At 37.5% G+C, this 60948-nt stretch overlaps 1 long non-coding RNA gene across 1 annotated transcript; it reads left to right on the forward strand.

Annotated features, from left to right (window-relative positions):
- The first annotated feature begins 31809 nt into the window (after nt 1–31809).
- Nucleotides 31810–38275, forward strand: LOC116421186. Its single transcript, XR_004231486.1, has 3 exons — nt 31810–31863; nt 36133–36277; nt 38041–38275. It is a non-coding gene; the product is annotated as an uncharacterized LOC116421186 (long non-coding RNA).
- The last annotated feature ends 22673 nt before the right edge of the window (nt 38276–60948 follow it).

The raw sequence follows: 60948 nt of genomic DNA on the forward strand, positions 1-60948 counted from the left end.
CACAATAAGTATGAGGATACATCACAGATCTTAGCTTTAGGATCTGCAGAGGCTAAGAGTTACCAAAAATCTTCGGTGGAAAGGTATGTCCTATATATTGTCTCATCTATTATGTCTGCAAGAATGGAAAATAAAAGAAATTTATCCCATCAATTATATTTATTTACTGTAAATAATATTTATTGATGCTTGTTATTTTGACCTCTGTCATTTCACCTCTTTCCCTAGTATGGAACTCTTCCTTGCAATAAATTGAAAGACAATTAAGCAAAAGCAACTCAGAAAATGACCAAAATTAAACCTCTGTGCAGCAATGTGACATCATAGTGCCCCACCTCTCTGCCAAGAAGAAAGAAATAGAAAAGAAAGAAAAAGAAAAATCTGGGGAGCCATTATGGTTTTTTTTTTTTTATTATTCATAGTTTAGCTTCCTTTTAGTAATCTTTTTATTTATCTTAGTATAGTTATTTTGTATCAGCCTACTATGTTTAAATCTCATTTGAGTGACACATTTAAGCACTATTCTAAATCTTGATGCTAATCAAATAAGTAGCTTCCAAGTTAGAGGAGAAGGACTCATAGTTGAAGATAGGTCCTTTTTCAACATGACCTATGGCAAGGGAATCCTCACTCAGCCTTCATCTCAGTCCTTGACATGGCAGTTAATTATTATTTGTTTTCCAGGTCAACATATTTGCTCTTGGGATCCTGTAAGATTAGGGATTCCATGTTTCCATATCATCACTCCACCACAACACCCCCTTTAAAGAGCCATAGTAGATTGTCCTTCTACTGCTTAAAGTACTTAATGTGAGATTGTCTTTAGCGAACTAATCTATTCCTATTAGTGTCCAGATTAGAACTCTAATCTTGTTTGCACCTATTGTTTTGGTGACTGTCCCTTCCTTTGCTGATGCTTAATCTCCAGTTTATTTCAGTAGTGAGGAACTTTTGTTGGAAAATAGTCATTGTTCCAGGACTTGTCACCTCTTCTTGACCTCCTTAGACTTGCTATGAACAATGGAATTTCTTTGGAGTCAATCGGCAGCCAACATCTCATTTTATAAGAATGAAAATTAGGTCGTGTCTCCCAATAAAATTAAATTCTTTCTTTTCTAAATAGAAAATATTGCAAAAAAAAAAAAATAGCACTGATTGGCAAAATAGCTCACAATGGGTATGATTGGTTCTAGTCCAGCTTTGCTACTTCTCTTTTCTAAGTGATACACCAAAAATTTGAAAAAGAGGAATTTACCTTGTATGATTTTTTTTTTTTACATAGGATCACTAATTTAGAAGTGAAAGGAACCTTAGAGTCAATTCACTTGGACCAAACATATTGGCTCAGAAATTTAAAGCCAAAAGGGCTTTAGACATTTGGGCTAAAAGGAAGGGAAACTAATGCACAAGGAGTTGAATTACTTTCCAAGGATCACAAAATGCCTGAACAGGACTTGGATCTTTCTGACTGTACATCAAGTATTTTAATTCTATCTATGACATCCTCCTGTCCTCATTTGTCCCTTCAATTACTTGAGCTTTCTCCTCCACTGGTTTCACTGCATCTTCCACCATCTTCTTTTAAGGATGTACAAGTCTGCTTTACATTGAAAAAAACTGTCATTTGATTCCTCATGGGTCAAGCTACCATCCTCTTTTATTCCTTCCTTATTTCTTAGATAAGAGGGCTGTAGAACAAGATTATTTCTATTCACATATTTTTCTAAGGATTATTAAATAATTTTGATATATGGAAGATACTTTGTGGAAAGGAAGCTTTTAAGGTAGTGTTTTATACTACCAAATTCAGTGCTTTTAAAAAATAGATATATAACCAACAAATAATAAGCATGATAGGATCAGGTATTCTGTACCTCTTTTAGTCAGCTGTGTTATAGTACAGATGTGATCTATTGCAGAATATTCTTTGGAAAGATGATCTCTCCCCTATGAATATCCTCTACAAGGATTTGCTCAATATCAAAAATTAAAAAGAACAGACATGTAGGTTGATAATTATTTATGTTCTCTTTGTTGTCTTTTTTTCTTACCCCCTAATAAAGCCTGAGATTCTTCTGTGCTTTTGGTATTTTATCCTCCTTTATGGGAGGCAGTAATTGTTATTATTTGTCCTTTCTTCTTGAAGAGCTCCATGACATCAGGGAGAAGATGCCATGATATGCAAGTAAATTGGATTTAAGTGAAGGAGGAACTGTGCAAGGTCATCTGCCTCACATTCTCTTACAGAGTCATCTGAGTCCAGTGGAAAGATATAGATCGAGAAGACTGGAGATGGTCCTGAATGACATGAGAGATCTTGACCTTTTAACTTAGGTCTTCAACAGGTCTCAGTTTGACTAAGGCTACACTCATTCAAGGATTAAGAGTAGGTAGCAATGGAAGCAAAGAATCTCCTCTTTCACCTTGCCCCCCCCCAAAAAAAAATCTAAAAAAAATAAATGAATGAATGAATCTGGAAGGAAAAGGCCCTTAGGGTTTCTGGTCAAAGTAGAAATGACTGCTATTTAGGCTGTTATGTAGTGGATGGATACAGGATTGAGAATCAATACTGCCTCAAATATTGCTTACTAGATATATGATCCAGTCTTTTAATATCTCTAATTTCTATAAATATGACTCAATTCTCTTTATATTTGAGAAATTGTGTCTTTAATCAGAGAAATTTGCTATAAATTTTTTCATAGTAATGATTATTATCTATTTTCTTCCATCTTGTTTCCCCCCTGTTTATCCTATTTTTGCTTTCTCCTTTTACCCTATCTGTTCTCAAGTGTTTTGCTAATGACTTTTATCTCCCATAATTTGCTTTCCCTTCTATCAGCCCCACTCCCTAGGGTTAGGGGATGAATTCTTAACCAAACAAGAGATCTAGGCAATTACAAAAGACAGATAGTTTTATTTCATGGAATTGAAAAGATTTTCCATAAATGGTGACTTGAATAAGAAGATAAATTGGCAAACTGGTAAAATCTCCACAGACATCTTTGATAAGCACCTGATTTCTATGATCCATGACAGCTTACTAAAATATATGACTAAAATTCATTCCTTGATAAAGTTATAATTATGTTAAGATGTTATTATAGAATTTGGCTTATGAAGTCTTAACCCCAGGGCAGGGGTCCTCAAACTACAGCCCACAGGCCAGATGCAGCAGCTGAGGACGTTTATCCTCTTCACCCACAGCTATGAAGTTTCTTTATTTAAAGGCCCACAAAACAAAATTTTTGTTTTTACTATAGTCAGGCCCTCCAACAGTCTGAGGGACAGTGAACTGGCCCCCTATTTAAAAAGTTTGAGGACTCCTGCCCTAGGGACTGGAAATCCATAGCAAGCACATGTTTAGAACCTGAACAAAACTTGTGGCTTTCAGAGTATGGTGAGCTCTGTAGGATACAAGTCCAACAAAATAGGCATAGTGGAGTTAATCCTCCAATCACCTATGGCCAACTAACAGGTGTAGGTTTTTATGCAGAAATTTCAGCATAGATTAATTATCCCATAGCAGCATATGAGCAAATTACTGCTGCTGCTATCAAAGCTTTTGATACTGCTTTTCTCCCTGGTGAAAACGACAAGGGTGAGGCCTTCACAAATATTGCACAAGGGCCAAATGAACCCTTTGCTGATTTTGTGGGACGTTTGCAGACAGCTGTCACATGAACTATTGTGAAAATGTAGTAACAGACATTATGATAAGGCAACTTGCTAAAGAAAATGCTAATGAGGTTTGCCGAAGAATTACACTAGGACTGCACAAGGATGCTCCTTTAGAGGAGCTCATAAGACGCTGTGCCACAGTGGGCACAAATGCCTTTTATAGCCAGGCTATGATGCAGACTTCCCAAGATCCCAACATGGGAAGACAGGGTCCCTTCTGGCAAGGGACTTCCAAAGAGACTCGTCAATGCTTTCAATGTGGTAAAGTAGGGCATCTAAAAGTTCAATGTTGGTATAGAGACAGAGTGAGAAAACGGGGTGGGAGAACAAGACCCAAAACCCCATGTCCAAAATGCAACAGAGGCTTCCATTGAGCATCAGAATATAGATTGACTCAGGGAATGAGAGGCAGGGCCTAGCCCCAGGCTCCAAGGCAAAAAATACTTGGGGCATGATGGCAGCTGATGCTACACCCAGAGAGTGCCTAGAAGTTCAGTACCCAGACATAACTAATCAACCAGGAAGCCATCTGATGGGAGAAGGGGATTACAGAATCAACCAGCCAGGAAGCAACCTGATGGGAGAAAGGGATTACAGGTGGGGAGAATAGAGTTGTATGCAGCTGGGACAACTGAGATACCCCCTGAAAAGGTGAAATCTGTTCCTCTCCAGCCTATGGATGCCTTGCCTCCAGGCACAGTAGGCTTGACCATTTCACCTCCTGAGACTACTTACAAAACAGTGTCCATCCATACACTGATGTGGGAAACTGGGGAATGTGTAGATAATATCCCAGTCACTAATACAAGTAGACAATGTGTGACTTATCACCCAGGAGAAGTAGTAGCATCAGGTTTACTGATAGAGACTCCTAATAAGCAATCTGGTGATAGTTGCCCAGATTCTGACTCCAAGCAACAAAATCCAGGAATATACTAGACAGCAGCTGTAACAGGTGACCAACCTATGCTCACAATCTATATAAATGGCATACCATTAGAAAGATCGGTAGACACTGGTGCAGATCGTACAGTCATTAGAGATGCTAAACTGGCCTAGTCCCTGGCCAAAGATTAAGGCAGACACCTACATGTCTGGGGTAGAAAGATCAATAGCAGCTGAAGTTAGTGTTACCCCTTTGAGATGGATATGTGAAGGTGAAACAGGAGTTTTTACTCCTTTTATAGTTGAAAAAATCCCCATCAACCTGTGGGGAAGAGACATTTTACAACAATTAGGATTACAAATGAGTACTTTGTTTTTTTAGGCAGGGTTGCTGTTGAAGGCCTGCCAACACTTTCACCTGTTCCTATATAATGGAAAACTGATACACTAGTGTGGATAGAACAGTGGCCTTTAGCTAGCAATAAAATTCAGGCTTTATTAGATATAGTATCGGAGCACCTTGACCAAAAACAGTTACAACCTTCTCTAAGTCCTTGGAATTCCCCAGCATTTGTTGTAAGAAAGAAATCTGGAAAATGGAGGATGCTGACTGATTTAAGAAAGGTAAATGAACAGATGGAAACTATGGGAACTCTTCAGCCTGGGTTTCCATTTCCTATTCAATTGCCTAGAGAATGGCCTCTTTGGGTTATAGACATTAAGGCTCGTTTCTATTCTATCCCTCTATATAAGGAGGATTTGAAAAGATTTGCCTTTTCAGTAACCAGCGTTAACTTAGCTGAGCCTTATAAAAGATATGAATGGACAGTTTTGCTACAGGGAATGAAAAACAATGTGTCAAATGTATGTTACTGCTGCTCTTACTCCAGTAAGAAAAAGCATTTCCAAAAGTAATGTTATTATTACATTACATGGATGATATATTGAGATGTGCACCTGAGGAACAAATGTTAGAAGCATGTCTACAAAAGACCATGGAAACACTAAGGTACTACAAATTGTACATAGCTCCAGAAAAAAATTCAAAAGACATGCTCCTTTTCAATATTTAGGATATGAAGTATACCCTAAGGTACTTACAGTACAAAAACTTTCCTTAAGAACAGAGTAGCTAAACACCTTAAATGACTTTCAGAAATTGATAGGAGATATCTAATGGATGCATCCAGTGTTAGGCTTGACTACCTATCAATTACAACCATTATATGACATTTTAAGGCGAGATAGTGCTTTAAACTCACCATGCCAGCTTACAAAAGAAGCTCAAGAGGCTTTGAGAGAAGTTGAGCTGGCTTTATTCAATGGGGTTGAAAGAGTCACTCAAAAACCCTTGGAAATATCAGTTTTTGCTACACAAGAAACACCCATAGCAGTCCTTCATCAAGGAGACGGTGTGATAGAGTGGGTGAACCTCCCGGCACAACTAGAACAAAGCCTTACTCCTTACCCAGTGCTTGTGGCTAGAATTTTATTAAAGGCCATTAAAGGAGCAGTACAATTATCTGGGATAAGACCTGACAAGATATACACCTTTTATACTAATGCACAAATTAATGTACGCTGTGAAACCATCCCAGAGTGGCAAATTTTATTAGCCATGGCTCCAAATTTTACACATGGGTCTTCATTAAAGATAACCAGACTATTACATAATTGGCAATGGATTCTTGAAGAAAAGGTTTCTAAAGTTCCTCTTAAAGGACCAACTATCTTTACAGATGCATCCAAACATAATATTTGCACTGTATGCTCTCATAACTTAACTATAAAGAGAGTAGTCAGAACTCCTTTTCAGTCCACTCAGCAGAATGAATTGTATGCAATCATTCTAACTCTTACTTATTATCCAGGATATATAAGTAAAATATCTGATTCAGCCTATTCAGTATGTGTGGCAAAAAAAAAAAAATTGCCACAGCCCAAATAAAATTTGTAGCCTCTAATATATATCAGCTCTTTAAGGAATTTCAAGAGCAAGTGAGAAAGCATCTAGGTAAGATTTATATCTTGCATGTCCACTCTCATAGTGGACTTCCAGGTCCTATTTTTGATGGTAATTCAAAGGCAGATAGCCTTCTAATCATGTTTTCAGGAAGCCCAAGAATCTCATTTTAAATATCATCAGGCTGCTCGAGCTTTACATTTATAATTTGGAATAACAAGAGAGGAAGCTAGGAGCATAGTAAAAGCCTGTATAGCCTGCATTCTTTTTCATGCTCCTACGCTGCCTCCAAGGAAGAACCCTCGTAGTTTGAGACCCAATGAAATTTGACAAATGGATGTGACCCATTATAAATCTTTTGGCCTTCTGTCTTTTATCCATGGTATGGTAGACACTTTTTTTCACAATTCACTTTTGCAATATCAGCAGCAAAAGAGATAGCCCAAGTGGTCACTAAATTCTTATACAAGCATTTGCAATTATGGGTGTGCCACAAGCAATAAAAACAGACAATGGACCTGCATATACTTCTAAACATTTTGCACACTTTTATGCACAGTATAAGATTTTACACACAACCACTGGCATTCCTTTTAATCCTCAAGGACAGGGAACAGTAGAGAGGAGAAACACAGAGACATTAAGATGCTCCTCCAAAAACAAAAGAAAGTGGGAGCTATAGATAACCCAGAGAACTTCTAAGTCTAGCTCTTTATACTATTAACTTCTTGATTTTTGACAAAGATGCCCTGGCTCCAGCAAACAGGTTTTATAACCCACTGGAAGGGCAGTGTCCAGTGCGAACAGCTCCACTATCTTTAGATAATTGCCAGGTGATGTGGGAGAGATTTAGAAAGTGGTGAATGGAAGGGACTAGATAGGTTAACTGCTTGGGGGAGAGGGTTTGCTTGTATCTCTACAAATGGAGAAGGGATCAGATGGGTGCCAACAAGCTGTATTCACCTTGTCCTTCAGAGAGAGTGGAGCAGACCCTTGAAACAAAGGAGAAGACCCAAAAAACATTGGGTGGTTCTGTCGCTGACCATGCCCACCACTGAAAGAGCATGGCAGTTATGACATTTGACTTATGGACATCAAAAATTGTTGGACTTCAAAACCCTCAGGAATCATTGGAATCCCTGAGACATGAAAAGACAGTTGTAGGACTTGAAAATTCTGAGGAATCATTGGATTCTCTGAGACATGATAAGACTGTTGCAGGACTTGAAAACCCCCAGGAATCATTGGATTCTCTGAGACATGATAAGATTGTTGTATGACTTGAAAACCTCCAGGAATCATTGGATTCTCTGAGACATGATAAAAATTGTTGTAAGACTTAAAAACCCTGAGGAATCATTGGATTCTCTGAGACATGCTAAGATTGTTGTAGGACCTGAAAACCCTCAGGAATCATTGGATTCTCTGAGACATGATAAGACTGTTGCAGGACTTCAAAATCTGCAGGAATCATTGAATTCTCTAACACATAAAAAGACTGTTGCAGGACTTCAAAAACTTGGGGATATCATTGGATTCCCTGACATGTGAAGCAATGGACAATGAATGGATTGGTTTTGGACTATCTTTTGGCTCCTGAAGAAGGTGTATGTGTGACTGTTGTTTACATACCCTCCTTCTAGGACTTTCGGAAATCTTTTACAACACCATATTGATTTATATTGTTTGTTATATCACTGCTTGCATATACAATTCATGTTTGTTACACCACATTGAAACTGCACTGACTGTGAGGAGAGTCACCACTAATTGTCTGTGCGTTATTGCTATGTGCTTGTGTAATACCTCCCATGCTGATGGGTTTGTGCATACCTGTTTCTAATAAGACTCTTCAGCCCAGAAACTTGCTAGCAATCCCCACTTCCCTTTGGTGCTTTTCATCTCCCTTCCTGAGATATCAGGGAGGGCATGATCACCTCCTTTTTGGTGCTTTCACCTCCCTTCCTGAGAAGTCAGGGGGTGGGGCGTGATCGCCTCCTTTTTGGGGTTCTCACCTCCCTGAGAAGGCAGGGATGGCGTGACCACCTGTGTTCTAAAACGAAAGAAAGCGGGAGATGTAGAGGGCTTAAACTCTTGAGTTGATGCACTGAGGCCAGACAACCAGACACTTAAAGCTAATTACTGATTGGACAATACTCTATAAGCATATGCTTGGAAAATGGCCTTTCCCACTATTCTGTGCTGGCTCAATAATTAGTGTATATAGAGAATTTTAGGAGGGATTAGGGGATGGAGTAAGACTAGCCAGATACACTTCTGGGCAGAGAGACAAAGAGGAGAGTTCATGGAGCTCCTGCGTCCATCCAATTCACTCCTACCCCTAAAGACCCAGAATAAAGACCAAGGACTTTTGCTTATCCTGACTCCAGCTGTTTCTAAGGTATACGGGGTGCTAACTTGGTCTTCACAATCTCTACTCTCTCACTTATCTTCAATCCCTCCCTGTCTATCAGCTGCTTCCTTTCTGCCTACAAACATGTCCCAGTCTCCCTCTCATCAGCAAAACTCCTCCTTTGATCCATTCTTGCTAATTATTATAAATTTCACTTCCCTTTATTTACTCCTTGAAAAGTCTGCCTATAATGGATGCCTCTACTACCTTTCACCCTCTTGCAGGTACAGCCTGGTTTCTAACTTCATTGTTCAACTAAAATCGCTTTTTTCGAAGGCACCAGTGATCTCTTAAGAGTTGAATCTAGTGACTTTTTTTTTCAGTCCGCATCCTTCTTGACCTTTCTGCAGTCTCTGATGATGTCAATCATATTCTTCTTCATACTTTCCTCTCTAGGTTTTATTAACAGTTTTCTCTCCTGTTCTCCTCCCTGTCTAACTGCTCTTTCTCAGTTTCCTTTGTTGGATCTTAAGCTAATATCTGCTAGTCTGGGTGCCCTGGGTATTCCCCACTGCTCTGCCCAAACCCTCTTTTCTTTTCCTTCTATAGTATTTCATTTGGTAATATCATAAAATCCTATTAATTTAATTTTCTTTTCTGTGCTGACCTTTTTAGAGTGACTCTGTCCTTTCTTCTGAGCTTCATTCTCACATCTTCAACTATCTCAAATTGGATATCCTATAGATACCTTAACTTGCTTAAATCTAAACTCATTATCTTTCCCTTCAAACCCTTTCTCTTTTCCTAACTTTCCTATTATTATCAAGGGTACCACCATCCTCCCAGTGATCTAGGCTATTTTTGTGATCCAAGTGCTTTGGCTCTTGAGGCTTCACTTTCATTCACCCAGCTATTCAAACTGCTGTTAAATTCTGTTGTTTTAACATGTATAAAATCTCTCATATATACGCCCTTTCTCCTCTGAAACTGCCCCCTCCCTCATCTAGGCTCTCAATACTTCATTCTTGGACTATGATAATAACCTGCTGGTTGTCCTCCCTGACTCATCTTTCCCAACTTCAGTCCATCTTCCACTAAAGTACCAAAGTGACCCTTTTAAAGCACAAATCAAACATGTCACTCCTTCATTTTATAAACCCATGTCAGGAAAAGCTTCTTGAAAAAGATGGGATTTGATTTGATACCTGAATAAGTCCAGATAATTTAGGAGGTTATTAAGTACAGGATTAAGTATAAAATTCTTGTTGGCTTTTAAAGTCCTTCATAATCTGGCCCCTTCCTACATTTCTGGTCTTTTGCTCTACTCCCAAATTCTATGATCCAGTCACATTTTTCTCCCTGTTATTCCTCACAAAGGACACTTCACTTTTTGATCCAGGCATTTTCACTGGCTGCCTCCCATGTCTGGAACCCTCTACTTTCTCATTTTTTTCCTCACAAATTACCTGGCTTTATTCAAGTATCAAATCAAATCCCATCTTTTTCAAGAAGCTTTTCCTGATCCCCCTTCACTGGTGCCTTCTCTTGAAGATTATATTCAATTTGTCTCCTATATATTTTAACCATACATACATACTTGTTCATATGTTGTTTCTCCCATTAACCTGTGAGTACCATGAGAGCAAGAACTTGTGTGGGTCTGTGTGTGTGTGTGTGTGTGTGTGTGTGTGTGTGTGTGTGTGTTTACAGTAACAGAACAAGGACAAAAACAAAGGACTGAGATAAAAGGACTCAGTGTGACAGCAGTGTGAGACCCTGATATTTGTGGCCAACATATTTATTGATGACTTTGCCCATGGGTAATATCTTAGTGACAGATTTGGCTTGGGATCTTTACCACCACACTAAGTTCTTTGTCCCTTCTCCTCTATATACAGATTGGGGGAAGCAGAAAGTACAGCCACAAGCCATCTTTGAGATCATTTTGTATATAGGAACTGGGAAATGACTGCTAAAAATTCCAAGCTCTATCTTAAACCATGGCAACATTTTCAACATTTCTTTTAGAGGCTTATATCAGTCATCAAACAGGCCATGGACTCTTATTTCTCTCTCTCTCTCTCTCTCTCTTTTTTTTTTTTTTTTTTTTTTTTTTAGAACTAGGCTATTCTTTAGAAGACAGAAAACAGGGTCAACAAAAGGGAAACTTTCTATAGAAAACAGGAGATTGGCTAATTGAGCAGAGAGCATGGCTGATCCTATCCCATGTCGATTTTCTGTAACTGGTTCCTGTTTGCTTATTACATGGTAAAGAGGAGTCTCATATATATAGCTGAGGATACATTCAACAGGGACTTCTCAACCAGAAACTCTTACTTCTCTTGGTTTAACCTGCCTTGTAGCATTCCAGTGAGAGAAAGACAATACTGTAAAGGGAGAGGCTTTAGTCCCTCCCAGCTGAGACTGCCATGTGGCCAATGAAGATAGGCTTCAATTCTAAGCCTTGCCATTTGTTCTTTTATATGGTAAAGGAGATTAGAGGCCATAACCTTATGAGTTTTGAAAGGTCAGGAAAGTGAACTATCAATAGGCTTGGGAGTAGATTATACACTAATTTCGTAACCAGTCCAACAAAAGTGTCTAAAAGAGCAAAAGGAGACAGATGTTATATTTGGATTTGAACTTGGTAGAACCAATGCTATGTAGAAACCGCGTTGGATCTGAGGTTTTATAGGAGAGAATATATGCCTGAAATGTTGGGAGAGAAATGTTTGTATTGCTATTCTAGCTATATCTTTGAAATCTTCTAATTCTAGTACCTTTCCTCTGTTAGTTATTTCCTACTTATCCTTTATGTAACTTTGCTTTGTTTATATATTTTTTCCTCTTGTCTCCTCCAATAGATTTAAACTCCTTGAAAGCAGAGATTGTATTTTGCTTCTTTTTGTATCCCTAACAAGTGCCTGGCACAAAGTAGGTGCTTAATATATGTTTATTGATTGATTGCTATCCTTTTGTAAAAGCAAATTAATGTTAATTGGTTAAATAGATTTGGAACATCAATAGGTAGCAGCTACCAGTAGGGAGAACACACTAGAATTGGCACTTGAACCAATAATATTAGAGAAGAAACATTCCAACCATTCAGGAAAACCCAATGAATCATGAAGAGGAGATGTAGCCTTCTTCATTTTGTAGAGTGAGGTCATAGTGATCCCTGTACATGTAATAGGGACCCAGTAGGATTTAGACACAATACACAGATGGAAACCCAACATACTATGAGATCCAAAGGGAATGATCCAATCACAATTTGTGATCATGTGACAGATAAGGTTTACATGGATCAGAGGCAGTGGGATTGAATAGTAATAAAAAAATGAAATAAAGGAAACAGATCCTCAATTAGACCAACAAAGTAAGGAGTTGGGGATGAGGGTAGGGTGGATAGAGAGTGGGGAGGAGTAAGAGAGAAAAAAAAAAGCAAGAGAGAGACAGAAAGAGATAATGAGAGAGAGAAACAGAGAAATAGAGACAGATAAAGAGAGACAGAGACAGAAACAGAGACAGAGAGAAACAGACAGACAGAGACAGAAATAATGAGAAACAGAGATATAAAGAGAGATAGAGAGACAAAGATAGAGATAGAGACAGCGACAGAAAGAGAGACAGAGACACGGGAGGGGGGAGACGGAAAGAATCAGTTTGATGCAACAATGAGTAATATATTTTCTAAGTTTAACTCCCATGCCTGACATGATCTGTGTCAATCAATAAACATTTCTTTAATAAACACTTATGTATTGTGCTTAGTGTTAGGGATTCAAAGAAAGGCAAAAGACAGTCCCTGTTTTGACATTTACCCTTCCTAGGCTCCAGTTTTCTTCCTCATCTGTGAAATGATGGGCTCTATTGTCCCAGAGACTTTTCCAGATCTGACTACCAACATACTGTCACACAGTCACAGACTATCACAGGCAGAAGGTTCCTCAAAAATCATTCAGTCCCATACATTCCCTTTATTAATGAAGAAACCGAGGTCCAGAAAGGTGAAAGCAAAGTCAGCTAGGGGTGGGGTGGGGTAGGTAGAGGGTGTTAGGATGATGGAAGGGTTTTGTGTAAATGGAAAAAGCAGAATTTCTCAACCCAAACTAAATGACTCACACCTGTCCTCTGTAGTGTCAAGGCCTGGAGGGCAGGATAAAGCAGGGAAGGAGAAAAAGGGAGGAGGGGGGATGGGAAGGATTCCAGTTTGGGTTTTTTATTATTTTAAATTTGTAGGTTTTAAAAGTAAGGACCTCAGATAGTAAATATTTTCTAGAATGTAAACATTTGCCTAGAATGGTGGTGATGGGGAAAGACTGACCTAGAGGGCTTGGGACTTCCCTGGTCTAATTTTTACCAAATATGAACTATGTCCAGAACCCAGGAAGGTCCTACAATATCCTCTATACCTCCTGAAAGGAGGGACGTAAGTTTAGGAGCATCATTATTATCTGGGAAATGATCCATGGATCTAAAATGGTTGGAAATCTGGGACAAAATCCACAAAAAGACTTTTAAATGGAATAAATGTAATGTTTATCTATTAGGCTAAAAGGATCATTTTACACAAAGACAAGATAGAGACAACTAACTAAATAGTAGTTTTTGTGAAAAAGGTTGACGTTTTAGTTGATCACAAGTTTGGTCTAAACCAGTATGGTGATGGGCCAAAAAATGTCAATGCAGGTTTCAACTGTATTAGTAGAAAGTAATGAGATGTTTAACATATATTGGATTACTTGTCATCTAGGGAAGAGGGTGGAGGGAAATTAGAAGACAAGGTTTTACAAGGGTTCATGTTGAAAAATTATCCATACATATGTTTTGAAAATAAAAAGCTTTAATTAAAATTTTTTTTTAAAAAAAGAAGGAAAGTAATGAGAGACATTAATCCCATTCAGGTCAGATGTAGGTTTTGTCATGTCCAGATTTGTATATCACAACACAACCCCTAATACATTAGCTGGCTTAATATGATCATCTAAGAGAACCCATTTATGCAGCACTAACACTCCTGGCAAAAATCTACCCTTGCTTTCATGTCTCTAGTTCTTTTGCTAGCCTTTGTGGTTTTCATGTGCAAAGAAGAATATTTGAATTTCAAACAGATGAAGCATTAATTATTTTAGAGAAGTTGTATCCTACCTCACTCCCACCTAGCCTGGAATGCTTTTCCTATGTTTGGAGCAGCCCAAAATTCTATGCAAAGAGCATTAGCTATGGAATCACAAGACCTGAGTTCAGATTTCATTTCTGTTCCATATTATCAGTATCACCTTGAGAGAATCACTTAACCTCTCAGGGTTCTTACCAAAATGAGAGTGTCAGACAACATGACCTTGAATATTTCCTCCCTGTTTAAATCTAATATCTTTTGGCTTCCTCTTCCCCCTGAGAAACTACAGATATATTGCCATATACTGGCTCTGACTCTCCCTTTACTTCTTGTGGATTAGATTGTTTTCTGCTTGACCCAAAGGAGAGAGACAGACAAAATGATCACAGTTTATAAAGAGACAGGTTTGGACTCAATATGGAAAGGAATGTCCTAGCAATTGGAGTTATTCAAGATAGAAGTGGGCTCACTGGAGTTCTTCAGGTGAAGTTCTTTGGGGAGATAATATAGAGGAAATTCCTGATTAGACCTTATCTCCTCTGAGATGCCTCCAAATTCAGGGTTTTTTTTTTTTTTTTTTTTTTTTTTTTTTTTTTTTAATTTTGTGAGCTGTAAATTTGTAATTTTTATAATTTTAATTTTTATGGTAAGCGGAATCTTCACTTCTCTCTTAGAAACTAGGGTGGTGCATGCACAGAGTAGAAATTTCCTAAAGATTCATAAAATCTAATTCTTGGGATCTCTCCTCATATGAGGAGACAGACTATATATGAGTTTACTAGGTTTTTCAAGTCTCCCTTCCTACCATAATAACAGGCAATGGTCCTCATCCTTTTTGTTCTGTTTTGTTTTTTGTTTGTTTATTTTTTAATTTTTAAAAATATTTTTATTTTTAAAGCTTTTTATTTTCAAAACATATGCATGGATAATTTTTTCAACACTGACCCTTGCATAGCCTTGTCTTTCAGATTTTCTCCTCCTTTCCCCCACCCCTTTCCCTAGATGGCAAGCAATCCATTTTATGTTTTACATGTTAAAATATATGTTAAATCCAATACATGTAAACATATTTATAAAATTCTCTTGCTGCACAAGAAAAATCAGATCAAAAAGGAAAAAAAAATGAGTAAGGAAAAAAATACAAACGAACAACAACAAAAAGAGTGAGAATATTGTGTTGTGATCCACACTCAGTTCCCACAGTTCTCTCTCTGGGTGTAGATGGCTGTCTTCATCATAAGATCATTGGAACTGGCCTGAATCATCTCATTGTTAGAGTCACGTTCATTAGAATTGATGTTCCTCTAATATCAATGTTGCCATGTACAATGATCTCCTGGTTCTGCTCATTTCAATCAGTTCATGTAAGTGTCTCCAGACTTCTCTAAAATCATCTCTTGATCATTTCTCCAGCTGATGGGCATCCACTCAATTTCCAATTTCTTGCCACTATGAAAAGAACTGCCACAAACATTTTTGCACATGTGGGTCCCTTTCCTTCCTTTAACATCTCTTTGGGATATAAGCCCAGTAATAACACTGCTGGATCAAAGGGTATGCATAGTTCCAGATTGCTCTTCAGAATGGTTGAATCCATTCACAACTCCACCAACAATCAGTATCCCAGTTTTCCCGCATCCCCTCCAACATTCTTCATTAAATTTTCCTGTCATCTTAACCAATCTGAGAGGTATGTAGTGGTATTTCAGAGTTGTCTTAATTTGCATTTCCTTGATCAATAGTGATTTAGAGCACCTTTTCATATCATTAGAAATGGTTTTAATCTCTTCATCTGAAAATTGTCTGTTCATATCCTTTGACCATTTATCATTTGGAGAATGGCTTGAATTCTTATAAATTTGAGTCAATTCTCTATAAATTTTGGAAATGAGGCCTTTATCAGAACCCTTAAATATAAAAATGTTTTCCCAGTTTATTGCTTCTGTTCTAATCTTGTCTGCATTAGTTTCATTTGTACAAAACCTTTTTATCTTAATATAATTAAAATTATCGATCTGGAATTCAGTTATGAGTTCCAGTTCTTCTTTGGACACAAATGCCTTCCTTTTCCACCGATCTGAAAGGTAAGCTATTCTATGTTCTTCTAATTTATTTATAATCTCATTCTTTATGTTTAGATCATGAACCCATTTTGACCTTATCTTGATATATGGTGTTAGGGTGGGTCAATGCCCAGTTCCTGCCATACTAGTTTCCAATTTTCCCAGCAGTTTTTGTCAAATAGTGAGTTCTTATCCCAAAAGCTGGGGTCTTTGAGTTTGTCAAACACTAGATTGCTATAGTTATTGACTATTTTGTCCTGTGATCCCAACCTACTTCACTGATCAGTAACTACTCTATTTCTTAGCCGGTACAAATGGTTTTGATGACCGCTGCTTTATACTATAGTTTTAGGTCTGGCACAGCTAAGCCACATTTATTGGCATTTTTTTTTTCATTAATTCCCTTGAAATTCTTGACCTTTTGTTCTTCCAGATGAGTCCTCATCCTTTTTGAAAGAGCTGTATTTCCTCTTGACAGTTTTGTAAACAAGCATCCCCAGTTCACATACAACAAAGCTCAGGACCCAACACCTACTTATCACCTTTCTTAATATTCTCTCCCTTTAATTCCTTACAAAAAAATATACCAGTGTCCCATAGGGAGACATTTAATTCTCATGAGAGCATCAGAGAAATCCCTTCCTGGGAGCTCCCAAGTCAGGAGGAAGCATTTTAAAAGCAGAATAGGGAAACTTGAGGTCCACTTGGGGTCAGCTGGAGTCCTGGGGATGGTCATCCTTCAGGGGTCAGGTAAAGTTCATCAAACTAGCAAAGCCGTATTGGTTTGGCCAACTCAAAGGAAGGTGCTTCCATCCGCTGATCTCCTTCCCACTCCCTTGGCCTGTTATTAAACTGGTAGTTTTTACAGCATCAATAAAGAGATCTTCCTACCCCATCACCCTAGACAAAGGCCTGGGAGCCGGTAAAACTATGAAAACTCTGGGCTAGGTTCATTTGGATTGTTTTGCTGTGTCAAACACTCACCCGAGTTCAAAAGTTCAGCTGAACCATGAACTTTGTCATCGCTCAGCAGGCAGTTCTGCAAAAATAGCTCAAAGTGGAAAAACATACAATATTTAAGGTGGGATTGTCACAGTTTGTGTATAGCTCAGTGCCAAATGTGGGTATGGAAAGCTTCCTTTAATTTAAAAAAAAAAAAAAAACACATTAACATATCAAAAGAAAAGACCAAATGAAATTGGATCCAATCACTCCTTCCTCCACCTGACCTCTGGGGCTTTCCAATGAGCACACATTCAAGAGACTAGCCTTTAGAGAGGGAACTAAGCCCTGGATAATCTTCTTAATAAATTGTGAAGTCTTGTATACCTCTTGGAGTTAGGGGTGGCTTTTCTGCCTGGCTGGAACAGGCAGGATATCAAAACAAAAGGGTCATGACTTCATATCTTTGTGAAAGTTAGAATCTGGGTTATCAGAGAAATGTCCTCTTCATCCAGCCATGTCCTACTTCTAGAGATGGAGGCTGGGGTTCCGAAGGAGGAAAGAAAAGAAATCTGTATTTTTGTGTTGCTAGCTATTTGTTACCCATCGAATGAATAAAGCAAAGCTTAAAAAAAAAAAATAGAAGCAAAATCACTCTGGTTGGTTTCTGTTGGCCAAGTAGTTTAATATGATTAAAAAAACAAACAAACTTAAGTGCATTTTCTTAGGTGACCCTCATCTTGTACTGGGTAAAGTCTTCAGAATCAGATTGTAGAATTCTATATAGTATCAAAGAATTCCATTATTTTGCATGAGTAGATTGGGTTCTTGTTGATTAAAAGATCAAAACTGAAGGACTTGGACAAGAATATATATTTTTTGCTTTAAGTATTATGAATTTTCATTTGTTAATTGATGGATCATCAGGGATCATAAGAATCTATGGATTTAGAGCTACAGAAGAAACATCAGGAAGTTATCTTCTGAACTCTTCAATTTTACCTATGAGGAAATTGAGATTCCAAGAAATTAAATATGTTGCCCATTGCCCTATGCAGCAGAGCAGAAATTCAAATCTAGGTCTTTTGTCTCCATACTCAATGCCCTTTACACTGAGGTCTTAATCATTTAAATCTTTTAGCAAGCCAACAAATCTGGAAGGAAAAAGGCCATTTCAAGAAGTGATGGGAAAATGAAGTTGACACTATAAAAGATCCCTGGGCCAGTGAAGTGTGTTCTATTTTCCCAGTGGATCCATGTGGCAGACCCAAGAATGCTGAACCCTCTGCTTTTGTAGCCTGATGAGTTGAGCTGATCAGAATTTACAGCTGTGTTTATGGTTGACTTGTTATGTATAGACAGAATTCAGCATCTCTTGAGGAAAGAGATAGAAAGAACAGGGAGTTGGCGATATCCAATTTAACTGTTTATAGGAGAATGAATAAGTTTGAGACTCTTTTTTTCATTCAGTCAGTTTAAAAAGCACCTACCTTTGGCTAAAGAAGAATAAATGGTTAGGAGACAAGCATTTGGGAATTTAAAGGAGGAGTTTTCTCTGTGTGGGGATCATAGGAAGAATAACTGGGAAGTTAGAGTAAAGCCTGATCTGAATCCTAGGTTCATACCTGAAGAGCCACCTAGAAGATACTATATCTCCTTTTGGGACAAAAGGGCATTTGCAAATAGATTAAGAATAGACCCGGGGCTATGTAGATACGAGACACAAATATGTTAGCTTAAATGTCTTAACAGCTTAGGAACTCCCACATAGCCAGACTCCTCAGGTAGCCAGAGAAAGACCTAGGATAAGCAGGGTACAGCTTAGTGATAAAGAACAGAAGCAAGCAAAGCCTTGAATAAAATTCTCTCTTAAGCCAATTAACACTGGACTCTGCTACTTAGCTGGATACCTATAATTTGCCTGTCTATGTGCAGTGCACCCCCACAGCCCAAGGGGTGAATCTAAGTTCTAAGTAACTAGACTAAGACAATTCTCTGAGAACCAAGGGACAAGAATACAATCTCAAAGTTCTTCTCTTAAATAGAAGTCTCATATGAAGGCTTGGAGTGGTGGCAATGGAAATAAGGAAAATAAAGAGTGTTTGGAGAATAACCATGCTGTGATCCAATAGAATTCTTTTTTTTTAAATAGCTTTTTATTTACAAGATATATGCATAGGTAATTTTTCAGCATTGACAGTTGCAAATCCTTTTGTTCCAACTTTTCCCCTCCTTTCCCCCACCCCTTCCCCCAGATAGAAGGTTGACCAACACATGTTAAATATATTAAAGTATAAGTTAAATACAATATATGTATACATGTCCAAACCGTTATTTTGCTGTACAAGAAGAATCGGACTTTGAAGTAGTGTACTATTAGCCTGTGAAGGAAATCAAAAATGCAGGCAGACAAAAATAGAGGGATTGGGAATTCTGTGTAGTGGTTCTTAGTCATCTCCCAGAGTTCTTTTGTTGGGTGTAGCTGGTTCAATTCATTACTGCTCTATTGGAATTGATTCATTGCTGAAGATGGCCACGTCCATCAGAACTGATCATCATATAGTATTGTTATTGAAGTATATAATGATCTCCTGGCCCAATAGAATTCTGGGGAAGTGTGAGGGAGTCTCCTGCATTGCCAAGGATCTGCAGTGCTGAACAAGGGATAACTTACAGAATATTTTAGAGGCTGCAAAGAATTGGTCTCAAGCTGAAAGAGCTTTAAAGTAAATATAATCTACTTATATAAATTATGTATATATGTATATATAAATTAAAATCTAATAATGCTATCTTAACAAGACTAGTGATGCTACTCAGTGGAAGACTTAACTGGGGCTCTGAGGTCTCTAATACATGGTTAGCAGAACCAATACTTGGTTATAGAAATGTTTGTTTATATTTCTCAGGGTCTTTCCCCATATGATATACAAAAATGCCCACATATGTGTATATATGCATGTGTATTTGTGTATACACACATATACATTTCTATTCCTCGCTCCAATATTATTATTATTATTATGGTCCAGTATAACAATTGTTTCTATCTCAAGGAGAACTTTAAAATTAAGACTTTAAACAAACTGGGATAGGCCCCAAGTGGATCATCTTCATCCCCTATCATTTCTGAGTGGTAAAAGAAATACAATAAGCAGCAGACTTAGGATTTTGATATGTCTGCTGTTGCCTTGGTATTTCTAGAGTAGTAGTAGTTCACCCTTTGTAAGCAAGACAAAGTAGGGTATCCTTTGTGTTCTCAAACTGTAACAGAGACTTTCTTGTGTTGAATTAACAGAGAAAGGATCCATGCAGCTCCCTCCAGGCTTCCTATATTCCTTATCATTGACAGATGGTGCTTTCAGTTAGCATTAGGTTATTGAGTAAAGGCAATCAATTGTATCATTTGGGACCACTTTCACACTTGGGTCCCCAGAAAACTACTCCAGTTTCAAAGTACTTCCTGGTTCAGAACCCATTTAAAAGTATAGGTTTTTCTATGTCCCTGTGTTCCTAAACAAATATAGAGTTCTCTATGTTTTATTTTCTGTATTTTATTTTTACCAGTCAGTTACCAAGAACATAGTATTTATAAGCAAAATATATTTAATCAAATATCATAGCAAATTGAGCAAGAAGAAAAGAACCTTGAAAACTCACATGGGATAGACTTACCCATAGGTTATCAGACCACAGATGATAGAAAGATTTGTAGAGAACCAAGATCTATTCCTGGAAGACACACACTTAGGGAACATTTGCAGTTTAGGAGCTTTTTTGGAAAAAAACATCTATTTCTGTAATCTGTGTGGCTAGGACTCAAGCATGCAGTATATGCAAAAAATGTATATATGTAGGAAGAATGCCTGTGTGGCTAGCTCCACATACACCCATGAAGCTGCAGAATTACTAAAGTTTTTTGGTTATGTCATCACATTGCTTTCTGCTAGGTATTGCATCACATATGTGGACAGTCTCCACTAATATCCTAATTAATGAGCTACTCTATGCTACCATCTACTGGGATGCAATGGCGGGGAAGTCTCTCTTTAATAAAGGTTGACTAAAGATTTTTTTAAAAATGTATTATATTGGGCTATTATCCATCAGGCTATAAACAAAAGCCTGCAGAAGTCACCAGACCCAGAGTAAGTCTATTCTCTTGGTGATCTTTATACTGGTACCAAATAGTACTATGAGAAGTTATTGGTCTCAAAAAATATTAACTCTGTGAGAGAGTAAAAAGTGGGAGAGTTATCCAAACAGAATAGTACTTCTTAAGAAGATTCCCTAGGTGGTATCTCAGAGGTGTTCTTTCCTCTTAATATTTTATGTCTGTCCAGGGGATCTCATTAGTATAGACTAGGACTTCTTAAACTTTTTCCCCTCATGATCCCTATTTGCCTGAGAAATTTTTATGTGACCTTGGGTATATAGGCATATAAAATAAGTGTACAAATCAAATATTTGTTGATAATAAATCATAATTTCATGGCTTTTACATTCAGTTATGTGACCCCATATGCAATCATGACCCACAATTTAAGAAGCTGGGCTATAAATCATGGAAGCCTATTTAGAATTATATGGCAGACTCTTCTGAAGCTAATATTAGATCCATTTTTTGGCTGCCTTTCAACTTGTGCCAAACATTGTGGTGAGAAGTTAGAAACCAGAGGAAAATATGAACTATATGAAATAGTACAAGTCTATGTTCCCAGGTCTCCTGGTTCTAGGCAGCTTTCTGACTTGGGATAAGAAGATTCTTTTTTACTCCTATTAAATTAGTGATTGTCACATATCTCTTAAACCATTTTGAGGGACTCTATGACTTAAAAAATCCCATAGCAGCTGTGTGAGGGTACCTCAACTATAATGATATTCTCTGATCAACATATAAATCAACCAAGAGACAATAATGAAAGGGTTTGGCACAGATGACAGATCCATTGGCTTCTTCCCTGATCCACATTCCTGTGTCTAGTTCGCATGCTGAAAATTGTAAAATTACTGTGCAAACATTGATGAGTAGAAGTAGTAGAGTTGCAGGGAAAGGGAACTTTCCTGTATGATATTACAGACTAATGCTAAATGACAATTCAGTTCAACAGTAATATTGATGGAAATTGGGGAAAAGAAAATTGCTTCCTAAATTTTTACATCCAAGGGCTCTGATAAAGGCCTCATTTCTAAAATATATAACAAAATTTGTAAGAATATAAGCTATTCTTCAATTGATAAATGGTCAATGAATATGAACAGGCAACTTTCAGATGAAGAAATTAAAGCCATTTCTAGTTATATGAAAAAAATGCTCTAATACTGATTGTGCAAATTAAGACAACTCTGAGGTACACTTCTCAGATTGGCTAAGATGAAAGGAAAAGATAATGGTAAATGTTGGAGGGAATGTGGGAAAAATGGATCACTAATGCATTGTTGGTGAAGTTGTGAACTTATCCAACCATTCTGGAGAGCAATTTGGAACTATGCCCAAAGGGCTATTAAACTGTGCATGCTCTTTGATTCAGCAGTGTCTCTCCTGGCCCTGTATTCCAAAGAGATCATAAAGGAGGGAAAAGAACCAACATGTGTAAAAATGTTTGTAGCTTTTTTGGTAGTCAAGGAACTAGAAAGTGAGTAGATGCCCATTAGTTGGGGAATGGCTGAATGAATTGATATATGAATGTAATGGAATATTATTGTTATATAAGAAATGATCAGCAGGATGATTTCAGAAAGGTCTAGAGACACTTGCATGAACTGATGCTGAGTGAAGTGAGCAGAAACAGGAGATCATTATACACAGCAATAAGATCATGTGATGATCAATTTTGACGGATATGGCTCTTTTCAACATAGAACAATTCCAATAGACTTGTGATGGAGAGAGCCATTTGCATTCAGAAAGAGGATGTGGGAACTGAATGTGGATCACAACAAAGTAATTTTCACCTTTTTGTTATTCTTTGCTTTTTTTTCTTTCTCATTTTTTTCCTTTTTGATCTGATTTTTCTTGTGCAGCATGATAAATGTGGGAATATGTAAAAGAATTGCACATGTTTAATTTACATTGGATTATTTACTATCTAGGGGAGAGGAGTGGAGGGAAGAGAGAGAGAAAAGTTTGGAACACAAGGTTTGCAAGGGTCAATGTTGAAACCTATCTTTGCATGTATTCCTTCTCCATTTTAGGTGACCCATAACAGTTCTTGAGACTCCATTTGTACAGAATTTAAATATGGTACCTTATAGAGCCCATTCTTTGTGAATGCTAATGGAGACCTAGATCTAGAGATCAAGGTCAATTCCATTTGTTTTCAGGATCTGTGAAGTTTTGGTCATAGGTTACAATCCCTTTGCTTGAGATAACTGTTTGGCCCTCTTTGAACTTATTCCACCTTATCATCAGGTAACAAAATATATAGTCTATTGCTGGGCCCAGATGTGAAGACTTTTTAGTTTAAGAGGACTTAACACAGTCAGATTCCAATATTAAAATGAATGAATTTACCTCATGCACCAAGCATTAGCCAACTGGATGTCATCAACATTTAGATTAAATCCTTTAGAATAACAGATGTTGCAGCCATGTAACACAGAACTAAGAGAATTTGGGGTACATATACTGTAGTTTTCTTTTAGAAAAAGAAAATAAAGCTGCAATTTTTTTAGCATTGACATGGTCTCTTCCTCCTTCCAGCCTTTGCTTATATGTTCTACCACTGGAGGAACAGATGAAGGAAGAAGTCTAGGATGTAGGGAAAAGAATATCTGATTTATCTGAAAGTAACATCAGAGAGTGAAGAATTGGCAGGTTCTTTAGAGATCTCTATGTCTAACATCTTCATATATAAGGTGAGAAAACTAGTTCAGAGAAAGTTTCAAGTGGTTTGCCTATATCATGCAAGTAGTAATCAGCAAAGTTAGGATTTGAACCAAAAGTGCTCTTTAATTAATTAATTTGTCTAATTAGCCTCAGATTCTAAAGGGGAATAGAGACTTAGCAAAGATCTCAGTAACATCTTTGCTAAACCAGAGCAACAATGAAGAAGTGGGTTGAGTTCCAGTTTTAGTATTTAGACATATTATATTAATAATAGTTTTCTCCCTACCTTACTCCCTGGCTAGTCACACAGCAATTACCCCAAAATGGAATTACTTTGCCCCATTAACAACTAGACTTCCTAGGAAATCCTTCTTAAGAATAGGTTCAGAGACCATGGCCATCACTAACAAATGGAACCATTTTTATTGGCTAAACAAACATGTTAGCTTTACTATCTGGCAGTTCTAGAACTCTCGAGGGTATCTCCCAATGGCCAAGATTAGTTATCTTTCTCCACATTTTCTTTTCCTTCTCCATATTTCAAACTTCACTACTCCATAGCTGTGCCTGATGGAATAGATCCTGTGCTGTTTCTCTGCTTCATTTGGTTAAAGATTGGTCCCGAAAAAGGTTATGCTAGGCTGATGTTCTTTTGCAGAAAGGGCCAGGATTGTCTCTGAGCTTGAGTGAGCTGGCAGGGCATCGATGGCTCTGTCAGATGTAACAAATGACTGTTCCTGCTTGCCAGTGAATGACGGCTCTAGCAGCAGCATCCTTCAAACACAGACCTTCAGCCAGCCTGATTTATTGCTTCTGTCTCTTGCTATGACTTTCTGCTAAGATGATCTTCCAGAGTTTTCCTTTCAGATCCACAAGTTGTCCATGTGTCTTCAATTGATTGCTCAACCAGTGCTGCTGCTAAGAAATCATGGGTAAATATTTGTACACTACCCTGCACTGCCACTAATTCATTGACTGATCTTGGGAAGGTCATGTCATTTCACTGAGCCTCAGTTTTTTTTTATCTGTAAAATGAGGCAGTTGGTAGAGACGAACTCTAAGCTGCTTTCTAGCTTTCACATCCTCTGATTCTAGGTGAAATAACCATGTTTAGCATAATAAAAATTATACTGCATTAAATATGTTGCTAGATTTAAAAGAAATCTGCTATTAGTACTGTCCCCCTATCTATCATGCATTTAATCAATATAATTTGTGGATAAATCCTTGAAATTTTGATTCTGCTAGTATTTGACTTTTAATTTCTTATATTTGGTCAGTAAATGCTTATGACATTCAGTTTTATCAGTGTTCTCTTTTTAAAATGTAATGTTTTAACCATACACCATTTAACAGTGTTCTCACAACTCTGCTTATTTATTTTGGCTTCATAATGACAATTCAAGGAAATCTCTTCCTTTAGCCAGTCCCCACCCTTTTTCAAGGATGGTTGCCTAGTCTGTGTCAGGAATACTCATGGGGGCAAGACAAATGGTCCCAAAGACCCAACCCTTTTGACTCCTGCTTAGCCACTGAAAGAAAAAAAATAGTCCTAATTAGAGTTAATGAAGGAAGATTGCTTTTGAAGGTATTCCAAAGAACCAGCGCTTTTGATTCTTTGGAGATCACCCATCCAAATAGAGGTCACATAGTCAGTTTGGAATTCAGACTGTGGTCCTCTGGTTCCAAATAATAATGAAAACCCCCCATTAAGTTAGAAGTTATAAATTATCTCATTTATGCCTCACAGATATTCTCATCCTCATTTTACAGATTAAGAAACTGAGGTCCAGAGAGTAAAAAATCAGTTGTCATAGATCACGTTGCTACTTAATGGAAGAACTCTGGGATGGCATAAGTTGGATCTTGTGACTCTCAGAACTATGGATATCACTCTCAGCTAGAGAGATGGCATGTTATGGTAGCAAGAAAAAAGTTAGTGTGATCCAATGAACAGAGTGCTAAGTGTGGAATAAGGAATAATAGTGTTCAAATCTTGTCTCTGATATTCTCCGGATGACTAAAGCACATGTTTCCAGATCTGTAAGATGGAGCCAATAATATCTGAAATGCTTTTCTTACAGGTTTGTTGTGAGATGATCTATGTAAACTATGATTTAATTTAAATTTTTATTGTTATTTGGAGCAAGAGAACTTGGGTTTGAATCCCAATTTGGCTATTCACTACCTACATAACCTTAGGTAAATAGGTCATTTAATTTTTCTGGGATTCAGTTTCTTTCTCTTTAAAATAAGGCTGGGGGCAGTGTATCTAAGGGTAAATAAGTCCTGTTCCATTCCTAAATCCCGTAATCTTCTGAGGATTGCTGACCTTCTCTGGAAACAAAAATCCCCTTTAAACTAATCCAGACATCCATGTTTTGACATGAAAAATAACATCTTAAAATAAATAAAATAGTCCTAATCCCACATCACTACACTAGAAGCATTAACTATTAAGTACTTATTCTATAACTGAATTACCAGCATACCTTAATCAACATTCTTAATAAGTCACTTGAAAACATGATATTAGGGGGGAAAATCATAAAGGCAGTTAGTACAATGGGAACAAAGTTATAAATCAAAGATGGCACATTCCTAGGTACATTCCTGGGCACAGGAAAATGTCTAGGCTGAGGAGAGCAGGATGGGGTCAGTGGATGCCAGTGCAGAGCCAAGTAGACCTGAATCATGGTAGGCCAGTGGGGCTTCTGACTGTAACAGCTCTCCACTCTGACAGACAAAAGAAAAAAAATATATTAGAGGTCCTTAGTCTAAGGTCTATTACTTTAAATATTTTGATAAATGTTTTTCAATATAATTGGTTTTCTTTATAATCTTATGTATTTTTACTTTATGAATTTAAAAACATTATTCTGAGAAAGAGTCATAGACTTTATCAGATTAAAAAGGTGTCTGACATTAAAAAAAAAAAAAAGGTTAATAATCTCTATGTTATAACTACACAACATATATAACCTATGTCTTCTCACTGAGTGGGGGTGGGGGGGAAGGAGAGAGTTTGGAATTCAGTTTTCTTCCTTCCTTCCTTCCTTCCTTCCTTCCTTCCTTCCTTCCTTCCTTCCTTCCTTTCTTCCTTCCTTCTTTCCTTCCTTCCTTCCTTCCTTCCTTCTTTCCTTCCTCCCTTCCTCCCTTCCTCCCTTTCTCTTTCTTTCTTTTTTTCTTTCTCTCTTTCTCTCTTCTCTCTTTCTTTCTACTGTTAAAAACTACTAGTTTATTCAATTTGCTAATGTGAGTAAATTTTTGCACATGTGGGCCCTTTTTCCTCTTAATGATCTCTTTGGGATACAGACCCAATAATGGCACTCTGGATCAAAGGGTATACACAGTTTTATAGCCCTTTGGGCATAGTGGAACTCAATTTTAAAAACAAATGTTGAAATAAAATAAACTATTACATCATTATCACTAAAAAAAGATCTCTGTTAAAATATTGTTTAGAGAAATGTTGCCTATGTATACCTTTAATTCATTCAAAAAACTAAATGTAAACAATTCCTTTATAAGTATATATCAGGCTGATTCTGTAACTGCATATTGATAGCAATGGAATTGGAGGTTGGATAAGGGAACATGCCTTGAAAGACCTCTTATTGGCTAATGGCTTTTAGGAAATGAAATAAATTTATAGGAAGAAATGTGTAAAGTTTAACGGCAACTGATTCTGGAGTCCAAACATTTCTGAAATCTGAAATATATGACAGCAAAATACTACCTTGTCTTATACCAAATGGAAAAATTTTTAAGAGACTTAGATCTGGGTGCAAGCCTCTGGCTTGAGGACACAATGACTATCATTGCAAACATTTTACTGGACAGAGCAAAGGGAGCAATCCATAAGAATGGAGCATGATTACAGTTTTTAGGCTTAAAAAAATTTCACCTGTGCTGTGTAAACAACCCAGAGGTACAATAGTAAGGCAAGAAAACACACAAATCCTGAAGCCTTCAAACAATGGTGACCTGTATATAGTTCTAATAGATCTCCATGGTCCATGCTAATGAGTTCCTCTGGACTGGCATAAAGCTTTAAAAAGCAAAAAGACCCTCTTCACACCACCTGAAGGATCCTCAGGTCAATTTGGGGATGAAGGTTATTCCCAATTTGCCTGTTTCATATAGGTCACTTTTCCCTCATGGTCATTAACCTTTTCCTAAAAATACTTTGTTTGTTTATAAATTTTTTTTTTTAATTCCTCTCTGCCTGACCTGCCATGAGAGGGGAATTCTGACTTTCACCTCCCTGACACATTTCTCTCTGTGCAGCAGTCAGGAACTCTGCATAGACCTATATCTCACATCACTAACAAAATAAGGTCAAAATGGATACATGATTGGCGTGTAAAGTATGATACTATAAGCCAATTAGAAGAGCAAGGGTTAATTTACCTATCAGATTTTTGGAGAAGGGAGAGATTTATGACCAAAGAAGAACAAGAGAACACTATGAAATGCAAAATCGACAACTTTAATTGCATTAAATTAAAAAGTTTCTGCACAAACAAAACCAATACAAACAAGATTAAAAGGAAAGTACAAAGCTGGGAGAAAAATCTTTACAGCCAGTGTTTCTGACAATGGTCTCATAAAGAACTGTATCAAATTTATAAGAATGCAAGTCACCTCCCACTTGATAAATGGTCAAAGAAATGCTAACCAATTATTACTAGGTTTTCCCAATTTTTGTGGGCTTTTGACCTTGGAAAAACTGTCTCCTGTACCATGGTATCAAGAGAAGAAGTATTTTGGAGAGAAACAAGAGAAAGGGAAAAGGAGAGAAATAACCATTTATCTAGCACCTACAATGCTCCAGGCATTGCAGAAAGTACTTTTGTAAATGTTATCTCTTTTGATCCTCCAACAACCCTACTATTATTATCCCTACTTTACAATTGAGGAAATTGAAGCTGCAAATGGTTCCCACCCAAGTGACCAGAAGAGTCTAATTTCTTTCTTTCCCTCTCCCACATTTCCCTCTCCCTCCCTCCCTCTCTATTCTCTCTCCCCTCCCTCTCTGTCTCCGTCTTTATCTCTGTTTCTGTCCCTGTCTATCTCTCTTCCTTCTCTCTCCTTCTCTCTCTGTTTGTCTTCCTCCTCCTCTTCTTCCTCCTCCTCCTCCTCCTCCTCCTCCTCCTCCTCCTCCTCCACCTCCTCCTCCCTCCTCCTCCTCCCTCCTCCTCCCCCTTCTCCTCCTCCTCTTTCTCTTTCTCCTCCTTCTCCTTCTCTTCCTTCTCCTTCTCCTCCTCCTCCTTCTCCTCCTCCTCCTCCTCCTTCTTCTCTTCTTCCTCTTTCTCCTCTCCTCCTCCTCCTCCTCCTTTTTTTCTCGTTCTCTTTCCCTCTTTCCACGCTCCCTCCCTGTGTTTATCTGTCTGTATGTCTCCCCCCATCCCAAATTCGACTTGAAGACAAACCACCTAGAGAGAGATGTTCCTAGAAGTTGCTGGTCTCTCAGAGAGAAGAGGATCCTGAAGTTCAGTCTTCAGGAAACACATAGAGGAATGACTGGCAGCACCAGCCTCATCTTCTGGAAGATTAGCCATGAGGCCCTACAGATAGAAGAACCAGGAGAGACTAAACCAATGCTATGAGAGAACAAAAGACGGACTTTAACTCTGGGTTATTACCATGAGCAATTATTAAGACATAGAGGGCAGATTCAAGGAAAAGGGAGTTACCATCCTAGCAATCCCAAGCAAGGTTTATTTTTTTTCTTAAGAAGAAATCTAAGTTGATGTAATAGTATCAATTAGTTTGGAGATGTAGACAATAGAAAAACCTGGAATGAAAGTAATATTTCTTAGGCTATTGGAAAGGTTGTCTCTCAGCATTCCCAGATGTGTTCTCCTTTCAGAGAGAATCAAAATAAAAGTGTGGTGCTAATATTCTTGGGGATTCTATAGAATTCTAGAAAAAAAGGGGGACTCAATTCAAGAAGATTGTATTTTTTATTACTTTAAAATCTTTATTTATTTTCTACTTTTTAAGTGAGATAAAAACTGCCTTCTATCCAATGTGCATTACAATTAGATTCTTTTTATTGTGAATAATGGAGCCCAGCAGGTAGTCACATTCTTTGATTTTTTAACTATTCAAAATTATAATTGTGTGTAAAATAGGGCATTTGCCCCAGCCTATGGAAATAGACAATAAAAGCTTTTTTAAAATAAATTTTTACTTGTTTATTAATGTAATATAATAGTAAAAGATACGAAACATTTTTTGATTAAAATGTAAAATCTAAAATCTAAAGAAAAATTTACCAAGTATTGTATCTAAAGATAAGCTTACACTAACAATATGAAATATTAAATATCACAATATTGAATATGAAATATTTGTTTGAAATATTCGAGAAGCCTAGACTGAACTGTTTTCTCTTCCTTGAAATCCTCATATGTATACTCATAGGTAGAGAGAGGTTTATTACCACAAATTTTTGTGTTCACATCTCTCACACTGAACCAAGTATGATTAATAAATAGCGTTATTATTTAAAATTAGTAATGCTTTAAACCAAACTCAATATTTCTATCCTTGCAATATTTTTCAAAAGTTATTTTAAAGTCTTTGAAAAAAGTCTTTAGCATCTATGTTTTCTTAACTGACCACCAAATAACAGAACCAATCGAAAGTTGTAGCCTTTTGAGGAGTGAGGATTTTTGATAATGTGTTAGCTTTAATTTAAAATAATCTTCAGCATTAGCTCTTAATAAAAGTGCTAGGTGATCCTTAAGCACTTCCGATCCAAGTTAGGTTTTTTCCTTTCTTGGAAATGTAATTTCCAAGGCATTCTTTTTCAGAACAATGTTTCATCCACATTAAAAAATTGTTGATAACTGTATCAACAACATTTGATTGTTTTCTTTAAAATGTCAGGCTATTTAGTTGTTGCAATCTCATCTGTACAATCACCTTTCTAGTAATTTTTAAATTGTGCAACCGAATTTGATTTTTAAAGTGATCAAACCAACCAACACAAAGTGAAATTTCCTTCACTCTCCAATGGAAATAAATTTCCATTTTCTTTCATTGCCTTAAATAAATTTGAGCTTTTTGTCTCAATGGCTTTTCAGCTAAGAAGAATGCATTTTAAAATTCAATCTTCTATTCATATAACTAAAAGAAAGTCTATTTCTATTGTTGTAACAGATAAAAGATGTTCTATTTCTATCCTTGTAATTATTTGTAAACCACACAAAGCAGATGCAGTTTTGTCTTTTTATTTCATTTCACCTGCATGTCTTACGGTATCTCATCCTGTAGATTCAGACATTCCAACATCTTTTCCTATTTTAAAGTTAATGACCACTAATGCTATTCGATTACATCAAATTTTTTGTTCTAATGTAATAACAAACCTCTTCTTTTTTGCACTGATAGTGTTTCCATCTGAAGTCTTCTTTGTATCCATTTTGTGAAGGATTCTTTTTTTTTTAAATGACACACTCATTGGTAATATGGTATGTAGAAATATATCACATTCACACGTGATAATAGGCAAGTGCAGAGTAAAGATAGAGGGTCATGTTAAACTCCTCAACCAACTCACATGTTGCATTAATTAAATTTTGGCTCAAATTAAATGCATCTTACTATCATTTTATAATTGGCATTGAATCAAATTTCACATTATTTGAACTTGCCTTAATTGTGACCTAGCTGTATTAAGTCGAGCGCTTGTATAGCAGCTGGGTCTCTTTTACTCACATCTGTGGAGACCTAGACGTGAACTATATTTGAACTACATTCTGAGATTTCCTAGAGGCGATTCTGGATGGGGACAAAAAGAACTAAAGAGATGATATTTGGGGGCTGACTCCAAGATTGAACCTGATCTGAGTAAGCCCCGAGCTGGGCGCTGGGCCATAGGTCATAGGGGTTTGCATTTGAGTAAGATTAAAGAGGGAAAGTGTCATGTGTTCTGGAACTGAGTTCACGCGAGGTTAGGGAGTCCGTTGGAGAGAATCTAAGTGCAGAGCTTGGGATCCATGGCAGTGCTTGGTGAGAAAACAGTGGATGTTGTCTAAAAATGAGAGCAAAATTAAGCATGCAGTAGGACCAACTTTTTCCATATTCCCCTTGCAGAGGCAGAGCTGATGAGGTCAGATTCTGATACGGACCCACCAGAACTCACCCCTTGCCCTCGGCCATGCTCTTAGCAGAGCTCTGGTGTTTGGGCTGCTGGTAGCAGAGTCAGGGGGCGTGTGGGAGCAGGGGAAGAGATTGAGGGACCCAGATGTGGCTGTGCTGTGCAAGCTTTAAAACAATATACAAACGTACCTTGTGAGTTATGTTACCTGTCTCCTGACCCACTCGTTACCTCATTCTTTATTGTGTATGAGGCATCTGGACCGGCTTCCTTACCCTGCATTCACGTGCCCCAGGAATGAAGTGCTAATGCTCCATGTCCTCTGTACTTACTGGGATGGTGTCTTTTGGGCTAATATAGCAAAAAACTCAATCAGTTTAATTCAAAAAAATCAGTCAAGCCAATTGTTTGATAATTGATCAGTAACTTTAGTCAAAAGGGTTGAACTAAGTCTGTTTGTGTGTATATGTAAACAGATACCCACACAACCTGGATTCATTTCTTTTCCTCTGGGTCCCCTTGTTCACAATCTTGTCCTCAACTAGTGTTATAAATCCTGCAGAGCCCCCTAGGTCATTATCTAAACCCTACCTGTAGCTAGATTGGAGAGAAGAAATTTGCTTGAATTACCTCTCCCCTCCTCTCCCCTCTTCCCCTCCCCACCTTTGGGGCAAAGCCCAGAGCTAAAGGATTAGTAGCCCACCCTGAAGGCAACTTTGATCTTTCTGGAGTGTTTCTGCTAGGGGAAAGAAACACCCCTTGTTCTCTGCAGACCTGATGTTTAAACTCCTATTTTTGACTCTACTCATGTTCTAAGAATGGTACCATATAAATGTGATCTGAAAGGGTCTAATATCTCAACGACTAATTTGTAGTTTCAAGCCACCAGAACTTTATTTCACTCTTGTGGAAACCCCCGCCCCCCACAGATTTCTCTAGCCCTGATGTTTAAACTCCTATTTTTGACTCTACTCATGCTCTAAGAATGGTACCATATAAATGTGATCTGAAAGGGTCTAACATCTCAATGACTGATTTGTAATTTCAAGCTACCAGAATTTTATTTCACTCTTGTGGAGAACCCCATCTCCCTCCCCACAACACATAGATCTAAAGAGGAGGATGGGTTAGAACAAAGATGAAAATTAGATATAGAGGAAAGACTTACTGATCTTAGAATCAGGAAAGAGAAGCTGTTGTTTGTTATTTTAGTCATGTCCCACTCTTTATGACCCCATTTGGAATTTTCTTGGCAAAGATACTAGAGTGGTTTACCATTTCCTCTTCCAGCTCATTTTACAAATGAGGAAACTGAGGCAGACAGGGCAAAGTGACTTCTCAGGGTCTTACAACTTACCAAGTATCTAAGGATGGCTTTGAACTTAGATCTTCCTGACTCCAGGATTGGCACTACATCCACTTTGCAATCAAGTTTCCTACCTGTCAGAAAAGACAGTTCCAATTCTTGCCTGGTTACTTAGTATCTATACACCATGATCAAGTCACTTTCTAAGCCTTAGTTTCCTCATCCATAAAATGACAACAATCAACAATGTATCAGTAGTTCATTGTTTATGGGAGGCAGAATAGCGTAGTGCATAGGGAACTGGCTTTGATATCAGGAGGACTCTGATTCAAGTTATGTTCCTGAACTGTTCGCATACTAGCCTACACTGATGAAATCCAGTTGCATCCCATTTATATCACAGGGTTGTTGAGGATTATAGACTCTGAATTGACACAAATCTCCTTATTTTATGGACAACTTGCTAACAGTCACAAAGGCAGTAACAGAGGTGAGCTCCTCCAGCTCTGAAGCCAGTTCCCTTCCTACAATTCTGTGCTGCTCCTCTCTAAAACTGGAGACCCCGTTTGACTCAGTTTCCTCATCTGTAAAATGATCTGGAAAAAGAAATTACCAATTACTCCAGTATCTTTGACAAGGAAATCCCAAATAGACTCACAAAGAGTCAGACATGACTAAAACATGACTGAACAACAACAAATGTGCCAGACTGTGCTAAATATGAAGGAAATTAAGAAAGGTAAAAGACAGGCCTTGTTCTCTAAGAGTTCACAATCTAATAGGAGAAATAGTGTGCAAACCACTATGTATGAAATATAGACAGGATAAGTTGGAGGTCATCACAGAGAAAAGGAACCACATTAAGGGAAGTGAGGAAGGCTTCTTGTAAAAATAGGACGTTAGCTTGGTCTTGAAGGAAATTATGGTAGACAGGAGGTCTTGAAATCTGTTTTAAGATTGGGAAATTCAAGTTCACCCTGATAATTTTGGTAGTCAGCCAATAAGCATTTATTAAGCACCTACTATATGTCAGGTACTATGTTAAGTTCTGTAGATACAAAAAGAGAACCCCTGCTCTCAAAGAGCTCACCATCTAAGGGAAACTACATGCAGATAACCATGTACAAACAAGAGATATATGGTATGAATTGTAGATAATAGAAGAAGGCAGTAATATTAATGACTGGAGAAGACTTCTTATAGAAGGTGGGATTTTAATAGGGACTTGAAAGGAGTCAACAGGAAGAGATGAGAGGGAGAGCCTTCCAGACATAGTAAGAAGGATGTATGTTCCATGAAAAGAGGGATTGTGGGATCTCCAGCACTAGCCAACTAACCCTTAGCAAGGATAGAATAAATTCTTATTAGAAGAACTAGATTGGCAGGATGTCCTCTTCCGTGGAAGAAGGGGATGATTCCCTGTTTGCTATTGCAATGGTAGGGGATATAAGATATAAGAAATCTCCATTCTACCATGGCGGGGAGGAGAGTTAGAGGAAGAGACAGCAGTAGTAACAACATAAAGAATGGTAAACATGAGGTTGGCCAGAGTTTGGGAGATAGTGAAGGTCTAGAAGGGCCTGGTATTATTATGATACATAGGGTCAGACTTGACTGAGCAACAAGAAATGGTGATTTGCTTCACCTGGGTGACTTTGAACAAGTCATTTAAATGAGGATAGGGAAGAGAGGGAGGGAAACTAGAAGATCCCTTCCAGCTCCAAATCTATGGTTCTTTATCTCCCTGGAAGAGTGCCAGCCTCCAAAAGAGATTTCTTGTCTTATGAAATTCATCTTAGAAATGGTGTGTTTCTTCAGGGCTTCTCATAGAGTTTTGAGTGGTTATTTTTTCCTAGGTTTCCAGCAGTTCTAAGGATGCTGCTAGGATACTCACAAGTAGTCCAAATCTTTTGGACCTTTCATAATTTCAATAAGATCATTCTCTGGTCAAGGGTAGGAGTATAGGATGGAGAAGATGGGCTTCTGTTTCCTCCCTCTCCAAGTGACTCCCTCTCAGAGACTTGTCTGGAATGGCTCTTTTCTGTGGAGGCAGATGATTTCATGGCTGGCTTCTGAGCTGACTTGCTTTTTTTTTTTTTTTTTTTTACAGAATACCCACAGGGTGGAACTGAATCCCCTTTGCCAATACCAACACACATCCTGAAGTATCACTCCATTTGAACCAATAGTTTTCAAAGACTTTTCTCAACTACTCTAATAGCTTTTATCGGTTGATTGATTGATTCAATGGAGATGTCTTAGTCTTGTCCACACCTAGTTCATACATCTAATTGATTCAGTTGAGAAGTCTGGCTGACCTTCACCCTTATGATTATATTTTTTTATTTAAATGGCTGTCCGAAAGCTCTGAGTCATAGGTTGTATGTGGGCTTAACCTTTATAAATCATACCAAAATGCTTTTGTTTGGGTTTTGGCTCTAAGCGTCTTCAAAGTGCCACACATGTTTCTTATTGGTCTCACCTATGGTAAAGGAAGAACCACGCCTCTCTTTTTGCTGGCGTCGGTCAGCTCCCTGTCTGAACTCCTTAAGACCTTGGAGACTTATTTACTCTTTTCCTGTTCTTGGGAGTTTATAATCATTGTACCTTCTATAGAATGAGCCTTTTCCTGCAAAAGACCAGTATTTTCAATAAGTTAATATCAAAGACTTAATATACTTAAATACATAAATATCAGTTTTAATTAAAATTTGCACAGCACTTTATACACAATATATTCATTTGAGCCTCATGACTTCCTTAGCAAGCTAAGTATTATAGATGGCATTATGCCCTTTTTATACATGAGAAAACCAAGGCTAGAGTTAAGTGTCTCACAGAAGGTTCACACAGCTTTATATTCCATCTCTCTCAGGTGCGATCCGAACCTCAGGTCTTATTGACTTCAAATCCACAATTCCACACTAACTCTGACATCAATTTCCCAACTTTCCAAGACAGGCTACATCTTCTAGATGACTGATCCCGTATTCTCAAAACATTTTCCCACTTCAGTCTTGGTGAGTATTTAAGAAGAGGGAAAAATCAGGCCAACACAAAGAAGAAAAATGTTCTGTAGACACAAATTTAGGGGAGATTATTGTCTAGGAGGGCTGAGGTTGATTAAACTCGACTACAGATTTAATCGGATTCCAACTGGACATGCTCAGAAGTTATTTAAAAAAAAAACTCTGATTTTTTTTTTTTTTTTTTCTTCAAGCTTAGCCAGAGACCTCACAGAGGTCTAAACACAAGCCAAGCTTGAGCTGTTTTAATTCAACCACTGTTGATTTATGGCTTTAGCAAAAAATGTCTGAAATTTTTTAAGCTGAAAGATTTTTTTCCTCCTTTTTACTCTCACATCTCAAATATAGCTGAAGGGAGATTTCTCAGGCTTTCCAAAAACAAAGCCATCTTTAGAATGGAGAGTGAGCTTTGAACATTTCAAATCCAAGGGGGAAAATCCTATGAAAGTTTTTACATGAAAGTAAAAACAAATATTCTATAAAGACATATGAGACTTTCTGTATATTCATCTGATTGACTTAGTCATGGAACAGAGAGCAAGCTGGGGGCAAACCCATCAGAGGAAGCCCTGGGAGGGTTTATAGATAGAGGGAAAGAGGAAAGGGATAAATCAGGTCCAGTTCAAACACCTTTTGTTTGTTTGTTGTTCTTTCTCTCTCTCTCTGTCACTCTGTCTCTGTCCCTCTCTGTCTCTGTCTGTCTGTCTGTCTTTGTCTGTCTGTCTGTCTGTCTCTGTCTTTCTCTCTCTCTCTGTGTCTCTCTCTCTCTGTCTCTGTCTCTCTCTGTCTCTGTTTCTCTCTCTCTCTCTCAGATTGGAGGTTCAGAGGCAAACCCTCTCTTCTTGGCATGGGAGTTTTGTTCTTCTCCACTTTTTTGTCAGTTGAGCTCTCCTTAATCAACCTGGTGGCCCCATATTCCAGTCACTACAGTAATACTGAATTTATTGTGTTTACCTCATCAACTTCCCTTACTGAAGCACAGAACTTCCAAGCTCAAGTGATCCTCAGCTCTATCTTCTCTGGTAACAGGCAGTAGAGACATGTGCTACCATGTTAGACCCAATCAACATTATCAAATTGTCTACCGGGAGAAATGTAGTTATTATACTGGATGTTGGGTCTTGCCTCCTTCCTCCCTTGCTAGAGGAACTCTGAAGAATTTCTCTAACAAGCTTTATAAGGCATGTTGTCCTAACATGTGGAAGAGAATGAGAGTAATCTTGGATTTGAAGTCTAAATTCAATAATTATTGACTAAGTCTTCCTTCTATGGAGCCTTGGGAAGCAGCTATAATAATATCAACTCTTTCCACTATGTGAAGCTTTTTTAAAATATGTGGTTGCAAAGTGGTTTTATTTCCCTTCCCTTTTCTTAATTTATTAGATTTTCACAGTTCTGTGAGATAATACAAGTATTTATTCCCATTTTACAGATGAAGAAATAGAGATTTAGGGAGAGTACATTGCCCAACGTCACATAAGAAAGAAAAGAAACAAGCATTTATTAAATGCTTATCATGTGCTTGGCACTCTACAAATATTCATCTCATTTGATCTTCACAATAACCCTAAGAATTGTGTCTTTTGCTATCCATGTTTTACAATTGAGACTAGTAAGTCTCAGAGGTCGGCTTTAAACTTGGATCTTTGTGACCCCAACCATGCCAGCTAGATACCCTATATCCACATAGTACAAGTACTGTTCTTATATTAACTTAAAATAGTAAAACATAATCTTATTTTTAATTTTTTCTTTAGATTTGTGATTCCAATGGTGTAAGAAATTCTCTCTTTGTTGGCAGCTATTCCACAACTTTTAGCCTTTTATGAAAGTGGTCTGGGAGACTGAGGAGTTAATTGATTATTCAGTCACATAGCCTTTATGTATCAGAGGTGACTTGAACTCAAGTCTTTCTAGCTCAAAGTCTAACTCTTTGGCCACTATGCAATGCTCTCTCACTTGGAAGTCATTAAAAAAATTGTACTCAGTGATCCATTGATCCCAGTCTCTTTGTTATTTCTCACAGATGATATTCAATCTTTTGACCCAATGCCTTTTCACTAGCTGTCCCTCCTATCCAGAATTCTCTCCCCTTTCTTTTTCTACTTCCTGCTTTCCTGACTTCCCTAAAATCTCAGCTAAAATCCCACCTTCTGCAAGTAGTCTTTGTTGGTTTCTCATTAATACTAGTGCTGTCCTTCTGAGAATCCCTTCAAGCTATCCTGTCTGCAACTTTATTTGTATGTAGCTGTTTGCAGCTTGTCTCCCTCATTAGCTCACAAGCTCCTTGTATTTTTGCCTTTTTTTGTATTCTCAGAATATAGCATGGTGTCTGGTACATATTCAGTGCTTAATAAATATGTGTTGATTCCAGCAAAACAAAAAGTCCATGCTTTTATGTATATATACATATATACATACATACATATATATATATATATATATATATATATAAAAACACACACAGAAGTGTGTTTATATACACACACACACACACACACACACACACACACACTCTATCACTCTATGCCCACCCTATCACGAGTTGATAGATTGCTCTGCATGGTCACCATGTCAATGGCCCATGCTTTAAAAACTTTCCATTTTGGTAGAAGAACTTGACAGACCTTGCATACCAGTGACATACCCTCTGAGAACTGAGGGTCAGCTCCATGCCATGATGAGGTATCTGAGGGAGATTGGTCAATAGAGTGGAGAAAATCAGCCAAATTAGTTGTTGAGCTGCATGGCTTGTTCATTTGGTCAAAATGTTTGATCCGATGGCTCGATGTAGACATGGTTTATGGTTTTTGCTTGCATAATTTGACCTCTTTTGTCACTAAAATTGGATAGTGGGAGACAGAGAATTTTTCTTGGCTTCCTGCTGGTAATTTATCAACTCAGGAGCTAAGTCTGCAGCCTGGAAGATAATTGACTCCCAGAAGGGTCTCTGGGTCCCTGCAGGCTACTCAAAGCAATTCACCACTGCTGATACTTTTGTAGATATCCTTCCTTCTACTTTCATCAAAATCAAAATAACAATCTCACCAGTCCCTACTGCAGTGATTTCTAAACATTTTTGTCATGCATCTCTATCAGTAAAGTTGAGCATATAACCCCTAATATATATTTATAATTTTATACAAGTACCATGACACTAAGATATTATCAAATATTTATAAAATAAATGCAGAAATAGGCATCTAAAAGGATAAGACAGAGATGAAATCAATTATTTAAAATATTATTCCATCTTTAAAAATTAAATTATTAAAGTTATTATTTATTAACTGGACAAAAACCCTTTTTGTTCTTGGAAGCAATGTGATTGATTTATTATTTTTTAAAAATATCATCATGTATGCCTCAAGAGATAGGAAGGACTTGTCAATAATAATTATCAGGACTTAGCTATTTTGTTAATTTGATCCATGTAATTAGCCAAACAGATGTATTCCTCTTTTATAAAAACTTTTTTCTTCCAGATATGCATTGCAATGTAATTAAATAATAGGATAGGAAAAGGACAGCTTTCCCCCCCATAGATTTGTGTTTTTCTATTCATTCTATTCAATGCAAAATCAGCAAGCAAGAGTGAGTTCTACTTTCAACTCAGAAAAATTTCTATATCAATCCATTCCTCTCTCTTTGCAAGATTCTGATCAAGTCAAGGCCAAGTCAAGTCAATGAGAATTTATTAAGTGTCTGCTATGTGCCAAACACAGAGCTAAGTGTCACTGGAGGTACAGAGAAAGGCAAATGACAAAGAAACAAACAACAACAACAACAACAACAAAAAACAGATCCTGCTTACAAGGAGCTCACAGTCTGATGGGGAAGATACCATACAAAAATGATATATCAAAAAAGGATATTGAAAGATAATGTCAGTCAGAAGATATCAGAGTTAAGGAGGCTTGGGAAAGGCTTCCTGCAGAAGGTATAACTATAGCTGGGACTTGAAGGAAGTGAGGGAAGAGGGAGAGGTGATGATGGAGAGTTCAGACAAGGAAGTTAATCAGTGAAAAGGCATTAAGTTGGGAAATAGAGCATCTTATGCAAGGAATATGAAGGTGGCCAGTGCAAACATGAAATACATGGATTAGCTTAAAGAATAAGAAAATGGGAAAGGTAGAAAAAGGCCAAATTATAAGAGGGGTCAGGTTACTAAAAATCAAACAGAGAATTTCATATTTGATCTTGAAGGCAACAAGGAACCACTAGAATTGATTGAATGGAGAAGAGGATAACAAAATCAGACCTGCTCTTTAGAGGGATTCCTTTAGCAGTTAGTGGAGAATGGGTTGGAGTAGGGAGAGAATTGAGTCTATGGAACAACTAAAAAACTACTGCAATGCTCTATGTGTGAGATGAGGAGGAGGGAAAAAGGAAGAGAGGAAAACAAAAAGAGAATAAAAGAAAGAGAAGGAGGAGGAGAGAGAGAAAGAGAAAAGAGGAGGAGGAGGAGGAAGAGCAAGAGGAGAAGAAAAAGGAGGAGGAGAAGAAGAAAAAGGAGGAAAAGAGCTGGAGGAAGAAGAGGAGGAGGAGGAGAAGACCAAAGGAGGAAGATGAGAGAAGAGAGAGAGAGAGAGAGAGAGAGAGAGAGAGAGAGAGAGAGAGAAAGAGAGAGAGAGAGAATCAAGGATGATAGCTAGGTTCTGAATCTGGGTGACTAGAAGGATGGTGATGCCCCTGACAGTAATAGAAAAATCAGGAAGGATGGAAGGTTTTGAGGGAAAGATGAATTCTGTTTGGGTTATATCAGGTTTAAGATGTCTATGAGAGAGTCATTTCAAGAAGTTCAATAGACAATTGAAAATGTGAGCCTTCTTTGCATAGAGATGATATTTGAATCCATAGGAGCTGGCAAGATCACCAAGTGATATAATATATAGAGAGATGAGGATGCAGAATACAGCTTTGGGAGATAGCTATAATTAGTGGGTGAGATATGGTGTGAGATATGGATGACAAAGGACATTTAGGCATGGCCAGTTAAACAGAAGAATCAAGGAGAAAATAGTGCCATAACAATGGAGAACAAAGAATATTCTACCATTAGTTGTGAGTTAGGAGTAGGAGTGAATGTGCAACTAGTTGTAGAAAGGGTGGTCAGAGAAACTATGTCATCCAGAGGGAGGCAGATCTTAGTGAATGCAAAGCAAAAGGAAAGGATAAAATGTAAGATGAAAACTATTTTGTTACTTATGGAACAAGCATTCCAAAGAGCACAGTGGAAGGAGTGGATAACTTTAGAGTGATATTGGGTGCTTGAGTGGCAGCACTATTTGAGAGGAATGTGAATAAAGAAGTAGGGGGGAGCTTGAACAATGAAATTTGAGGGTTCAGAATTCCTGAGATGGGGAGGGTAGGTGGAAATATATTAATCATTGAAGAATGAATTCTGAGTAAGTTATCATTTAGAGGTTCAGCCTCAAGGTGTAGTTGTCCCAAAGGGTCTGGCAGTTGTGTGTAGCTAGAAAGAGGAGTGTCTTTACTGAATTGAGGTCCGTAGAGCTGCAGGAGACTGGAGAGGATTCTTGGAGCACAAAAGAATGAATGATCAAGGAGGTTTTTGGCACAGTGATTTTGGCACATAAGTGTTTAAATAAATGGTTGTTGATTGATATTCTTTTTTGGACTTTCTATTACTGAAGGAATAAAGCTGAAAAGAGAGCTTGAGGTAAGACTGTGAAGGGCTTTAAATGTCAGACAGAAAAATCTGAAAAATCACTTCAACAGCTGTGTGGGAGATAAACTGAAGTGGTGAGGTTTCTTGAGACAGAGTGATCAATTGTTATTATTACAATAAACCAGATCAAAGGATCTGGACTAGGTAGTGATCGTTTGAGAGAAGGGGACAGATGTGAGACATTCCAGAGAGAAACAAGATTTGGCTACTGCTTAAATGTGCAGGATAAGTGAAAGTAAGAAGCTGAAAATGACATCCAAGTTGTGAATCTGATTGTCTAGAAGGATGGTGGTCCTTAATAGCAAAATTGAAAGAATGATGAGTTTGGGGTGGAAAGGAGAGGATGTAATGAGATTTGTGATTCCAGGTACCATCCATCATGCCTACTCATCTTGTGATACTTACTCTGTCCTACCCAAATGGAAAGAGGGATTCCTGACATGAAAGAGGAATCTGACACAAAGAATTTCTGTGCTCTGATTCTTTGAAGAGAGGAGAGCCCGTTGTTCCAGCGGGTAATCTTTGGGACAAAAAGTGGTTTGGAGGTGGGAGAGGGAATTTCTCAATGGTACCTACACAGCTACTGTTGTGGGTGATTAGGTTGAGTTCAGATTATGTGTCCTGAAGGGCTATAAAAGCTGATGGAAAGAGGGAAGAAGTTGGGAGTTTTTGCACCAGTAGGTGAGAGTGGAGTGAGACTAAAATGAGCGAAGGGTGTGATTGGGTTAGAGACAAGTCTCACAACTGATGATCACTTGAGAGGCAAGATATGGCATATTCCCATTCTCTAAGTGGTTGATCACAAAAACCTTGGAGACATATTATGTCCTGAGGAATCAAGGCCCTCCACTGTGGAGGCCACTCCCCTCCTATCATCAAGGTGCTGTCCAAGGTTCTGGGTAGAGTTATTCACTCCTCTGTCAATCTACCAACAATGCAATCCTTTAGTGAGAGAGGGCTTATTTCCTTTTCCAGGTAGAGTATAAATAGATAGCTGCACAGGAGGTGAGTGATAAGAAGCTAGTAAACTTCGTACTGTGCAAACCTAATAAAACCACTTGAAAAAATGGGGAAGGGAGAAGTCAATCCACTGATTGTTTTGCACCAGTCTGATAGCTCCACAAATTTGCCTAATCCCAAATTGAGTGCATGTTTTGGTGTCTGTCTGTGAGATTCTCAAAAGTGTAAATGAAAAAGATATCCAGGAAAGGTAGAATCAGAAATGAAGCTGAATTGGTTATGAAATGTCAGAAAGAAATTTGAGTGCCGCACTGGTCTCCACAAGATGTCAAAAGATACAAAGAAAGGATTCCAGGATATTGGATAGATCCATTCTGAAGAATCTTGGGAACAAGGACAAGAATTGCTCAGAATTATAAGGTATGGGTGAAAAGTTTGGCTCAGGTGTGCTGAACTAAAGTATGCCTCCTTGCACCTTCCACTCACTGAGCTAAGATTTGTTCACTGGGGCCAAACAGAACAAGTCTAATCATTGTTCCACAGATACCTGGAAGGAACTCAATAGCTATATTTAATTCTTCAGTTCTCCAGGCTAAACATTCCTAGTTCATTCAACCAGTCTTCAGAGAGACTCTTGACTGAAGATCATTAATCTGATTTTTCAGGATGATCATGATCTCCAACCACTTCATCATTTCGGTTGCTTTTCTCTGGATGTTCTCCAACTTCTTAATGTCCTTTTTAAACTGTGACATCCAGGATTTCATGAACTATGCAATTGATGTGATGTGCCCAGGACAGAGTATAATGTGAACATCCTTTCCACCTCCTATGCCATCCATTGAATACATTTTTTGTTAATAAAATATGTTGAATTTATTTGAATTTCAGAGTTACAAGTTGAAAAATGAGTATGTCAAATCTACTGGGTTTTAAAATTTTTCTATTTCTTTTATTTTCAATGTGTGAATTAAAACAAGATAATTGCACAAAACCCTGCAAATTTATTAAGTACAACTTGCTATTCCTTTTAAATATGTATTAATCATGTAACTTTTTTCTCTTTTTTTTCTCTTTCATTTCCTCCCATCTTGCCCTAGAGATGACTACCCGCAGACACAAATGTGTGTACATGTAAAATCATTCTAATGTATAAATACATTTAATGGTTAGATATTTATAGATATACAATTTTAATTTAATGTATGGATATATTTAATAACTATAATAATATAATTTAATGCATAGATATTTTGTAGATGACATATAATGTATATATAATGTATAATTTATCAGTTCTTTCTCTGGATTGAAAGAAAGGTAGGAAGGAAGGAAGGAAGGAAGAAAGAAAGAAGGAAGTAAGGAAGGAAGAAAAAAAGAAGAAAGGAAGGAAGGAAGGAAAAAAGATTTCTTCCTTCACATGTCCTTTGTAGCTAATTTGGATATTTATAATAATTGAAATTACTTAGTCACTCAAAGTTCTTTAAACAATATTGCTATTATTGTATACAACATTCTTTTGGTTCTGCTCATTTCACTCTTCATTTTTTCATTCGACCTAACTATATTTCTCTGAAATCAACAAGCTTATCATTTATCAACAAGCACAGTAGTATTCCATCATGGTCATATATCACAGCTTGCTCAACCATTCCCCAATTGAAGGACATTTTTGCAATTTCCTCCTCTGCCACCATAAAGAAAGCTGCTATAAATATTTTAGAACAGATAGATTCATTTCTATTTCCCCTGATCATCTTTGGAAAAAATTCTGAATAAAAAAGGAAAAACACAATTCTTGTAACAAATATGCATAATTAAGAAAAACTACTCCTTTTGGCCATCTCCAAAAAAATATGTCTCAGTCTGCAGCTTGAGTCATTTACTTCTGTCAGGAAGTACATGTTTCATCATCTAGTTGGCTATTGCTTTGATCAGAGCAATTCTTTAAATTAAAATTTATTTTTTTAAACTAACAATAATTTATTTTATTTCTTTCTACTGCCTCTGTATCCCGACCATTGAAAAAATAAAAGGAACTATAATGTCCTTGTAATGAATATATATAGTCAAATAACACTAATTCCTGCATTGACCATGTACAAACAAATATGTCTTGATTTGCAGATCTATTCACTTCTCTGTCAAAAAGTGGTTTGCATGTTTGATCATCTAGTTGGTTATTGCATTGATCAGCTTTTAAAACCTTTACAATTTATCTTTAAAATGTTATTATTATATTAATTGCTCTGGTTCTGCTCACTTTGCTCAATATAAGTTCATACAAATCTTCTCAGGTTTCTTCAAAACAATCCTTTTCATTATTTCTAAAACAGAGCCAAAATGTCTTTTTGCACCTTCTACTCATAGTGAAAATGGTACAACAGAACCCCATGCATTTTTATACCATAATATATTGCATCATTCCCCATTCAATGGGCATCCCCTTAGTTTCTAGTTTTTTGCTGCTTGAGAGAATACAGTTCCATCAGTGAAAATCTGTCACTGGTTCTGGAAAAGCACATATATGGTCTTGCTAGTTTAAAGCAGTGTTGTATGTATTGACAATGATTTACTATGTAAGTGGATATAGTCCTATTTATGCTATCACTACCATCCCAGCTTGAAATGTTCTCCCTTCTCCTAAATACCTATTAAAAATCCTACTCAACCAAGAAAATATACATATTTGTAAATTTGAAATTAACAAATACCAAATAATGAAGTTGTGAACGAATCCAACCATTCTGGAGAGTAGTTTGGAACTATGCTCAAAAAGTTATCAAACTGTGCATACCCTTTGATCCAGCAGTGTTACTACTGGGCTTATATCCCAAAGAGATTATAAAGAAGGGAAAGGGACCTGTATGTGCACGAATGTTTGTGGCAGCCCTTTTTGTAGTGGCTAGAAACTGGAAACTGAATGGATGTCCATCAGTTGGAGAATGGCTGAATAAATTGTGGTATATGAAAATTATGGAATATTACTGTTCTGTAAGAAATGACCAACAGGATGATTTCAGAAAGGCCTGGAGAGACTTACACGAACTGATGCTGAGTGAAATGAGCAGGACCAGGAGATCATTATATACTTCAACAACAATACTAGATGATGACCAGTTCTGATGGATCAGGCCATCCTCAGCAACGAGATCAACCAAATCATTTCTAATGGAGCAGTAATGAACTGAACCAGCTACACCCAGAGAAAGAACTCTGGGTGATGACTAAAAACCATTACATTGAATTCCCAATCCCTATATTTTTGCCCACCTGCATTTTGGATTTCCTTCACGAGCTAATTGTACAATATTTCAGAGTCTGATTCTTTTTGTACAGCAAAATAACGTTTTGGTCATGTATACTTATTGCGTATCTAATTTATATTTTAATATATTTAACATCTTCTGGTCATCCTGCCATCTTGGGGAGGGGGTGGGGGGTAAGAGGTGAAAAATTGGAACAAGAGGTTTGGCAATTCTTAATGCTGTAAAGTTACCCATGCATATAACCTGTAAATAAACGGCTATTAAATTAAAAAAAAAAAAACAAATACCAAATAAAACAGGCATTTAGATATACCAAGTAGAACTGAAAAAAAGATGATTGTATATGAAATTGTTAATTTCCTGCACACAGCTTTCTTTTTTTTTCACGTATACAAGAAATTCAACATGTCATTTTCAAAACTGTCTTGTCCAGCTTTCCTTCTGGGAGCTTCCTTTTGTGCTTTTTTTTTTAAGTTTCAGAGGATTCTGGGAAGATAGCAGAATAGATTGGTAAATTTCTAGCTCTCCTGATTTTCCCACAAATAGAACAAATTTGCACCTCAGGGCAAACATAGATTGGTGAAAAAACAAGAATTGGGGCAGAACAGGGGTCCTCCTGATACAACTAGACACAATCTGAAGACCCTGGGCCTGGATTAATCTGTCTGAAGTATTAACATCTCCAGGTTAGCTCCACAGAAACATCAAGTGGAGTCCCTTGGGCTATCTGATTGTGGCTGGAGCCTCAGCAGGGACCACAGACTTTCACCTCCTGGGTTGTTTGTAAAATGGAAGTCTGAGTCTGGGAGGACTGAGTGACCCTCAGCTGACTGGAAATGCCAGGGCCGGCTGTGTTACTGAGATGTAACCCTGGGTGAAAAGGAATCAGCATATAGTGAGTGCAGAAGCAGTGGAACAGGGATGCTACTGGCTATGGGCACTTGCAAGGGGATAGAGCTCTTGATTTGGGGTTCCTGGTCAGAGGGGAGAGCTGAAGGGAAGCTTTAGACATCATCTCCATGATTAGAGATGCTTACATTAATACCTCTTATTTTAAAAAAATGAACTGCCAAAGAAGAAAGAACCCCACACATTGAAACATATTATGGGAACAGGGAAGACTGGGATACATTTTCAGAGGAGGACACTGAAGTAAAAAAAAAAAAAAAAAAAAAGCTTCTTCCCAAAGAGTAACATGAAATGGCTCCCTGCCCAGAGAAAATTTATAGAAGAACTCAAAAAAGAATTAAAAAATCAAATGAGAGACATTGAGGAAAACCTAAAGGAAAAATTCAAACCATTAAAGAAAAACAAGATTATAAAAAAAAAAGTTAACCAATCAAAAAGGTGTACAGAGTCACAAAGAGAAAAATAACTTTTTGAAAATTAGAATCGAACAGAGGAAAGCCAGTGAAGTTATGAGAGATCAAGAAATAATAAAACAGATTATAAAGAATGACAAAATAGAACAGAATGTAAAACATCTCATAAGAAAAACAACAATGTGGAGAACAGATCAAGAAGAGAAAATTTAAGAATAATTGGACTGCCAGAAAGTTGTAACCAAAAAGAGAACCTTGACACAATAATGGAAGAAATAATCCTAGAAAATTGTCCTGAAGTGGTAGAAAATGAGGGGAAAATAGAAATAGAAAAAATCCACCCATCACCACCTCAAAGAGGTCCTTTATGAAAAACACATAGGAATATTACTGCCAAATTTCAAAACCCCCAGATCAAAGGAAAACTTTTGCAGAAAAAAGAAAAAAAAACCTCAAATATGCTGGAGCTACAATTAAAATTGTACAAGACTTAACAGCATCTACAATAAAAGAACGTCTTAGAATTGTATCTAGAGACAAGTAAGAGAACTAGACTTGTGGCCAAAAATATCATAGCCAGCAAAATTATCTATAATTTAGAATAAGAAAAAATGGACATTCAATGAACTTGCAGATTTTCAGGGATTTCTATCAACCAAACCTTTTAACATAATAGCGGAACTCAACTGTTGAGTATGTTTAACTGTTTAAACATGGACAAGTTGTTTATATTTTTTTCCCTGAGAAATGTATACTGTATGTTTAAGATTTACATGAACAATAGGGCAAGCTTAAAAGACAACAGAATAAAGGTAAAAATTGTAATCATGTTATACAAATGAGTTGCAAAGGAAGAATAGACATAGAGGCATTAGAGGGGGAGGAGGGCTTGTAGTTCTGAAAACCTATTTACATGAGCAACACTACATATATACCATGAGGAGTATAGCATTCTTCAAAATTTATAAAGAAATAAAGGGAGAGGGATAGGTGAATAGGGAAGCAAAGGGTGAGGGGAAAAGATAAGGGAGGGATTCCTGGATTTGGGGAAATTAAGTAATAATTAGCCAAATTATGAAGCAGAATGAGTCAGCAGTCACAGGAAAGACATATATGTGGGGTATGTGTGTGTATATATATGTATGTATATGTCTACATATGTATACATAATATGTCTTTTCTTAACTGTAGTTTGCTTGGGGATGGTGGAGGGGATAAAAGGGAGATATGTGTGTGTCTATGTGTGTGTATGTATATGTCTAAATATGTATATATAAAAATATCCTTTCTTAATTATAGCCTGCTTGGGGTGGGGGTGGGGGATAAAAGGAGGGAAAAAGAATAAAGTAAAAAAGATATGCAGCAAAGAACAAAAGAACAATTTATAAGGAAATAAAGAAAAGACAGAAATTCATGAATATAATTTCTTCTATTAATTATATACTTTTGAAAATTGGTATTTATTGTTATATATTTGAAATCTCCCTGGTGGGCCCAAGATAATGTTCTCTTTTCTTTTGTTTGATTTTGATTTGTATTACTTTTCTATTTTCTTTTTTCTTATTCTGTTTCTTCAAATAAAATAAATTTGGAAAAAAAAGGATTTTCCCCCCAAAAAATTAGTTTCAGCTACCTTTTTTCTTTTCCTTTTCCTTTCTTTCCTCTTTCCTTCTTTCCTCCCTTCCTTCTTCTCTTTCTCTCTTTCTTCCTTCCTTCCCTCCTTCCTTTCCTCCCTTCCTCCTTCCTTCTTTCCTTCTTTCCTTCCTTCCTTCCTTCCTCCCTATGGAATCTGAAATGACCTTTTTAACCATGAGCCAAAGTCTCAATGTGGTTGGCTCTTTGAGAGATGCAGATGTCTTAATAATTTGATGCAGTATATACGTCTCTGCTAATGTTCCCTCCCACTGATGAGTCTCTTTTGCGGAAAACATACTACTCTTACAGCATTTATTGTTTCTAAACTAGCAAACATGTACCAATATTTTAGAAAAGAGATAATTTATCAGAGAATGCAGACTAGCTCAGACCCAGAGTTCTAATGACCCAAATGCTATTTTTCCTATTTAATTTTTGTTCTCATTAACTGGGTTCACTCATTTTTTCAGCAAATCTCCATTAAATATTTATTATATATGCATACTTTTTATTGGTTCCAAATATTTTCTCCCTTGCCCTCATCTAATTAGCTTAACCAAGTCAAAGTTTCCCAAAAAAGAGTATATCCAAAGACTTAATTGTTAAGAAATATAGACAATAAGAATAATAATTAATATTTATATTGCATTAACATCTGCAAAGGGCTTTACAAACATCTTATTTTATCCTCCTAACTACACTGGGAGACAATACCATCACCATTTATAGATGAGGAAACCGAGGTACAGAAGAGTAAATGATTTGGCATGGTCACACAATTAGCTAGTAAGTGTATGAGGTCAGATTTTTAAATTAGTACTATCTCATTTCCAGACTATTTATATACTATCTTTATTCAGATACTACCTGGCTTCCTTTCTGGTCTAGTTACCCAAGGCTGCCATTTGCAAATGAGATTATAAATAAATCATTTCTGATAAAGTCTTTTTTTTTTTTTCTGATAAAGTCTTAATAATAAGCTCATATGGCTCCAACTTCCTTTCACTGCCCTGGCTTCCACAATTTCTCTACACAAATTTCTCATTTTAAGTTGTCTTTGCTCAGGAAGTTTTCTCTGAATTCTCTACTTTTATTTAACTTATAGTTAAATGTCATAGTTATATTGTTTATGCTACTAATTTGTCGAATTTCATATGTTTCCCAGCAATATCTTTTGTATAGATAGCCTATAATGTTATTTAAAGAAAAACAACTAAATAAAAAATGCATATAGCCCATTTAATTGGGCAATCTGCTTGAGTCCATCAGTGCCTAAATTTTAAATAGACAATTAACTTATGTAGTATTATATTGTCAATGAAAAATGAAAAGCATTTATTAAGCATTTACTGCATGACAGACACTACATAAAGTTTTTGGGATACAAATATCTAAAACAAAGCAGTTGCTACCCTTAAAAGCCTTCATATTCTAATAAGGGAAGATAGCATGTCTGCAGTCTAGTGTTTTGGTTTGGGATGTCAGAGAGAATAGGGAGTATAGATACAAGGCAGTTGATCAATGTCCATTCCAGGCATGGTAATATTGACTTGATTATTCTTCTCAAGTATAGAAATGGTGGAAAATCGATTTGGATACATGCATGATAGTATGGCATGCCGATGAGGGAAAACAACACAAATTTGTGTCTGTCTAGACATGGTGAACATCAATAAGGTGTCCAAGGACCATGGGGAGTAATAGAATAACTGGATTGCATTGGATGAATTGCTTAGTGCAGTTTATGCATAATTTGTATAAAATTTCAAACTTTTTACTGAGACAAAAAAATCTATCTTTTAAATAACAACATCTTGATTATGTGACTATAAATCCTAGAATACTACGATGTCTAAAGAAGCAATCTCTAACCTCCAAGTAAACCAAAGAGCAATAGAGAAGTGCATGGTAGCTAACAGTAAGTTTCAGTTCTTTATAAATTATGATTTGTACTCAAGAAATGGTATGAATGTATGATTGGAAAAGAAGGTAGACGGCAAGGTATGACAGATGAAGAGCTTACAAACCACAAAATGTTATTAGATTTAGAGGAAGGCCTTGAGGATGTTGGGTAGATCCTTTGTGGAGGACTGATGGAAGGACATGGGATAAGAACTACTAGGATGACTTGAGGATGAGTTGAATCTGCACCACTAGGGAAGAAGTACAAGACTGAATGAGATCAAGCATCCATGAATGAATTGTTTAACTGCTAATGTATTTATTCTTGTCTCTCAGACTAAATTGTTAGCTCATCAATGGAAGAGCTAGCTGTTCATTACTTGGAAGGGCACCATCTTCTATACTGGCAATTACAGGGATGCTCTAGTGAGGTGATTGCTAAACAATCTCCAAGTCAGTGTTTACTTTGTCAATGTGTCCTGACTGAAAAACATTCTTGTCAGCCATATCCTCAAATCTACAGACATCTGAAGAATTGAACTTGGTATACCTTCATCAAGGCTTCATACTTTTAAGTCCATCTGCATTCATTTCTTTTTTATTTGGAACAATTACTTGAAGAATCACCATGTGTGTTTGTATGTGTATGTATGTGTGTATGTGTATATTTTTAAGTTGGTAAGAGTCGCTTTGAGTCTAGCTAGAGTCAATTCATTCATTCATTCATTCAATAAATATTTATTAAGCATTACTGTGTGCCAGTCATTGTGGTAGTTGTTCAGGGTACAAAGACTGGAAAGAAGGAGTCCCTATAAGTAAAGAGCTTTATTGGATTGGATATGCCTTCTCTTTGAGTCTCAGTTTCCTTACCTTTAAAATGAGAAGATTGTACCAAATGACCTCAAGAATCTTTTCCTGTTCTAACACTGTAGGATTCTATATCTCAATGGCAATCTCAAAAACTGAAGACAAAAAAGGTAGCATAGCTTTGAGGACCACGTCAATTCCATGACTGCAGAGCTTCAGCTATTGGCCAGGACTGGATCAATAGGGAAAAAATCAAGGTGAGAAAAATCCCCCAAATCTTTCAGCTTCGTTTTCAGTGGAGGCAAGGAGAAGTAGGAGGAGGAGAATTGCAAGTAAAAGCTGGTATAAAATATGAGGATCCATTGGTTGGTTAAGATAGCCCCAGAATTAGAGAATGTTTGAGCAGGAAGTCATTTATAACTCATCTAGGACATATTTTTCCTTTTTACCAATGAGGATGCTGAAATCTGGCAAGATGGAGTAACTTCCTTAACTTACCCAGCAAATAAACATCCAGATCAGGATTTGAATTCAGTTCCTTTGCCACACCTGCTCAGCGAAAGAGATTCCACATTTCCCTTCTCCTGTTGGCTTGGCATTTGCACATCAGATTGGTCTCCTAATCTAGTTATGTTTGGGGGGGAAATGTGGGGAAAAGTTTTTTCTTGTGAATTTTGGTTTCCAGATCATTGTGGAGCACTGCCCCCCCTCCCACGAATGATGATTTTGTTCTTCTCTCTTTATTACCAAGACTTCTCTAATCAATAGCAAATTATTTTAAATGACTGTTGATGGCTACAGACAGCTGCAAGAATACAAGTGAAAATAAAGCGGGGAAGGGCAGGCTGCCCAGTTCATGGAGAGGGCAGCGAGGATATAATGCAGCAAGCCTTTGACATTTCAGGATACACATGCTGAAAGACTTACCCTGGCTGGCCCGCTACAAATCTCCTAGTAATTCATTAAGGGGGAAACACTACTTGAAACTTCTCACTCCTATTTTAACACCCTTTGTCTTTAAACTTCCAAACTCTGTGGGTTCATTCCTGTGTCAAGCAAGCCTTCGTCTGCCTCTACAAACCAGTTTTTCATTCTTGATAGAACACACTGTTTCGCTTGAATGGAAAGATTAAACTAATGCTTTTCCTTTAAGTATTTTAACAGTCTGTGGAGCTTTCCAAGATCCCGGGATCACAAGAGGGATATATGATCAATGAGAAGGAGAGAATAATGTCAAAAATAGGATGACTGATGATCTAAACAATGATGATGAATTGCCCCAGTAGGAAAGCCTCATATATAAACACAGCATTGAGCTAGGGACTGACCAAATTTCTTCAAGCTATCTGGGATGTTGTTGTGAATGTTTAAATTAGGTATAAGCAAAAGACAGCTCCTTTCTCTGTCTTCTTCCTGAACTTCAAGTTTGAAGGGACTTTAGAGATGGTATAAGTATAATCTTTCTCTCCTCCTGCCCCTCACCTTTTTTTTTTTCTTTTTTAACAGAGGATCCCAAGCTTATTTTTCAGAAAGAGTAAGTAGCTTGTCAGAGTTCCTGCAGCCTGTTGGTGGCCCATCCCAGGGCTAGAATCAATCATTCAACAAGCATTTATTAGACTCCCACTCTGTGCCAGACACTGAATTAGGCCCTGAAGATACAAATACAAAGGAAAAAAACCAGTCTTTGCTCTAAACTCCATGCATTCCCCTGTATACAGTAAATTAGGGCCAATTTGTGGAGATTTTTGAATACCTAGATGAGGAATTTAGATCTGATCTTCTAGGCAATAGGGAGCCCTAGAAGGTTTTGGAGTAGCAGAGAAATCTGATTAGAGCAGTGTATGAAGAATATGAATATGGAAGTGTAATGTAGGATGAATTGAAGAGGGGAAGATACTGGAAGCAGGGATACCATTTGGGAGATTATTGTAGTGTACTGCATTTTTCATTGTTGCTAAATGACTAAGTTGCTAAATTGACTTTCTAGTTTAAAAAAGAATGCTAATAACTAGTATATATACTTCTGCATATTTTATGCTTTATGGATTTATGAATGTTTGCATGAGGATTACAAGGTAGTAGGATTCATTAGAGCTCTTCCAGCAGAGTCTGAATGGAGAATTGTCAGTTCTTTGAAAGGGTCATCCTGGATTGGGAGTGAGTTGGACTAGATGGTCTCTCAAATCTCTTATAAACTCAGATCTTGTGAACAACCCTGTGATATAAGTTGTGCAGATATGTTTATAGATAATGAAACAGACTCAGAGAGGGAGGTTATTACTTATTTAATGGCACACTATAAGTAAATGGCAGGATTCAAATCTCAAATCAGACTCTAGGGAACTGAACCAGTTTTCCTAGGACTTTATCCTCCAAAAAAGCTGAGATGGAGGCCCCTGCTTTACCTCTCCCCCTTCCCTCCTGGAAGGTGCAGACTAAGCCTTAGGCAGCCAGATTCATCTAGCCCTCAGCTCTTCAAAGCTTTCCCACACCTTTTCCTAAAAGCTACTCTGTGGTTACATCTGCATTCATAATAACTGCTATCATGAATAGGCAGGATGTCCTAGCTGTCAGAGCAAATCAGCAAGAGAAATATTATGATCTTTCCTTGACGTATTTCTGGCTGGGACTTCCTGTTTTCCTAACAGCTTTATAATGATTTTAAAAAATGAGTTCAAGGTAATAGAACAGATTCATCTATTACCTGAATGTTGTTTTTTTTTTTTTTTCTCTATTATCTGTAATTAAAAAACAGTTGCTAGGAACCTGCTGGTGTGCAGGGGGGAAAGATGCTGGTGGATGTGGTAGGAAGGGAAGGGTGGTTTCCTCTATCATATAGACCCAAAGTTCCAGGGAATATTTACATTTAATGGGAAAGAGGAGTCCATGTGTCCTCTCTGCTGTGGTCTGAGGGTACAGTATGATATGGCAGCCCCAAAAGTTAATGTGACATTGTTCTGCATTGAGAGAAGCTCAGCTCCCAGGAATGAGGAGGTGATTGGGTGGCAGTCCTGCAGTACTCTGCCCTGATCAGAACATCATCAGGATATTATCTTAGATTGGAGAGCCACAGTTTAAGAAGAATGCTAAGTGGAGAGAGAATGGAAGACAGCTAGGAGAATGAAGAGTCTCGTTTCCATGGCATATGAGAAAATGGGATGTTCAGCCTGGAGACAGATAACTCTTGGGATAAAGAGACTTTAAGTAACTGAAGGACTGTCATGGAGAAGGGAATTTAAATTTGTTTTGTCTGATTCTAGAGGATAGCAAAGGATAAAAGCAAAAATAGATTTGATGTTAGGAAAATAGAGCTATCTATATTGTGTGTGTGTGTGTGTGTGTGTAAGTGTGTGTGTGCATGAATATACACACTCACAGCATCTGCTCCACAGCTTATAATGTCAAAGAGTTACCTACAGCCCTGAGGGGATGGGTGACATGTCCAGAGTTACATAGCTAGTATGTGTCAAAGTGGAGATTTGAAGTCAGGTCTTCCTGTCTCTGAGACCTTCTTTATCTATAACAATTAGAGCTGTCCGAAGTAGAATCAGCTCTCTCTGGAAGTGGTATGTCCCCTCTTATTAGAGGTCTTCAAATAAAACTAGGCAATCACCTTTGAGTGTATTGTAAAAGAGATTACTTTCCAGACATTAGTTGGACTCGGAGGATCCCTGAGGGTCCCTCCATTCTGAACTGAAAAAACTGATGTGAGATGCATTAGAAAGAATATAAGACTTAAGGAATCAGGTGACCTGTGCTAACCTTGAAGAACCGTTTACTAGCTTTATGATCTCAAATAAGCAATTCAACCTTTGTTGAATGACTCGTTTCTTCAAGTTTAAAACTTGAATCATTTATTCATATGATTTAAGAATCATATTTGCCAAACTCCTGCTTGAAGTTGTAAAGATTAGTTAGCATAATATGTAAAGTGCTTTTTAACCAGGATGCTCTGCGTTTACAATGAACTGCTACAATCAACATTACTACTCAGGCCAGAGGGATGAATAGCCTTGTCTCTCAGCTGGATGTGATCAGCTCCCTGAAGTGTCTATGGTAATGTCTGATTAAAATGTGACATTAATACATTCACTCAAGTGATGTTTTCTTGACCAAAAGCACTATGCCCTAGTTGATGACCCTACTATAAAAGGGGCATTATACCAGAGCATGGGCAATATTTCAGGATAAAGAGACCAAAAAAGATGCCAAATATGGGCACATATGATTCCCCAAAAACCAAAGGCTCTGGGTTGCATTGAGGAAGCAACAGACACTGAGTGAGCAGCAGATATCAAAAATATAAAAATCCTGGGGACCTGGAATATCAAAAATTCACACAATTAGTCAGCAACCAGGACATTGGAAGAAATGAAATATCAGGAAAACAGAAAGCAGAGATTATAGGGCACCAAAATAAAGACAGGATCTCAATGCCAAGGTACCTCAGTGTCATGGTTCCCATCTATCTTTTTCTCCTTTCATCTGGATAAGATCCAATTAACAGTGACCTTGGTTCAAAGACTTCCTGGTGAAATTTATGTCAAGTAATTGGATGGTTGGGTAGTGATTTGTTAAACAATTATAAAGTTAGAAGTGGGCAGAAATATTTCTTAGACTATGATACCTTGGATTTGTAATATTAGTCTCAGAATCTCAGTCTAGTCAGGGAGTAACTGAATTATCCTGACTACTCAGAGAGCAAGTTAGAAACTATGGTGGGACCATTTGTTTTTTCAATTGGATGTTCTTTCCTAACTCCAAATTTATTTTTATTACATCTAATAGAGATCCTAATAGGAACCCACTAGAACTTCCATTGGGATTAAAGAGTTCTTCAAGAAATTCTGGATTTCTTCTTTGGGGCATTAACATTCCTTTACTTTAAACTTCAGCCTAAATGGAGATTCCTGGTCAGCTATTACTCCATGCTGATGAGAGTTTCCAGATGACTCTTGCTACTGCTAATCAACCCAATTGGTTAGGGTTTCACTAGAATAAGAGGATTGCTCTAAGAGTTTCTGATGTGGTACAGAACAGATAGAGTTGCTTGAGGAAATGTTTTCTACTTCTTGCCAAGAGTAGAGAAACCAATTGTCATAGTTAAGAACAGATTGTCATAGTATCCTAAGTCATAACTTTAAAGTTGGAAGGGATTTTAGAAGCATTTAATTCAACACCTTCATTTTATAGCTGAAAACTCAGAGATGGACTTGCTCAATGTCCCAGAGCCAGTAAGCAGCAGAACTGGTATTAGAACAAAAGTTCTTTTAGGACCATTCCCATCATACCATGCTTGCTCCCTTGCCGCCTGTGGTTTTTAACCATTTGGGCAGCACACATGGACAACTTAGCTGAGTGATCACTCTATCACATTGGAGGAGTGCTCTTAAAAGATCGCAAAATCACTTGGATGAAACTATTGCATTCAGCAATTCTTATTTGCAATGCAAACAGCATTCTTACTTTCTTTGGTCAAATAGTTGTTGTAAACAAGGATAGGCTCACCCAAGCAACTAGAGTAGTAGGGAGAGCTAAGAGATATGGTCCAGCTCCTGATTCCACAGCTTAATCGATGCATCACCAGGGGCAAGTTTCTGCAAGTTTCAGTTACTTCATTTGTAAAATGGAGATAAAAGATACTTGCACTAGCTCCCTCCTTCTCAGGGTTGTGATGAAGAAAGCTCTTTGTAAACTCTAAGGTGAGGGAAAGCCTATGGCACAGCAGAGAGAGTCCACACTGTCCAGACTCACATTCCTGGATCACAGTCTTGCCTCTGGCATATATTGGTCAGTATGACTCTCAGCCAATATCCTACATCATTTAAGTTCCTGAGAACTCTCTGGGACTAAGTTTCAGAGTAAGCATAGATCTGCGTTGGTAAAAGAAGCTTCCTCCCTGTCAGTCCTTTATGCCAAAGAAATCACAGATCCCTTCCAAAAGAAAAGTGTTACTTTATATAACTATGATTATTATTAGCTATGTCAGATTGTAGTCTATGGATATGATCACTTTGAAGGGTCATAAACTCAATTGTAGGGAGTCCATCGAGAACAAGAAAAGGCATCCATCAGCTTACTTTAAATAAGCTTGTCTGGATCTAGGGCAGCTGCTCAGGTCTGTCTTCTCCAGTCCCTTTTGGGCCTAACTGTGCCCACTATAGGTTTGGGATCTGACTTAATAAGTAAAATAAGAATGAGTTAAGTAGGTAATTAAAGCAATAAAAGTCCCCTTTCTTCCCATCCCTCTTAAATGCACTCTATATTTCTATTTACTCAAGAGAGGACCGTCGTTAATATCTTATCATCTACTGAGACTCTGTTGTGTGCACAACCAATTTCATACAGTGTTTACTCATTTACTTGGAAGTAAAAGCACCAGTGAAAGGTTTTTGAGTAGGGCATGAAATAATAAACAGGATTATTATTTTGTTTGTTATGTGGAAGGTAGATTGGAGAGAGGGAAAATAGTAGAGGCAAGAAAGTCAGTGAAGGGGATTTGGTCAAGAGAGCTTCAACCTGTAAGGTGGGAAGACAGGATGAAAGTAAGAAAGATGGTGGAACTGGAAGCAATGGGATTGGATAATTGATTTAGAGTTTGAGAGATAGAGAAGAGTGAATAACAGCTTCGAGATATTGAGCCTATGTGGCTTCAAAAATGGCTGACAGAAATAGGGAAGACAGAGGTAGCTTGGGGATGCTGGGGGAAACAGTAAAAGAATGATTTTTAGTTACTTTTGCTGGTGTGACACATCACCATAACTACCTACAATCATAAAGTAAGAGCTGGTATGATTCCCAAGGTGTTTTCCAAGAAGCCTTTGTATATTGTGTGCTGCTTAAACCCTAAATTTCTAACCCATTTTCTTTGTTGATAAACTGTACCTTCCCCTTCCCTCCCTGGTTAAATACCATTTCGTTCTCAGCTATCATTAAATTTGAGGAGTTGTTCATCCCTTGCCACCCACATGCCTTCTCTCCACCCTTCGCTGGCTTGTGTTAGTGTCAGACTAAATACCCAAAGTGACACGTAGAGTCTGGGCTAGAGGGTTGGGCTGGGTGCCCTTGCATTTCATAGGCTCTTTTTTTGTACTAGGCACAAAAAGTCATTCCTTTGAGTGAGAAAGCAATGGTACAGACACTCTGCATTTTCATCTGAGCTGGAAATGTGCCCTCCTCCTTTGTAAATGTTGGCATTCATTTCTGGAAAACTAGGGAGGCTGCATTTCCATGGGCAAAGTAAAACTGCTTTGACCCTCATTTCTATTGCCCACGGAGATGGGGCCAGAATCAAATTAATTGTTATCATAAAAAACATAGACCTGAGTCCAAGCCTACATTTAGTCCTATATTTAATAACTCTGTGACCCCGGCCTTCTGGACTTAGGTCTATTCGTCTATAAGGACTGGATGGTTTTTAAGGTACTTCTTTAGCTTCTGGGAGTAGTGAGGTAGCATAGTGGATAGACCACTGGGCCAAAGTCAAAAAGACCCAATTTCTAATCCAGCCCCAGATACTAGCTATGTTCTATTGTCCAGCAAGTGACTCAATCTCTGTCTCCCTCAGTTTTCTCAACTGTTAAATGGAGATAGTAATAGCATCTACCTCCTAAGGTTGTTGTGAGGACCAAATGAGATAATATTTATAAAGCACCTGGCACATAGGATGATCCATATAAATGCTTATATCTTTCTTTCCTCCCTTCCTCTTTCTTTTCCATCCTTTCTTCTTTCCTTTGTTCCCTCCTTCACATTTGTGACCCTTCTAAAAGGTACATATCACTGAAATGAAATATTATTAGCCCCATTTTGTTGATATGGAAGTTAGGTAGATAGTCTCAGCAGAATTAAGACTTAAACTCAAGACATCTGTATCAGTAGATTGAATTTCATTTACATGGATGAAATCAGGGTTCCTAGTCTATTTAAGCTCTGAATTTGTAGAGAAGAACAAGGATTCTTCATCATCATCAGAAAACACTTCTTTTCTTCTTTCCCTTCTCTTCCCTCAGTCCACATAGGGTATCATGCTCTTATCTGTGAGTGCTCTGCCCAAAAGAATGTAAATTTTGATCTCTTAAACCTTACAAGATATCTTGGAGTTTATGGGCTAGATTTCTTTCTTAAGGGCCTTCCCTTAAACCTAAATCATTCTGGCTCTCATTGATTGGCCAACAATAGATAAGATTTGAATTCAGACCCAAATCTAGTTTTCTATCCCTTATTCCGCTTGCTGGCTATGTCACCACTTAGAGACTTCTCTGAACCCTGACAATTTAAGTGATTTGCCCAGGGTCATATCAGAGACAAAGTTTGACCTCAGTTATCTGATTTCATGGAGACCCTCTCTCCATTACCTTTCACTGCTTCTCAGAGACCTATTATCCTTCTGCTTTAATCCCAGAGATTCTATAATGTCAAGCTGAATAGAATAATCATTTTTTAAATGGTTCATGTTTTATTTCTTAGTATTTATTTGCTAAAATGTTTTAATTTTATTTTTTTTTCAAATGCCAAGCTGGGAAGGAGGCAGTGGGGTATGCTGGAAAGGACTCTAAACTAGGGGTTGGGTCACCTTCTGAAACTTATTTTGTGACCTTTGGCAAATAAGTAAGCGTCTGAGACTTAAATTGTCTTAATTGTAAAATGGAAGAATTAGCCCTTCTAGGCTCTATAAAAGTCAGTGCTCTCTAAGATTGCCTTTGATTCTAACAGTTCATGTTCTAACGCCCAAGATTTGATAATTTAACATTTTAACTTATAAGGCTGCCTCCAATTCTGAATATTTGGTTTTAACATTCTCTGTTCTAAAGTTACTTTCAGCTCTAATATTTTACATTCTAAAGTTGCTTCCAGCCCTAACATTCTGATGTAATATTCTGTGTTCTAAGGTTATTCCTAGGTCTAATGTTCTATGTTCTAAAGACCCTGTGTTCTTAAGTTCTGGCCCTAAAGCTGCTTCTAATCCTAATGTTCTATTATCTGAAGTTCTTACATAACAATGTTCTGGGTCCCAAGACTACTTCTAGCCCTAATATTCTATATTCTAAGCTCTTTTCCAGGAGTTATAAATGAAGG

This window comes from Sarcophilus harrisii, chromosome 2 (genome assembly GCF_902635505.1).
Source record: "Sarcophilus harrisii chromosome 2, mSarHar1.11, whole genome shotgun sequence".
NCBI lineage: Eukaryota > Metazoa > Chordata > Mammalia > Dasyuromorphia > Dasyuridae > Sarcophilus > Sarcophilus harrisii.